This window comes from Carex rostrata, chromosome 3 (genome assembly GCF_964058835.1).
Source record: "Carex rostrata chromosome 3, lpCarRost1.2, whole genome shotgun sequence".
In the NCBI taxonomy this organism is placed as follows: domain Eukaryota; kingdom Viridiplantae; phylum Streptophyta; class Magnoliopsida; order Poales; family Cyperaceae; genus Carex; species Carex rostrata.
In genome coordinates, this window is record NC_135920.1 from 3,444,838 (window position 1) to 3,514,489 (window position 69,652).

Consider the following 69,652-nt stretch of genomic DNA (forward strand, 5'->3'; position numbering starts at 1 on the left):
GAGTGAATGCAGCATTTCACCTGTTTCTGAGTTATTCGATTGTGCAAGGTTCTACTGACCCTACCCACGATTCCTGAGCTTCAACTCTCGTTTATTAGCACCAGTAACCTAGTAGGGAATTGCAATTTCACCTTCTTAGATCTACAACTTTCAACTCTCGTTTATTTGTATTCAATCTAAGTCAATTGATCGGTTTGCTAAAGGTATCCACTATCTCTCAATAAATGGAAATCTCACCTTTCGGTTCAATTGATCTATTTTTTCAGATTTCTAATCTACCTCAAGTGCTTGATTAAATTGCAAGAAAGATCTAGATCAAGATATTAGAAGAGATGAAAGATTCATTCAACAATAGTCAACAAAATGCAATCACACAATCTCAATCAAGCTTTAAAAGAAAGATACACAATCAATTGATCACAAGAACAACTCAAATTCAAGTGAAATATACACAATCAAAGCTTTAGACTACATCAACCCTAGAGACAAAGAAGGATCTACTCAAACAACATCATAAAAGAAGAGAGAAGAGATAGGATCATGATAGAACCAATTGAAGCAATCTTGCAAGGATCTTCCCTCCTTTCTCTCTTTCTTGATCAACACTCCAATTCTTGAGGCTTTGAATCTTCAAATTTCGGAACTCCCTCTCTGGTGACCGAGGCGGGCTATTTATAGACTTTTCAAAACATTTGCTTCAATTCTGGGCCTTTGCTGTCTGCTCTGGAAGCTCGCGATGCGACCCGCATCACCACTGAAGCGACCCGCATCAGAGTGTGATGAATGCGCCTCGCATGCAGTGGTGCTGCGACCTGCTGGTGCGGCTCTGAGTGGTTGATGCGCCTCGCGTCAAGCCTGATGAGGGTCGCATCAAGGTCTCTTAACTTCAGTAATTTGCTTGATTTCACCAATTTTCCTACAAGATAAGAATGAAAGCACAGCAGTACCAATTCTACGCATAATCATTATAATAGATGTTATTTAATGGCTCAAGATTCATGTTTTGGTACCGAAATTGGTCAAAACAATAGGTCGGATATAGCAATATCAGTAACAACTCAATATCTCTCTCTCTCCCGATTATAATGAGTACGACAAAATCCAATTATTACCCTATAAAATGAGCAACAAGGAAGAAAATCATACAAGGCAGCTCTTTCGTTATCATTGATCAATTTATTCTTACAAAAATATATCTTTTTAATTTAGTTGGGACTTTACATAAACAAAAAAAAATTGCTAATATGCCACATTGCAGTCCTTCCAAAATTCTTGGTACTCATCATGGAATTTGCACAAATCATTTTGATACTTGAAACCGTGATGAGCAAATTAATATATAATGCTAAACCCATCCCAGATGCCCTAATTACGACATATAGCTTATTTTCTAACCTTCTGTTCGAGAATTCATGGGTAACAGTAGAGCTCGTTTTTAGTCAGTCTCTCTCACTTGAAGTATAAACTTTTTAATCTTGCTTGTGTTGAGAAATTCAGCATATATGAGAATTACATAATTTGATTTCTTTACTAAGTTCCCCTTTAATTGATATGGTGTGATTCATTTTCAATTTTAGGTACAAGTTGAACAACAACTCCAAATTAAAAAAAAAATGAAGGAGAAAGAGAACCATGGAGAGAATGATTCTTGAGGATTTAGAATCAAGGAGGGAAGGATTTTTGGGGTTTGATTTTTCTTACAGTAGGAAAGATCTATTGGTGTTATTTTTCTCATGGAAGGAACATTTCTTTCCTTTTATTAGTTCTTTTATTAATTAGGGTCAAGATCGGTATTTGAAATGAAAAATTTCTCTCAGCTCTTAAAATCTCAAATGATGCCCCTCAGTATAGCACTCCCCTATAGAATAGTCTGTATTATGGATTGATTATTTTTGTTTTTTAAAATACAAATAGTATTTATAAATTATTCAACATGATTTTCATATAAAAATGTACTTGAATATTAAATTTTGTATTTTTTTAGAATTTCTTACTATGTTTTTATATATGTAAAAATCAATACTTTTGTATGATTTAGAATTTTTGGATCAAGTGATGTTCTACTTATCTGAAATGTAGAAATAAAAAATTGTAAAATTGATTGACATGTATAATTTCATGCGAATCATATATGTTAAATGGTTTATACTGATTGTTTGGACTTTAAAATAGAGCTATTGTAAAGATTTCAACTTAATAGTTCTTTTGCTCTTAAAGTGAATTAGCAATTCAAGAAAACCTAGGGTTTTAAATAGCCGCTCCTCCCACTCACTACCCAACTCTATTATTTTCACTTATTGTAGTCCTCATTCCGACGCAACACTCCCCCTTCTCTTGGTTCTATCTTCTCGAGTGGAGAGGAGAGAAATCAGAGCTGAGAGTGTGGTATCGTCGGAGTTCGGAGCGTAGAATTCTCATCTCGATTGGAGCATAGCGATGAGTAGATCCAATCATCATTAGAGCGTGGCGACGGTCGAAAGAGCGAATCCAATCGTAAAGCGAGATGGCAATTAAAATACTAGAGTGATCAACATCTCAATTCTACATAAATGATTAAAATTTTGTCAAATATTCGAGAGAATATTACTTGAGAGAACATAGAAATTTAAGGCTTGAGTAATCTCATTGCTGTTTTTTTATTCACCCTATAATAAACGATTCAATGGCAGAGGGAAGAAAATAGAATGGGGTCAAATTGACCCTCATTTTTTTTTAGATTTTTTGTATTTACGTATGATTTTCTATATAATTTTCAGTAAAATGACTTAGTATTATCAAATTGATCCTCATTTTTTGTAGAATTTTTTTTGTTTGACTTCTATAGTTCGAAAGTCTAACTCTGCCTTTGAGACAGTTCAATCAATGACAACTAATTCCGAAATTGAAGATAATGCACGTAAAGAGAGCGAGGATTTTTTTTTAAGATATGTATCAAAAGAAAGCTAATTTGAAATTTTGAAAAAAGTAATATTTTTTAGAAAAAGAAATAGATTTTGTTTTGAAAAAAATGACGTCATTTTCACTATTTCACGTAAGAAAAAACAAGCGCCATTGAGAATCAAATCTAAAATGAGTCTCTATCCATTAATTTGAGGTCCTTTATGGAATATATATTCTTCCGGTATAAATTTGAAATAGTGTTCTTTTAAATTGATCCATGAATATTAAAAATAAAGTAATATTTTATTGGACTTGAATTATAATCTCGATAATATTTAAAATTGACAACCAATTTAAATCAACTAATTTTTTTTTTGTTTATGTATGCACGTAGTTAATATATTAAAACAAAAAATAAGATATGAATTACATCCAAATCCGTTAAAAAACTGTTATTTAATCAAATTTGGATTCGACCTTTTTTTTTGAATGCGGTGATTTTGACTTGTAAATATATTCAAAATTCGGAACAAGGAATAAGCGGCTCTTGCTGTATCAATATATATATTTGGATCAGATTAAGGGTTTTAAAATATATAGTTTATGCCTATTGTTGACATCTATTTCTTTGCCGAGTCAGCAAATCCAAATTTGTAATACGTGGAGACTGTAACGAAATCGTCCAATTCTATTTGTAAAAAAAAATAAAAATAGTAATAATAATAATTTTTCTGGTGGCAAATGTTGAGAAGTTCAATTTTTGATCTGCAAACAGCCTTTACTATTATGCTCATAAGCGCCATGTTTTGTACAAGTCGGTTAATGAAACCAATTTTACTGGGTGGGAGTTTTGAGTTTTGGACAAAGTCAGATCTGTATCAAAATTCGTACAAATATTTAGATTTAAGGAACTATTTAAATTTATTAAGTTTTAAATATATTTGTACAAATCTCAATACAAATTAAACGTTTAAGCTTGATTTTGAATCAAGCTTTGTCCAAAGCTCTTTGAAAAGTCAAAAGCAACTGACAAATAATCAGTGGGCAAGTACATAAAATATTCATGGCTAAAATTTGTTGAGGAAAAACAAGGTAACGGCAAGGATTGCCCACAGAACTGTAAAAAAAAAGAAGAAGATAAAAACAATTGTATGTTGTCCATAATAGAAGGATAATCCAAAATTCCAATTATTTTTTGCAAAATATAAACAGAGTTAACCGTGGTTAAAGTCTGAAATTCCAAAAGCTCCACCAATTAATTAATTATTTCTGTGTCGATAAAAGCTGTGGGCTGTGGTTGAACTGACTAATTAGATAAGGTATCTTTATTTATAGGGGGAATTTCATGTATATTTCTCAAAAGTTTTAATATTACGTATTTATTCCTCTAAAATCTATAATTACATATTTATCTTTAAAAATTATAGAAACTCACATATTTGTCCAATCCATTATATTTAACATTAATTTTCTATTATTCCCATTTTACCCTTCTTTTATTTTCCCTTCTAAGACCAGTGTACTAGAAAACAGTATTAAATTGTACCAGTACCAATCCATAGCCGTACTGTACCAGTACCGGCACTAGCACTAGCACTGAACTGTATTGTACCAGTACCATGAATTTTTTGCTGTATTAAACACCTTGATTGCATAAAGAAAAAATAACAGTATATTTCAAAAACAGCGAAATTCACAATAGATCAAAGGTCCATGAATTTTTTATCTCCAATTATCTTCTAGATAACCATTGGTTCCTCAGCTCAGTTAGTGAAATAATAACAAAACGTCAATGCACTTTTATTATAGTAATAAAGCTTGCTTAACATTTTGCAGCATACATAATTAGACCCTTAAACAAGTCAAGTTCCAACCATAACAGTGACAACATGGCCAGTAAAGCGGGCTCTCTTATATTTTTCATCCAATTCTATGTGCAATACATTTCATCAAATTGAGCATGGCGGGTGATATATAGTCTAGAGGTAAGAGGCGGGAGGTTTTGGCACTGCCAACACTCAACAGATTAATTAATATTGTAAAATAAATTTTAATGTTTAAAAAATATTATTTAATTATATTTGGAGATATTTGATATATAATAGAGTTAGATTGGATAAATATGTGAGTTTTTATAATTTTTAAGAATAAATATGTAATTATAGATTTTAGAGAAATAAATACGTAATATTGAAATTTTTGAGGGATATACATGAAATTCCCCCTTATTCAGGGGATATTTTCTTAGCAAAAATCTCACAAAACAGAGAGGCGTGTCCGATGTAGCTTCCGTCTCGTTTGCTGAAGGAAATAGAGAGGAGAAATGGTGAAGGATAGCATGAGCGAAGAGAGCAGGGAGCGAGAGAGAAAGGAAGTACGCATGTCTCATGGGGAAATTATTGACGTGTAAATAATAATTAAGGAAAAAATTGGGGTCCAGTTAGGGGTGTCAACAGGTACGGTAAGGGTCGGGTAGAAACATTTTCATACCCATACCCGTTACAAATTATTCTTATTCGTACTCTAACATTACCCGTTACAAATTGTCTTATCCATACCCTACTCTTACCCGTTGTAGTTATCGGATAACAAAACGGTAGCGGATAAATAACAGTTAATACTTGTATAATAATTATTTTTATTATTTATTAAATAAAACACTGAGACACATTTATTTGTCACATATATAATCACATTACTAATATGAAAATTAATTCCAACTAAATTATTTTTTTTATCAAAACACAAATTCAAAAACACAAATATCTCTGTTCTTCAATTAAAAAAAATCAGGCATGCAAATAAAAGTAAGATAATCAATTGTTGAAATGCTTTAATGGTGAATTATGTTTAACACAGTTACATAAATGGTCAAGTTAGAAAATTTAATAAATTTTGTTTTCCAAGATTAAGAGTAGTTGTTTAAAATATTAGAGATAGATAATAATTCAATGCTCATTAAAATATATAACATATATAATTTTTTTTATATAATTACTCGATCGAATAACGGGTACGAAATAAACTTTATCTGTTTTGATAACGGAAAAAAAAAATTTACAAATTTTTTTTGTTTTACTCATACTCATTTTATCAAATATGGTACGGATCGGGTAAACGGATAAAAGGGTGCCATTGACACCCCTAGGTCCAGTGAAGAAAATAGACAGTCAACAGGAGGAGGTTATAAAAATGAGGCAGGTGCACTTATACCAGCAGTGCTCACAGATCTGGTCGTTGCGACGCACCTCTGCATTGTCAAACTCATCCTTCTCTCCCTTCTCTTCTCCCCCTTGGCTGAACATCAAGTACACCAAGAGCTTTCTCTCTCAGAAAAACAAAATATCAGGTGGTGGTGCCATGGGGACGACCGAGTTGGGACCGAGCGATCTCCGCCACGTTGAGTCGATGTCGCACACCCCTTCGGGTGCTGGGAAGATAAACAAGCTCAACGCCGTTATTCTTGGAGATTCGCTTGCCTCTGAAGAGGATGATCTCATCCTTCCCAGCGCAAAGTTCTCTCAGAGCGCTCTCATTTCTTCACAACAACAGGTCTGAGTTCTTCTCCTTCTCCCTCTCCCTCTGCCCTGGTTCAATTTGATTTGATTATTTATGTCTTCAGAATTTTTATTTTAATCTGAAACTCTGTTTTATTTTGTGGGAATGTATCAGTATGAAAAGATGTACAAGAAGTCGGTTGAGGATCCAGCTGGTTTCTGGGCAGAGATTGCTTCTGAATTTTACTGGAAGGAGAAATGGAACCCAAATGAGGTTTGTAAGGAGAACCTTGATGTCACCAAGGGTCAAGTTAGCATAGAGGTCAGTATTCAATTTCCTCCTTTTCTTATATTACAATTTTTGAGGACATAGTTGCCTGCCCCCTTTTGACTATAACAAAGTACATATTGAGGTATTCTGAGTTTTAAATATTTTGTTTTTGTACATGTCTGATATATTCTGGACAGTGGTTCAAAGGAGCATCAACAAATATATGCTACAATGCTGTCGATCTGCATGTATCAGCAGGGAATGGAGATAAGGTTGCTATCTATTGGGAGGGAAATGAACCCGATCAAGATGGACAGCTCACCTATTCCCAGCTCTTGGACAGCGTTTGCCAGGTCTGTGCACACAATATCAGATTAATTTATCTTTAATTTTTTTTTTATAACTGCTTATCCAAATTTTGGTTTTTTATTGGGTTGTGGTTGAATTTTGGTTGCAGCTGGCCAATTACTTGAAGGAAGTTGGTGTGAGAAAGGGTGATGCAGTGATCATATATTTGCCCATGTTGATGGAACTACCTATTGCCATGTTAGCTTGCGCCCGTATAGGAGCTGTCCACTCAGTATGCACATCCCTTAATTTTTGAACTCAATTTGGTTCTAAGTACTATTAATATTTAAATAAGAGTTGGTGTTAATGGAGTGCACTTTTCCAGGTTGTGTTTGCTGGTTTTTCTGCTGAATCTCTTGCACAAAGGATAATTGATTGTAAGCCAAAGATTGTGATCACATGCAATGCAGTCAGGAGGGGTCCCAAGGTTATTTTTCTTAAAGATATAGTCGATACTGCTCTAACCGAGAGTGCTAAGAACAATGTCTCTGTAGGTGAGTTTTAAGAACCTATATAAAGCATTACAAATAGAAGCCTTTTATTAATAATCTAGTTCCCGTGGAAATGCAGGTAATGTAATTATGTAATTTTGGTGTGAACAGATATCTGTTTGACATATGAGAATACAACGGCAATGAAAAGGGAAGAAACAAAGTGGCAGGACGGAAGAGATGTTTGGTGGCAGGATGTTGTGCCTAACTTCCCTACCAAATGTGATGTGGAATGGGTTGATGCTGAAGATCCTCTATTTCTTTTATACACCAGTGGCAGTACTGGAAAGCCAAAGGTGCTTTTTCTCTTTGTTAACTTTTATTTTTTTTCTTTAATTCTATCCCAACTATAGTGTTTTATTTAAGTGAAACTGGCAAACAGGGTGTGTTACACACAACTGGGGGTTATATGGTGTACACTGCCACTACATTCAAGTATGCTTTTGACTACAAGCCATCCGACATATACTGGTATAAATAATACTTATTCCTTTCTGATAGCATATTTTTGTAAACTTTTCCTCTTTCATTGGTAATGCAAATGTATATCTCACTTGTTTTATTACCAGGTGTACTGCTGACTGTGGCTGGATAACAGGGCACAGTTATGTCACTTACGGGCCTCTTGTAAATGGAGCATCTGTGTTGGTTTTCGAAGGGGTAACCATCTATAAGCTGTCTAAGTTTCATTTATTTTCTTATAGAATTATCGGTAGACAAGAAATAACAATGGGGCACCTCTGTGATTCACTTGTAGGCTCCAAACTATCCAGATGCGGGTAGGTGCTGGGACATAGTGGATAAGTACAAGGTGACAATTTTCTACACAGCACCAACACTGGTTCGTTCCCTCATGCGTGAAGGTGATGAAGTGCGTGTTCTCTCCCTTATGTTCTTCCCATTTGGTTATTGATGTTTATCTGAGGTGCAATCCAGTACGCTATCATTATTCATCACTGATAAATAAATTAAATTGGCTGGTATTTGACTTTTTATGCAGTTCGTCAAGCGCTACTCTCGCAAATCACTCCGTGTTTTAGGAAGTGTTGGAGAGCCCATCAACCCAACTGCTTGGAGGTTCATTATGTTTTTCTGATTCTCATTTATTTTCTAGTCTTTTTTTTTTTGCTTCCTATTTCTTTTTTCCTTTTTGCATGAAATTTAGAAACTTGCCTCATACTTTACTAACATTACAGGTGGTTCTTTAATGTTGTTGGTGACTCGCGGTGTCCCATTTCAGACACATGGTGGCAAACGGAAACTGGTGGTTTCATGGTTAGTACCAACCATTTTCATACTGGATTGTGACACCTTACTAGTCATAAATTAATTTTTGTGCATATTTTTCCCTCTTTTGTTGGCTTGTTTTGTCAGCAATTTATTTCTAACTAACAGAAAATAAATAGAAATGATGTTGTAGGTTTGTTTGGTCACCTTACTAGTCAATAATTTATTTGGGCCCCAAAGCTACACGTCAAAAAGTTACTCTTATAAGTTGTTTGCCAAATTAATACAAAATGATGTTACAATCGTTCTGTAAATACAGATCTTGCCAATACCCGGTGCCTGGCCACAGAAACCCGGCTCTGCAACATTTCCCTTCTTTGGTGTTCAGGTAGTTTTACACTGCAGTTAATTTTGAAAACTTTGAGGTTTTTGATATTTTCACTGTTTTTTCTCTTTGAAAACCATTTTCAATGTTCAATAATAAGAAAAAGGAGACATGTATACTCTCATGCAGCCAGCTATTGTGGATGAGAAAGGAAAGGAGATAGAAGGAGAGTGCAGTGGATACCTTTGCATTAAGAGGTCCTGGCCTGGTGCATTTAGGACTCTTTTTGGAGATCATGAGAGATATGAGACCACTTATTTCAAGCCTTTCGCCGGTTATTATTTCACTGGTGATGGCTGTAGCAGGTAGGTATACAACCACTTGCTTCAGTGGATTTATTATCCCACATTCTTGTGTTTTCTTTTGTACTACTGTATCAAACTTAGGGGTTATTGGTTGGGGCTGCCTGGCAATTCTTATTGTACTTTGAAGCAAGATGGGTTGGCTCTTTGAGTTGTCATTACCCAATTGTCTTTTTTTCGAAATCCTGGCAGAGGCTGACCAAGAGAGTCATTACCCAATTGTCAAACAAAAAAAAGGGCTCTTTGATAAACACTAGAAATTTCTTTAGTATAGTTCTAATATGTTAATTTTGAAGTTCTTTTTTTTTATTTTAACAAAAGAAATAGAAACTTTGGTGAATTGCCATCCCTAGTTATGTCCAAGTTTAATTAAAGCTGATTGAAATAGATTATAATTGATATTGTTGCTATGTCAGGGACAAGGATGGGTACTATTGGCTTACTGGTAGAGTTGATGATGTTATCAATGTCAGGTAATTTGAATTTTTTTTTTCTATAATCATTCCTTCTATCAAGGATTACCATACTAGTCAGTTTGTCTGGTACCTGATCTTAAAGGGGTGGTCCTTGGACTGCTTTGTTTGTTTTTGAAATGCTTTATATATTTATATTCTTATATTTTATTATTTGGACAATGCAGCGGGCATCGTATAGGGACAGCTGAGGTAGAGTCAGCGCTTGTTTCACACCCACAATGTGCTGAGGCTGCCGTGGTTGGGGTTGAGCATGAGGTTCTATATTTTTTCTTTCTTTCATTTTTCTATTTCAGAGGGCTCACAACAACTCGTTATCCCTCAAATTTATACTGTCTTAATATTTTGTTTATTGGAAAACTTGATTGTACTGCATGATTTAGGTGAAAGGCCAAGGGATATATGCTTTTGTGACATTGAAGGAAGGAGTTCCTTACAGTGAAGAACTTCGCAAAAGCCTAATTTTAACTGTTCGTAACCAGGTACTTCAATTTTTCAGCTTTTTTTGAGCATTTCTCAGAAGTTGCTTAATAACTTCTCAATAGTTAAGTCTGTAGCTGCTAAAATTAATTTGACTCAGAAGACCTGATCAACTCACTCAAACTTGGACCTGAACAAACCCGAGAATTGTGATAAGACCTGAACCATACATGCCACGAGGATTAGCGAACATCAAATTTCAAGTAACCCATAAATGATCAGTGAGGTGATAGTTTGTGAAATGTACCCTACCCACCCTAGAATTTCTAGATGTAAAATTGTGAACCTGGAAAGAACTTTGAACTGAAATTTTGAATCCGAAACAACCTGAACCTGAACCTGAAGTGACCTTAACTAACCAGATTCGACCCAATCCTACCGAAACCTGTCAACCACTTCTATTAAATTGCTCATATAAATTGTGACGTTGGTAGATTGGTGCATTTGCGGCTCCGGACAAGATACACTGGGCACCAGGGCTTCCAAAAACAAGAAGTGGGAAAATTATGAGGAGGATCCTGCGCAAAATTGCATCCAGACAGCTTAACGAATTGGGGGATACCAGTACCCTTGCTGATCCCGGTGTTGTGGATCAACTCATTGCACTTGCTGATTGTTAACGCCATCCCATGATTCCCATCCAATACATGATCAGATGCATACCTGCTTTCTCTCTGTCAAATACGGGCCCGTTCATTGGTCAGAATCCATTTGTTGTGCTTTATAGAACTAGCTTGATATATCTGTTCATAGCTGCATTTTAAAAATGATTGTTGTGCGGAACTTTTGATGATGAGCAAGTTTGTACACGAGGAACTAGCTTTGTATTCCGAACATGATAATTTATTATTCAAGTTAAATAAAATTATGTTTCGTATGATCATCTTAAATACCGGATGCCGGATGCTACTTTGTAACAACTCAATTTTTATCCGATCAAAATAATTTTGAAATTAAATCTTTAGGAATTTCTTGAAGAATTTTGAGGAATAGAAAGGCCTAACATTGGCAAGTTGATATCTGGTTATAGGGATAGATAATATCGGGTATGTATTTGAAAATTAAATATTTATATCTAATATTTGAATATTCATGCAGATACGGATACAATATGATTTTAAATTTTAATTATATGTATTCAAATTAAAAATAGTTTATGTTTTCACTATTATAATTAGATAATATTGTGATTTTTGATATTTTTTAATAAGTATTCGATCATATCCATATTCATATTTAATAATAAATAAAACCAGATATGATATAGTTTTGAATAATTATATGAAACCCTTCACTCCCATCTCCCCATTTTTTCCGCACTCTCTCTCTCTTCCTTAACTGTCATATATCCCCCCACTAATTTTGTTAAAAGTTTCCTTTTATCTCCGCATTAAATTAGACTGTCATTTAATACCAATTCCCGCATTAATTATGCATTCCTCTAATAACAATTCCCGCATTAATTATTCCTTTAAAAATAATCTCCGCATTAATTATACTGTTATCTAATAACAATTCATGTTAATAAATGTTTATCTGTTAATTGATGTTCAAAAAAATATTTATCATTATTTCTGAGAAGTATTTACCCTTGTAACATAGAGTATTTATCCATGTAACATATGTTAGTTTGTAATAATCTAGAAATCAATGATACGATAAATTATCATAAAGCTTTGTTTATGAATTGAATGTTTATATTATTTTGTTGCCTTGAGTATTATTGCATTTATGGATCATTTCGAGTTCATGACTGAAATTGTGAAACTCCATAATATAGATGATATATACTCTTAAAAGGTCACTGACCAAGGTAATTAGCAGGAACACTAATTACCGCTGTAAGGTTAGTATGTGGATTAAAAGATGGTTAAGTTTTACAAACCACTTGACACGAGATGTCATTTTAATCACATAGATACATGTTCTAGGAACATGGTATTTGACAGACCCCGAATGAAACATTAAATAGAATTGTGTTCGTGTCATTTATGTTTTCATTCAGTGACTGGTTCTAAAGTATGAGGTATTTATCGTTCCCACTGAGAAATATGTATGTGTGATTGTTATCTAACGTTGTCCGTAAAAAGCAGTCATAACGATAGCTTTTCCATATGTATAACTTAGCTGAGGAAGTGATAGTTTACCAAGAATACTATTTGTCCCTCGTATCTCTATACGAGCTATAGCATCACTGGGCCCCTTGGTAGAGTTAGATTATCTGCATGCGGTATAATTACAAGAGTAATTATATTTGATAATCTGCTCAAGATCAAGAAAAGATTCAGTTAGCAAGGATGACACACATCTACCTTGAAACTGATCTGATAGCTATGAGACAGAAGAACTGACACAAGTAAATTGTTTACTGGATCGTGATATTGTACAGTACAGCATCATCTGTGTAATTGGATGGTCATGATGTATTCTGCCAGATGCCGCTCATGATTATAGAAGTTAAAACAGTTTTAATTCTATTTACTAACATAACACAGATCCTATTGGGTCACACATATAGGAGTTAATCGGAGAATCTTATTGTGATTGATTATAAATTGGTAATGATCAATAGTAAGATGGTTATAATTAATTATACGTGATATAATTAAATTATAAATGTCATATAAAAATGACAAGCAGAAACAACGGTTAATTTATAAACGTACACGTTACGTTGTATAAAAGTTACCGAAACAACAACCGCAAGAAATATAATTGTTCAGAATAATTATATGGATATTGATTTCGGCCAATGGCATTTTTGTCTTTTCACATGTCATCCTTATCCGCATGACACGTCATCATCCTTATCCAGATGACACGTCATCATGACATGTCATCATCCTTATCCACCCGAGGGTATTTCGGTCTTTTGGCAACCGACCCTAAACCCTATAAATAGGGGTGGAGGGGTAGAGAGAAAAACTACTAATTCACTCGTATCATTTCGTGTCGAAACAAATCGATATTTTCTCTCTTTTTCGGTTTCTCTCCCAAATAGTGTTTCGGTTGAGAAAAGAAAGTTATACGTAGTTGACGTATAATCTTGCGGGTTGTTGTGAAGTATATTTACGGGATCGATGAATAGTGTTTTCCTGAATTTCGCGGTATGTCAGTTTTGCTTATTTGTGAAACTAAGTAACCGAAAATTCATGTTTACGGGTTTTCGTCTTTTTCTCTGTGAATAGTGTTTTTTGCAGAATTCCGCAGTTTATAGTATTTCTGGCAAAAGAAATAAACCGCTCTCTGGTTAGTCCTGGTGGATAACCTATAGAGGCACCATACGTTTGGTGCTCCGAGGAGAATCATTCCCGTGATGTAGCTCTTATCGCTCGGTCTGCATTCCAACTGTGATTTAGAAACAAGGTATAAATTGTTATATTAATCTATTTAATTGGTAAATAGATTAAAGCTTTAGAAAATCAATTATGGAATAGATCTGTAAATAGGATTAAACGGATCTTCTTGATTCATTTAATCCGTAGCTTAAGTTAGATGTAAAAATTTTTGTTTTACTCTTTCCGCAGCTTAAGCAAATCAATGGGTTTGAACCGTCAAAACCCAACAACATAGAGTATTTATCATTATGTCTGAGAGTATTTATCATTGATGTTTTACTGAAAGTTGCAAGTATGCCTGAGAAGTATTTATCCATGTAACATAAAGTATTTATCCATATAATGTAAAGTATTTACTTATGTAACATAAAGTATTTATCATTATGTCTCAGAGTATTTATCATTGGGTGAGGGGATTGTTTATTTAATGGTCTCCAGTTGTGCGGGGACGATTCAAAAAAAAAAAAAAAAAATTTCTGCAGAGACAATTAATGGATTGATTTATTCTTTCATAAATAGAGATCATTGCATATGGTTTAATACCTAACAAATTCAAGTTAAATACTTTGATGCTTCAAGTTAAATACCCGCAGTTTTTTAAACTCTCATTAATGATTGAGTGATCCCCCCATGTTTAATGGTCCCCAGTTGTGCGGGGACGATTCAAAAAAAAAGAAAGTTTGTGCGGGGACAATTAATGGATTGTTGCAAAAAGTAACTTCGTCCCGATTAATCTGACCACGGGAGATTTAACTAATGCAAGAACAATTTTTGGTTTTACACAGTCGGACTTCCCTATCCTCTACTTGGGAATGCCAATGACAATCAAGTCGCCTAATCGGTCGGCTTTCTTGCCGTTGATTGAGAAAATTGAGAGAAGGATGCAAGGATGGAAAGGAAAAATGATTTCACGCGGGGGGAGACTCCAGCTAGTTAAATCTGTACTCTCATCCATTCCCATTTATTTCATGACCTGCTTTCTATTACCCAAGTGGGTGTTGAAGCGAATTGACCACATCAGACGATCATTCCTTTGGGGTAGGGATGGAAACAACAAAAGAAGTATCTCATTAATAAATTGGGAATCTGTGTGCTTGCCGTACCAATGGGGTGGTATGGAGGTTCAAAACTTGGAGCTCCAAAATGTTTCCCTGCTACTAAGATGGTGGTGGAGGCCATATGTATCACCAACCAGTCTGTGGACCACGGTCTGTCTCAAAATTAGACTAATTGGTAATAATATAGAGGGACCCAGGATTTGGATGATAGGCGGGTCCTTTTTTTGGACGAAATTGAGAACTCTGATACCAATGTTTCAGTTTTGTACCAGTTGGAATATTGGTGATGGTGAACGAATTTCGTACTGGTTTGATGTTTGGAATGAAAGTCCTATGGTAAACACGCTACAGCAGGGAGAAAGGCCGAGACACTCAAAAATTTCCTTGAGGGATGCATATCCAATTCGGTTCTCCCTACACACAGAAGAGGTAATTTTTACTGACATTGAATTCACGCAGGACACGGATCGGATGCTTTGGAATTGGACAGCTTCTCAGAGCTATTTAGCGGCATCGACATACCGCACGATAGTGGGGGGAAGAAGAATTGCTTTAATTGGAAGGACAGTATGGAAGCTTCCAATACCACCCAAGGTTAGGGTATTCGCGTACCTGCTGCTCAACGAAAGAATTTTGACTCAAGATATGATGCAGAGAAGAAATATGGGAGTAGATGGAGGCTGTTGCATGTGTCGGAACAGTGCCACTGAATCCGCATTACACCTGCTGTTCCTTTGTGATGCGGCTACTGAAGTTTGGGACGAAATTTCTATCAAGCTAGGGTACACACTAATGGGGTCAGGGCATACGGTGGAAGATGTTTGGATTAGCTCAATTGAAGGGCTGCGCATATCAAATGCTTCTAGTGTGAATGAGGGAGGGGCTATATTCATGTGTGTCTGCTGGAACATTTGGAAGAGACGAAATGACAGAATTTTCTCTAGGAGGTCTATCACATCTAGAATGTTAGTTGATAGGATTCTGGTGGAAGGAAAGCTGTGGTTGAAATACTGTAACACTGGTACTAGAAGGGCAATGGGCACAAATCTACTGCCGGAACCAGACTGATGTAAATCATAATTAGATAGGGGTAGTTTTGCATAAACTAAAATGTATGTTGTATTTTGGGTCGATGGGTACCTCCTGTTGATTTCTGATGTAATGTCTTAGGCAAAACTCTTTACATATATGCTATATCGCAACTACTGCTGATATTTCAAAAAAAAAAAAAAAAATTAATGGATTGATTTTTTCTTTTATAAATAGAGATCATTGCATAGGGTTTAATACCTGACAAATTCAAGGTAAATATTTTGATGTTTCAAGTTAAATATCCGCAGTTTTTTAAACGCTTATTAATGATTGAGCAGTCCCCCCATATTTTTTTTTGGCAATATCTGCGGAGATAAATGCGGAGTGGAGGCTGCGGGGATTGTTATCAGCGTCCTATAGTTTTACCACTGTCCGATCCGTTTTCACCCCTATCTGGATTGGTGCGGAACTCACCATCTGATCAATTTAAATGGTAGTTAAATTGCAATTAAAGGTAGTAAAATATTTCCATTTTGTCAAAGCATTTTCCAACGTGCAACGTGTTATTTAAAATCTCCATTTACCCCCAAAAAATGGAGGTCGCCATTACCTTCTCAAGTCCTTTATTTTGTACAAACAGATGGAAGCAATTATTTTCATAAAAAATGCAAACTAAAAAACAACATAGTTTAATATTAAATAAATAACAATTTTAGTTTTGTGAATTAATAATTTTTCTATATAATATTAATTTTTTCTTCTATTATGGATAAATTTAATTATTAATACTAATAATTACAGATTGTGAAATAAATTATTGTTCCTATTAGTAATTAGTAATTATTACCATTAATAATTACAAAAAAGAGCATTTAAATTAGGCACAATAGTTTGTACGAAATAGAACAATTGAGAAGGTAATGGATGCCTCTATTTTAAGGGTAATGGGGATTTTAAATAACATGATGCAGGTTTGGATTTACAAAAAATGGAAAGCATTTATTACTTCATTAAATGAGAATTAAATTACCGTTTGAAGAAGTTTCGCACCCATTTTCTTTGGCATGAGAAAGAAAAGGAAAGGTATTCGTCTGGATCCGGACTTGGCAACTAATTTAAAGTTTTCGCGGAGCAGTGCAACTAAATAACTATGCTTATGAAAAAGAGAGATATAGTAGCTGCAGTACATTTTTGAATTAGGTATCAATCAATCGGTATCGACAAAAGTTTTCAGAAAAATTACATCTGTGATGAAAAGGAAAAGGAATCAAGGAAATTATCTTGACCAGTTGATTAATATGAATTTCTGAAGTTGTAGTAAGGTCATTTTGTCAATTAAATTTAATTAATATTTAAGTTAGATTAATTGGGATTAAATAATTTATGGGTGATATGTAAATTTGACGTCTGAATGGAAAAATATTTAAAATAAGTATACACTCAATTTTCTTTTCTTTTACGCCTGAATATTCCTTTCAAGATTCCAAATTCTATGCTAAATAATTGGGTAAAGATATTTACAGAGTTAGTTTGACTTCATACAACGCACCAGTTGTATACTTTTTCATTTTGGTTATATTATTTGTGCTTTCTATGAAGTCAAATTGCTCTGTCAATATATTTACCCTAATGACTGGATTGACAAGCTTTCAACAATTAAGAGAGAGGAACATATAGAGGCACTGAAGTAGCACTGTTAGAAGCAAATTATTAATTTCCAATACTTACAAATTCTTATTTTTTCTAACATAGTTACTTTGTTAATTATACCTAAATCCACAGCAGGCAAGTTACATTCGGGTAAATATTTTAACAGATCAGTTTTAGCTTCATGCAGCACATGGACTATAGAATCAAAACAGCTCTGTGTATGGTTTGTGCGCTGCATGAAGTTAAAACTGCTCTGTTAAAATATTTACCCTTACATTCTGCCAAGTCTTGATTCACTGGAGCTTCTTCATTCTGGTTTTTAAAACACTGCACCAGAAATTAAAACCTAGGTCCATACATTTAAAAAAAATGTGAGGTTGTTAAAAAATATCAATCTTTAAGTCGTTGATTTTTATTTCGTTTTTTTTATTGTAAGTTTTTTATATTTGATAAAAAAAAATATTGTTGATTTAGTTTTGGATCTCTTAACCATAAAAAAAATTGAAAAAATAAATTTAATGTAAATACATGACTTGTGAATTGTGATGTAAATTAAAATCAACTGTATAAATTGTTATTACAATAAATATAAGAATTTCTAGGTTATGTTTAGTGAGCCCTATTGACGAGTTAAAATATCATATTGGTTCTATCTTCAATTTACATTCTACAAATAAAATAAACCTGAATCTGTTTCCTTCCCATCTCAAAAGTAAAAACCCTTTCCTGCACCACATTCTTTGAAATTGTAAGTGTTTTATTTTTATAGATCTTGTTGACATAAATTTTATTTTTCACATCTATTTGAAAAACTTAATAGTCAATTAATATTTCAATCTATTATGATTCTCTGAAGTCTGAACCAATCATTGAATTAGTTTTGTTGAACTAGTTCTTTATAGATTTTTTTTTTTAAAGTAGGCCTACTCTTCTATCTACCAATCAAATATGCAAACTAATTCAATAGAAGGGCATAGTTTCATTATTTTAAAACAAGGTTCTAAATAACTAGTTATAGTTATGCAATAGTTGAGTTATAGTTTTTTCGAACCTCAAAAGTTATAATATTATTAACTATTTTTTTATAATAATTTTAAATAACTAGTTATAGTTGTGCTATAACTTTTTTTCGGATATCAAAAACTATAACATTATCAACCATTTTTTTTTATTATAATACTAAATAGCTAGTTATGATTGCCTTTTAAGGACTTTACAAACTATAGCGATAATTGCTGTTTAGAACATTGCTTTTAAAGTCAATCTATTCCAAACAAAATCAAGCGTAATCAAACACATAGTAGAAGCTTCGCTTCTCCCCCCGAATACCCCACTGGTCCCCAAAAAAAAGGAGAACTATAACTAGATCCGGGCTTAGAAAAAAAAAAAAATTAGAATTAAGTTAATAACTAACGGATTTCCTTTTTCATGGGGGTCCCACCGGGCCCCACCTCCGTTCGTCCTTTTTCATGTTCCCCACTTTATACAATCTCTACCCGCGCCCTTCTAATTTCCAATTCCTCACGTATTCAACATCAGAATCACATGATATAAGAGTAAAATATGGTAATATACTATTCAACTCAGTATATTTGATTTTAAAGTCCAAAGTTCAAACCGTCGATTTGAACCGTCTCAACATATTCTGCATATCAAACGAAATTAATTTTGTAAACATATCAAACGACAAACTGTCCTTTTTGATCTGACGGTCTAAAATCAGCCAGGGATGAATCAAGTCGGCCATCGCACCACTTGGAAGCGCCACGTGTCTAATTGGAGATCCCCACGACCCTAGAGATGGCGTGCGAGTTCCCACAATACCTTGCTTCCCGGCAATCCCTATTCTTACATTTCCGTATCCGTTGTTATGCTATGAACTTCAGCGTAAAAACAAATTTTAGTCAAATAAAAAAATAAAACTCCATGTTGGCGGGTAAATTGTGTATTATATCTCAAGAGAAAAAAAAATATCTGGCTGAGATTGTTAAGCAAGCAGAATTAGTAGCCGGTAGGGTGGAAGAAACGCATATGGATTTTTCTTTCGTCTCAAATTAGTATAAAGTTAACCCACGCAACGCAGTCTTCTTTCCTCCCTAGATCGAGTTGAGGAAGAGGAAGGAACACCTTTCCCGATAAGCAACCCCAACTCTATATTCTTTAGATCAATCAAAACCACCTCCACCTCTCTAACTCTCTCCCTCATTTCCCTCTCGATCAAGCCACGAAAACCGAAATTAATGGAGGCGTGTTGCAGCTCCTCAGTTTCAACGGGGGCTGTTAGATCGTTGACAAATAGTCGCCACGTAGGCCGGCGCGTGGTCCCTCTAAAGTGCTCGTCATCGTTGTGGCGCTCGACAACAACCCACCGAGGGGTGATCCTTTTGGCGCATCCCCTTCTCCATGGAAGCTCCTTCCTCCCTGTATTTTCTCCACCCCGACGCCACCGCCATCTCCACCAGCATCAGAAAGCAAAATTAAAGCCGATCAGGGCGGTATTCGAGCGGTTCACAGAGAGGGCAATCAAGTCAGTGGTGTTTTCCCAGCGGGAGGCCAGAGCTCTGGGCAGTGACATGGTTTTTACACAGCATCTACTGCTGGGACTGGTAGCAGAAGAGAAGTCACCTGTCGGATTCCTCGGTTCTGGCATCACAATCGAAGTTGCAAGGAAGGCTATCAGAGCCATCTGGAAGGAATCCACTGAATCCCCTCCTAAGGAATCCGGATCGAGGCTGGCCAGTGATGTGCCCTTTTCGATGAGCTGCAAAAATGTCTTTGAGGCTGCAGCTGAAGCCTCTAGAAACATGGGTTGCAATTTCATTGCGCCTGAGCATATTGCGCTCGGACTTTTTGCTGCTGATGATGGCAGTGCTATCCAGGTTCTTAAAAGGTACCATACAATTATGTATTTTCTTTCTATTTTTTTCAAATTCATTGATGTGTTTTGTCTGATTGATTCTGGTACTCTAGCAAGCTGAATGGTTTCTTCCCATCACTTCTATCTGTAGCTTAAGGGCAGACCTGAATCAGTTAGCATCAGTGGCACTTGCGAGAATCCATGGAGAGCTTGCAAAAGACGGCAGAGAACCAACATCAGCTTCTCCCTTCAATTTTCGTCAAAAGTCAGCCCCCAGAAACGGAGCAATTGTCAAATTTTCAGAGAAAAAGAAAGGTAGCAACTATATCCTACCTCATCTGCTTTTTCATTTATTTTTTTAATATTTTGTTATGTTCACATTTTGAAATATTGTAGCTGTAACTGGTAACTGCACAGCCACTATCTAAGTGTGAATGCTGACTCAATAATTTTTTATACCAGAGAATAGTGCATTATCTCAGTTTTGTGTGGACTTAACTGCTCGAGCAAGTGAAGGACACATAGATCCTGTGATAGGACGTGCCACCGAAATTCAAAGAATGGTGCAGATTTTATGCAGACGAACAAAGAACAATCCTATTCTTTTGGGGGATCCAGGTGTCGGCAAGACTGCAATGGCTGAAGGGTTAGCTCTTCGTATTGCCAATGCAGATGTCCCTTTTTTCCTTATGTCAAAGCGTATAATGTCACTTGATGTTGGTTTACTGATGGCCGGTGCAAAGGAAAGAGGTGAATTGGAAACCAGGGTAACTAGTCTTATATCTGAAGTGAAAAAATCAGGTTGTTTGATGTTCATCTTTGACAATTGATTCTTTGTTTTAAGATCATGTGTGCATATTTTCTGCAAATAGCAGCTAAGTCTAAAATGTTGTTTCTTGCTTGCATGCAGGTGATGTGATTTTATTTATAGATGAGGTTCACAATCTTATAGGCTCAGGGACAGTTGGCAAAGGAAACAAAGGTTCTGGTCTTGATATTGCCAACTTGCTAAAGCCTGCACTTGGTAGGGGTGAATTGCAGGTAAATGCAATACTGAAAAAGAGATTCTATTTCTTCCTTATTTTTCCCATGCTCACACCCACAGTATGTAACTAATTTTCCATGGTCAGTGCATCGCATCAACAACCATCAGTGAGCACAGGACACATTTTGAAAAGGACAAAGCTTTGGCCCGCAGGTTTCAGCCTGTATTAATCAATGAACCTAGTCAGGTACCACTAGTTCCTGTAATTTTCTGGAAATAGTTGGGTATGGACTTATCGGACCCTTTGATTTCATCTGTCTATGATTTATTTTTGTAGGAGGATGCTGTGCAGATACTACTGGGGTTGTGTGACAGATATGAGTCCTATCATAAGTGCAAGTACACTTTGGAAGCAATAAATGCTGCGGTTTACTTGTCTGCTAGATATATACCAGATAGGCATCTACCTGATAAAGCAATTGATCTAATTGATGAAGCTGGTAGTAGCGCACGTATTGAGGCATTTAAGAGAAAGAAACAAGGGAAGACCTCTATTCTGTCAAAATCACCTGATGAGTATTGGCAAGAAATTCGAGCTGTCCAGGCAATGCATGAAGCGGTATATCTTTTTCTTGAAATTATGTACATGGTATCACCTCATTTATTCCTTTGGAGTTGAGATACAAGCTTGACTTTAGTTGCTTTGCTCAACCTCAGGAACTGGCAAAAACACTGAAATATTCCAAGGATAAGATCAACTTGGAGAAGAATATTAGTGCTGGACCAGAAGACACTCAAAATAAAGCCCTAACATCTGCTTTAGTATCCTTTGACGACGAGTAAAATTTCTTACTTTTTACCACTTCCGTATTCTTTTGTATGCATATTTTTTCCAGTTAACATTTCATATTATATAATCTTGAAAGACTGGTTTGCATCAAATCTCTGTCAGAAATAGGTTCTTTCCTTCAGAAGAAATGTTGCATTTAATGCCTTTTAAATTGTATCATTGTCAAATAGCACTTAACTATCATATGTGTTTATTAGGACCATTATAAACGTTCAAGACTTACAATATTTCTGAAATTATATCATCAATTATTTGTGATATTCCTCACTGCATGAAAGAGTCATGGCTGACAGTATTTTTCATTTCACCATTTATTAATTAATTGCTTATTTGTTGAGATGTAGAGAAATGATAGTGGGACCAGAAGAAATAGCAAAGGTGGCCTCCTTGTGGTCACGCATTCCAGTCCAGCAGCTGACAGCAGATGAGACAGAGATTTTGGTTAGATTAGATGGGGAGCTCAGAAAGAGGGTTATTGGTCAGGAGGATGCTGTCATGGCCATTTCCCGGGCCGTCAAGAGATCACGTGTCGGGCTCAATGATCCTGACCGCCCCATTGCGACAATGCTTTTTTGTGGGCCCACGGGAGTTGGAAAAACCGAGCTCACGAAAGCTCTTGCAGCTACTTATTTTGGATCCGTAAGTGAAAAATGTGCATCTTGTGTTTTATACTTGATAAACTCTTTTTCCATGAAATGAACATATATATATACATTTTTTTTTTTTGTGGGGACAGGAGGAAGCAATGCTACGGTTAGATATGAGCGAGTACATGGAAAGACATACAGTGAGCAAGCTAATAGGGTCTCCTCCAGGCTATGTGGGCTACGGTGGGGGAGGTACTTTGACAGAAGCTGTCAGGAGTAAACCTTTCACGGTGCTTTTGCTTGATGAGATAGAGAAGGCTCATCCTGATATATTCAACATCCTCCTCCAAGTTTTTGAAGATGGCCACCTCACTGACTCTCAGGTTTCTTTCTCAATCTCATTTAAATGCTGTTCTTCTTCTCTTGTCAGGTTTGTGATGTATGATGATATGTGTTGCATGTTGTCCAGGGGCGCAAAGTTTCATTCAAGAACACATTGATTGTAATGACCTCAAATGTGGGGTCCACATCAATTTGCTCGGGAAAGCAGAGCTTGGGTTTCATCTCGTCTAAAGAAAAGGAATCCAGTGGCTATGCTGCACTCAAATCACTTGTGATGGAAGAGTTGAAGGAATATTTCCGCCCTGAGTTACTCAACAGAATTGACGAGATGGTTGTGTTCCGCCCTCTTGAGAAAGCTCAGGTTTATTTTTATCTTATATTTATATTTCTATTGGGTCTGTCTTTTTGGCATCCTTAATGGCCTTCCATGTTCCAGAAATGATAAAATTTGACAATTGCTACATAAAATATTTAAGAAATATAGTGTCCTCCTGTGCTCAAAATGCAAGTATGCAACAGCTGTCTTGCAAATTAGATGTAGCAATTTGTTGAAGTTGCATCAATATTTGGTATTTCTCATATTTGCAAATGTACACTCATTATCAGTGTTTTAAAATGCGGTTTTGTTCATGCATGCGGAAGGCCACTGCATACCGCATATGCGGTATGCCGCATATGCGGATTTTAAAATAAAAATTCACGTATATATATATATATATATATATATATATATATATATATTCATATTCATATTCATATATTTGAATTTATTTCCACGTAATGACATAACCAACGATAGTTTTTTTACCTTTTTCACATAAATTTTAATTAAAATACAATCATATTATCAAAACCGCATGGGAGGACTGCATGGCTGCATATTTCAGTCCGCATGGCCGCATTTTTAATCCGCATATGTGCTTTTTTATTCCGCATGACTGCATATGCGGCCACATGGTCAAAACCGCATGGGAGGACCGCATGGGCATTCTGAGCACGGCTGCCGACCGCATATGCGGCCCATGCGGCCCATTTTAAAACACTGCTCATTATTAACTGGGTTATTTGGATACACCTCACCAAAATAACCAAGGTAAGTTGAGCAAAGAATGACTAGATTACCTTCCGCTGCGTCATATTAAATTTAATGTAAATTTGGAACGAAATATGTTAATCCGTTTTGCTTGTTTAATTTTCTGTTTGTACTTTGTGGGATAAAAATATAAGAAACAAAATATTTAGTTAATACAGTGGCAGGCTTTTCAATATCTAACTGATATGCATTTCCATTACACATTAAGTTAATTATTGGGTGCTAATTGCAAATACCTCAAAACGGTCAGGTGCCAATTGAAATAATGGTGTTATCTGCAAGTATAATAATTGGGCTTTTTTGGAGGACCAAGAACAGTACCATCAATTAGGTCCATAGCAAGTTAGTTGAGTGATTTCTTTGTTGGTATTGATATAAAATATGTTGTTGGCAGTCATACTTATCTAGTTGATATCCATATGTGACAGATGCTGGAAATCCTAAAGATAATGCTACAAGAAGTGAAGGAAAGGGTTCACTCCCTAGGGTATTCTCTGGAGATAACAGACGCTCTTAGAGATTTGGTGTGCCAAAAAGGTTATGACCGTAGCTATGGCGCTCGACCACTACGGCGAGCTGTAACTCAATTTATTGAAGATGTTTCGAGTGAAGCCATTCTTTCTGGAAACTATAAGCCGGGCGATACTCTTTTGATTGATGTCAATTCTTCAGGTAGTCCTTTTGTTAGCCACCTGCCTAATCAGACTGTTCAGTTGGCAGACCCGGCATCCACGCACTGAAAAGAGATCTCATATGTCTCTAATTCTTTTCTCATGTATAATTCATTTCACGGCCTAATAATGCTTTTGGTCGGCAGGATTACATTTATCCCTGTATAGATCCTGACAAGCTCAGGTGTAAATAGAGTTTCTTAGATAAAAGAAGGTGAATTCTTTGATTATAATTTCCCGTCTTAGGAGTGCAGTGAGTTCATTTCTTTTGCATGTCAAGATTTAGCTGCGCACTGTGGATGATTGGGGGAAGTATTTGTTGATTTCTGGTAGTAATTTATTGATAACAATTCATGTTAGGCCGATATTTTAAATGCGCAAATACAAAGCTGTTGGCTTGTGTTTCAACTTAATACCGGAGTCAGAGAGAAGTTTTTGTCTGTCGGTTTTATAGAATTCCAAAGGCCCACGAGATCTAATTATAACCATTTTTTAGTCATCCGACAACAATGATTGCGTTAATGATTTGATCAAATGTCAAATACGAGACTGAATTCTCGATCCTGTTTATGTTATGGAAAGAAAATAAAAAATTACGAACTATAGTGTTAATTTAAGTACATAATAAAAAAAACAAAGAAAATCAAGAGTTGGCCAGAATTAATTGTGTTGAGTTACCTCTCAGTGTACCAAGTGAAATTTCAAATATTATAATTTTCTATTAAAAAAACATATTGCTCATAATATGCGACAAAATAGGCATTTTTTTTGTCATTTAAAATTTAAAATTTGAATTATGAATACCAAAAAAATCTGATATTTCACAGATAAAAGCTGTCATTGATCCGTTTCCACTAACTTTCATCAGTACAGAAAACCTCAGCATACAGATAGAATTTTCAGTTTCAATACATCTGAGTTACTCGTTCCTCCAGGAAGAGTAGTATCATTCCTTCCAAGAAGTAAAGAGTTGCATGTATGATGCTATAAGCAAATACGACAGGGAGGGAGTAATCTTGCAAACTATGAAATCACACAAATACATTTCTGAAAAGACAAACATCTTAAATTCTACATAAACATTTCTTATGCGCCTACTTTTTTGCCATCAGCAATAAACCTAGTTAGCAGTCTGATGACATAAACTAATGCTGGTTACAACACTCACAGGCCAAGATAAGATGTTAAAATCCCTCCTAACAAATCAACATCATTTAGAATCTTTGTGCAACTTGAACCCAAAAACCCTTGGCACATACTTCTCAGAGGCCTTTGCAGGTTTAGAAGAGGGATAACTCATCAAGTAAAGATGCGGAAATGTGGTGCCAATGTAAGCTCCATCCATATCTGTACCCAAAGGGCGTCAAGGAGAAAACAAATATTGCCACACTAAAAGTTTAAATACTATTATATCGAAACTTAGAAAAAGGATACTGCTCTGGTATTTGCATCTAGGGAAGTAAATATCCTCGCACTTGGGGCAGTAAATCTTGACAGCTGAATTACATGGAATGTCAGATGTACCTAGAGGCAAGCAAGGCTGCCCCTCACAGAAAACCCTAGGGCAGCGTCCAAACTCCACTCTCTTGTACTTCTCATGCTAAAATAAAAGGCAAAGAAAAGGCAGCAAAATGGGATAGTGAATTAGTATAATCGAGGATTTCACTGAGAGAGAGAGAGTGAGAGAGAGAGGAGAGAAGAGAGAGATTCTTGTAAGTAAGACAAAATTTGTTATTCAGAATTTACCATAGCATTGATCCCTTTGCTGGTTAAGATGTAACGTGCATGTATAAGACCATACAACATCTCTGCAGCATTTTCAATCCCACTGTGCTCTTCATCATCCAGCTCACCTACTTAGAGAAGGACATTGCGATAAACTTCATAGAGAGAGCATCACAAAGAGGGTTATTTCATGCTATTTGGTTATTTATTTCCAAGCTTCCTTTCAGACTTGTGTAATTACAGATGCCCAAGCAGACAAAGGTCACATTCACAAAAGAAATCCAACTTTCCTACTTCTAAATGAGTAGATGGCAACAAAAGGACTAATAAAAGAAACAACAAATACATAACAAACAGAAAAGAGGAAAAAAAAATTGTTGATACAAGTTTTTGAGTAAAAGATGTAGTGCTATTTGTTAATTTTCTTTTCTTTTAGGCTTTTGTTTGGTGGGGAACCCGGATAAATAATCAATGATGGATTTTAAGATGAGACTAGCACTTGGTTCCTCACAGTTTGGAAGGGAGCCTGTGTAAGTCAGGAAAGCTGTTCCCATTCCATCCCCCCCTTCCCCCCCTCCCCCCCCCCCCCCCCCCCCCCCCCCCAAACCCCCCAAACCCCCCAAGAAAGGATGATCCATTAAAAGGTTTGTTTTAGGGGGCTTATTTTCAATATGAATACGTGTGCATAATCCGTTAGGCATAGATATTGCAAAACAAGGTGTCACAAATCAATGACACAGGAGGTATTGTGTACCTTTTTTTAATCAAAAATAAAAGGAAAGGAAAAAAAAAGGAAGTACAAAATACCACTGAAGGAGTCACTATCAAGAATCATGTCAAGAGCATGGTCATAATGAGGAACCTGGGCTTGAAGGCCACACAAGTTGAAGTCATCTTGTATGAATTCCTCATCCACCTCACACAACAGCTCATTTCCTCTCAAACCACAAAACCATTTGATCCATGATGCATCATCATCCCCTTCTGAGGTGCTCAGTTCTGTCTCCTCACTTCCCGTTTCAGATATTGTGGCTACATCCATGCACATAGACAGTTGGATTTAGTATTGCTAATTAAAAAAAATAAATACATTCTCGATTAAAAAGGGCAGGATGTGAATATGACATTTTAAGGTCCATGGTTAGCCCAAGTTAACAAAATGACAAGTACCTTGCATATCATTTTTATTTATTGGCACACATTAGTTATGCTAATAGTTTAAGGGATGGAATACTGAATTGGTTCATTAATAGAGAAGATAAGCATGCATTGTGCTGGACTAATCATCTGATTGGATATCATATGCTAGACAAAACTTAAAGAAAAACAGAAATGAACTGAACTAGCACCAGAGTGATGACCCCCATTTTATCAGTAGGGAGTTCTGAGCTACTATCAGGTCTTTTAAGTTATGAGTAGTTATGGCTAATTAGAAGGAACTGATTAGACAGCAGTTGCAGAACTAGAAGTGTACAGTACTCACATGCTAGATTAGAATCCACAGTTATAACTCAAACAAGCAAATAGCAGTATTGTCTTATTGACTGTGTTTTTATTTACTCAATTGAATGGGTATCCATTGCAGAAAAATTGATATCAACTGAACTTCAGCAGATTAAATAGAAAGGATATAAATTTCCTAATTGGATAATTGAAACAAATGTGTTCATAAACTGCATTAAAAAAGTTGAACAAAATGAAGATCCGATTGAAACTGTCGAAGGCGGACAAGCTTCAGTCTCAGTTAAATAAAAGCATCCCTGAGAAAGAGAGAGAGACCTGGAGGGGGCTTGGCGTCCTTGGAAAGCTGTGATGTGGTTTTTTTGATGGAACTGGAAGACGATGCCTCCAAATTGATTGGATTGGATCTAGAGGCAGTAAGAGTGCTCCTCGCAGACGTAGACGAACCGGGCTTCAGCATCTTCTCCTCCTTACTCGCGCTGATAAAGACACAATCTTGTTGCTTGTTTCTTTTCAAGAAAAGAGCGTTGAGTAAAGAGAAGGAAGAAAAGTAACGCCGCCTCCACCTCCTCCTAGATCAACAGAGTACTGGATGAGGGGAGGAGAGCATGCGGCGGCTGTGGAGAAGGAGAAGGAACACATCCAGCTTTCGCACCCACTAGTGCTCGACTGCCTCTCGCACTCTGAGTGCTATTCCCTACGCTCTAATCGAAGAAAAAACCATTTGCGATTTTTGTGAGACAATCGTATTGGTTGGTTCGGAATGGACGGCGGATGCTACGACAGACCAATCTTGAATTCACATCCTCTCCATTACCCGAAAAGGGAATCTTTTACAATTAGTGGGTCCGGACCGTTTCTTTTAACTTGGCACGAATCTCAAAGCTCAATAATACTGCCCCCGCAATGGTCCGAATCCAAAACCGGTTGAGATTTAATCTACAGTACCTGGGAGGATATGAATCCCCAAATCTTTCGATCTCCCTTGTTTATTATTATTATTTTTTAATCTAACATCGACACGCCGACACGGGAAGATATGATTGTCCAATCAACCGTCCCAAGTGGTCCAGCATCCGTATCTTTCCAGGTACCTGACTCAACACAATTGAAATGAACGGTTCAGATTTACTCTCATCCGGTCGGGATTCGGGATGACAGGGGGGCAGGATTATTTTGTGCTTTGAGATTCGTGCCAAGTTAAATAGAACAATTTTGGACCGTCTGATTGAATTGTACTCAGTCCGGTAACCTGAGGGGATGTGAATTCAGCTGTCCAGCCGACCAACTCAAATGAATCCGCTTTACCTACAGGCTACTATTTTTATTGTAGAATATTTTCAAATTGATATGAGCTATTTTAAGTTTTTTTTTTTTTTTGGGTGTAAAATGCATAGACAATTTCATTTATTAAAAGAGTTACAAAGTAGCTGTTAAATAAGATGAGACAATAAGTGTCTTAGAGGGTGTTTGGATGAGGCAAAGAATAGTGCTAATCTGGATTAGCTACTATTTCGAACTACTATTTTACGTTTAGATGTGTTTGGGTTAGCAAAAAGGGACTATTCTTTGTTTGTCTTTTGTGGATTAGCATGCTATTCTACTAACTCAACTAAAAGTTGGGTTAACTCACTATTTCAAATTTGAGCTAGCTCACTATTCTCACTAACCCAAATCTTCATCCAAACACACCCTAATTAAAAAGTATACAGCTGTCAACAAACTAAAAACGCATAAAGATATGTGTATCATGTGGACACAAATGTGGCCATCCTTGCTTGATGAAAATGATAGAACCCTACCGATTGTTTCCTCTATACGCGCAATTTGTCACTTTATCGTGAATGGCACTGAATCAAATTGGATCGGGAACTAAATCAACCAGACCGGGACAATCACCACTCTGAAGACCCAATGAAGGTACTGAATCAAGCCTGACTAGAAACTGAATCAACCGGACAGGGACAGTCACCACTCAAAGGTCTCAGTGTAGAGCTGCCAGTGTGGAAGCCAGAAAGAAGAGAGGGAGAAGAGGAGCAAAAGAAAGAGAACACACAACAAACACCGACATAAGTCAAAACATACAACAACATAGAAAGTAGATAACTATATGCACAGCTCGTTCCACCCACTCTTCTATTGCCAAAGAGGGGAAGAAGAGAAGAAAAAACGAACCGCTTATTGAATAAAAATTCCAAAAACCGAAAGAAAACGCAGTGACTAGATCCACTAGGCTGAAGCACTGAATAACAGTGACAAAATCCGCTAAACGGAAGCACCTCGCGCTGCCATCACCAATTGACAAAAAGTAGAGAGCCGATCGTTTGAAACAACCCGCAACATCGCCTGAAATTTCTTTTTTTCGGCTGGATATCGTTTGAAACGACCTGCCATCACCTCGTCTGATCTCTCTCTCTTTTTTTCTTGTTTTTCGGCTGGAATATCGCCTGAAATTTCTCCATAGCTCGCACTGCTTAGAAAAGCAATGAAGCGATTTCCCAGCTATTTTAAGTTTTTAACTACGGAGGGAATCAGAAAAATAGAAAATAGAGATCCAGTAAAATAAGACTACTATTTTTATAGTACAGCATTTTAAAATTGATATGGTCTATTTTAACTACGGACGGAATCAGACAATAGAAAATAGATCCAGTAAATTTATTTTATGAGGAAAATTAATAGTATTAATTTTTATAAAAATTAAAATATTTAAAGGATAAAATGAAAAAAATAATTTCTTAAGGATGTTTAGCACCTCTTTATTTAAACATCCCTATGTTTATGTTTTTACCTTTGTATATTTTTTTTCGAATTGATGAATTGGCCGTTGATTGGAGTATCGTTGTCTTACGTACTTCCCCATTCACGTAAATTCGTGTTGAATCGTTTTGAGTTAGTGATGTTGTGGTTAAAATTGAGATTTTATGTGTCGTTTTTAATTACAAAAAATTACCGTGGCATTTAAATAATCATGAACATTGGTTATGTCTTCACCACACCACATAACACACGTTGTGATCAAGCGTGACGTAATCAGGAGAGGACCCACATGATTTCAGGGAGTACAGTTGTCTCTCTTGGATTTTGAAATTTAGTAAAGATCTACTGGTCTCGATCGACTTTGCTCATCTTGAAATTTTTTTACGCCCCTCTAAATGTTTGATATATAATTGGAGTTAAATTTAGGATTAAAATTAAAATAAATTCTTTGAATTTTTATTTGTAGTTAAAATTATAAGATGGAGCATAAAAAATTACAAGTCGGAGCATTATATTTTTTTCAAACTTCTCTTAGTGGTCGATGACCCCCTTGATTTTATATGTAGAGGATCATCAAATGGGATAGATGCACGTTCCATCCACTACCCATTGTTTCAATTGAGATAAGTTAAAGTATTGTTTTTTTTATCGAATATTTAATTAATTAATGTGTTTAAACTCGATTTGATATTTTTTTGCCTCTTGATGAAAATTCTAAATCCGTCTCTAGACATAATTAGTCACGATTAATTACGTTGGTCATGTCTCTCTCTCTCTCTCTCTATATATATATATATATATATATATATTTTTTCAAATTTTAAGTTGAGTGAGGCTACGGTACGCATAGTACACCCTCTAGTGCACTTCAATACATGAAACGTTGAATCTACATCAAAATCCGCACCTTCATTAGTCACAATTAAAGTTTTAAATGGAGGAGCTCTTTCTCCTTTTATAATTTTGTCTCCGCCATGGCTCCCTTTTTTTATCGCGACTTTGCATCCACCTCTCTCTCTCTCTCTCACTCCAGGGATATATAGACTGGTGCCTTTCCATCTGACTCAATCCTTGCCTCTCACTCTTTTTCTCATAAATTAGAGCAAGACTTTAGGTAGAGATTGTCTCTCTGACAAATTCATTTCGTGGGAAACACAAAGTCTCTCAGTAAAGTCTCTCAAAGGAAAATTGAAGTTTCTGACTGATGTACTTCCTTCGACTTTTTCTTGATCTATAAGCATATTTTAATATGAATATTATGTATATCATGTTAAACAGTTCAGATTGACTATTTGAACTTTAAAAACATAAATAAAGAATATGAACCATAATGATACACAAAAGACATGAGACTTTCGAAGTTTTTAACCCTCCTCTATTAGATATATCATCATCAAAATTACAAAATTTGATATTTATTCATTCAAACTCAAAACCTATGTAAAATCTCTATTTATTTTAAAAAAATGTTTGGTAAAAGTGGATTGTTTCCACCTGTCCATTACGAAACAACAATAGTCTAGTTACAAAAACTGATACTATGCATCATAGTACCTAATATTCAATAAAAGCACATAAGATAAAGCTGATAAAGCTGACAAAGTTCCAACAGCTAAACAAAAGAGAGACCCAAATCAACCATAGCAAAGCAAAAAGTAAAATTATAATAGCAAATTGTTACCAGTAACTGGAATAATAATTTTACTTTTTGCTATAAAAATTTCAACGGAACTAGCACCAGAGTGATGACCCCCATTTTTTTTTCAATTTTTTTTTTATATTTATATGTATTTTTTTATATAATATACAATAAAATGCAGTAGATACATACTGTAAACTGATCCCATTCATAGTATAAAAATTTTATATAATTGACCTCTATTTATATTTAACCCTCGTAATTTGAAAGTCTAACTCAGCTCTTGATGTGAATGCATGATAACTCGTTTCACTTATGAGACGATTCACACTCATTGTAGCTCTCTAAAAAAATAAAGTCTTCAATAGAATTAGTGGATCCATACCGTTCTTTTTAACCAGTCACGATTCTTCTATCCATACATCTTCAATAGACATCGGATTAGGTTATATCCTCAAGAGTAAATTTGAACTTTAAATTGTAAGTTTCAGTTTACAATATTTGAAAGAGTACTTGTTCCTTATTTCCAAATCGAAGATGAATATATCTTGAAAATAAAGTGATGATCAATTGAACTCGTATGTTAATATGCATGTTAATATGCATGTCTTTGAGCCGACATAATACAATCATTTAAAGATGAATCTCTCTTTAGTTTTCAATCAGATTGGTCTGAATAAGAGTCCGATAATTTAAATCTGGGTGGCATTTGAATGAGACAAAAAAATAGTGATAATTCAAATTGATGATTATTCCGCACTACTATTTTATTTTTGAATATATTTAAATTAACAATTAGAGACTACTTTTTGTTTATTTTTAGTAAATAAATATGATGTTCTTAAATTGTGTGATCCAAACGTAAAACAGAAAATAAGAATAGCTCAAGAAATGTGCTATTTTGCTATTCCAACGAAAAAGTGGGTTAGCAAATTTCTCGGGTTAGCGATATTAATAAAATAATACCCTACCCATATTATTTTATTCATTATCAACCGTTCTCTTTCATATGGCTGGGTTGGATATAATTTTATATGATTTTAACCAAACAAACTAAAGTAACTTGGCAGCCAGTTGCTAATGTAACTTCTGTTTAAGGTCTAATGTAATTTCTATTTTTTTTTACATTTTCTCAGATCAGTTGGTGAGCGATCAAACGGTGGCAACAGATGTAAACGAGACGGTGGACAGTAGTTTAATTATATTTGTGATTTATTTTGAAATTTGTTATTAAATAGTAAAAAAATTATTTCGAAATTTGTTATTAAAAGGTGATATTAATTAATTATATTTTAACTGTGATTAGATTGGTATTAAATGAGATAATAAGAAATATTTTCTATCGGTTAAAAACAATTGAAGTATTATTGAAAAATATGATGCTTCATATATATTTAACAAGCCATTATAAATATAAAAATTAGTTGAAAATATAAAAACAAATAAATCATTATTATATTCCTTCCCTCCATTGCTATTTTAAACATACAATCCAAACAACATTTCTACTAATCCGGAATAGTCAAAGTTAGTGCTATCCTTGAATTTCTTGGGTTAGCGCTATTCTCAACTACTAACCCAAAAATCGCTATTTTTGCACTAATCCTTGCACGATCCAAACGTTAAATCAGTGGCAATTCTTAATCTTTGAATTAACGACTATTCTCAGTTTCTCATTGATTCAAATTTTCATCCAAACTCACTAATGAAGTGGAAAAAACGTGTTGTGCCGTATCGTGACGTGACTAACACGTCGTGACTTTGGTTTCGTACCGTGTTGTGACCAAGTTAATTTTTCACGTGCTGTATCATGACCAAAATGTCAAGATATAGTCACGCCACGTGAGTCACGTCGTGTCTAAATGTGCCGTGACCAAATGTGACTCACATGACCATTTGATCATAATTTATATTAATTTATTTAAGATTCATCATTTAATCATGATCTAATGGTCCTAATTACACGTTACTGGCATAATCACGTATTGTGTCGTGTCGTGACTAGATCTTTCGCATGACGTGCCGTGCCGTATCAAGTTTTCAAAAGATAAACACAGTACACGAATAATCACAATACGAAACACGCAAGTCACGACATATAATCAACACGCATGCCGTGCCGTTTTGTACGGTTATTACACATAATTAACACGCATGCCGTGCCATTTTGTACTATAACCGTGTTATTATGTGATGGAGCCGGTTACGCCTTACATTTTTCCCACTCTAGTAACTGTATTCCATCGCTGAAAGTTGATTTTTCCTTCGTATAAATCCGTGATCGCTCGTTAGACTCATCGGAAGGTGGAGATTCTCTCGTCCTAAAGCCCTAAAAGAGGAAGCGCCTCCCTCTCCTCCTTTGGATAAATAGCCTTTCGTTAGTCCTTATCACCTCCCTCTCCTTTCTCCTACGCCTACAGAAACGCGCGCGCGAGTCGCCTGCCTCCCTCTCTCCTGATCCCCGACCCCCGCAGTCTTGCGTGGCACCTTTCCTACCTTTCTCTCTCGTGCGCTCCAGCGTGGCAATTCCCCTTACATCGCCGCAGCTAAGCAGTTGGTGAGTAAGATGCTCTGGGGGTTTATTATGTCTGCTATCTCTCGGTTATTTTTTTTTTCCTCTCCTTTCTCTTCTCCAACCCAATTTAGGGTTTTATCGCTTCTCTTTCTGGTGCGTGCTTGAGAGATGGTGATTTTTTTGCTTAAAGAATTAATAGAGAAAGATTTCTGAAATGTATTGATATCTTGCTCTCATTTCCTTTCCTCTTTATCGGTTTGTGATGATGACCGCCACTGATGGTCAGTCTTTCTTTGCCTTGCCTGGAATTGTCGAATTCAAAGTTATTTGCAAGATTAATTGGAGATTAGTTTAAATTTGGATTTCGTGTGATTCTTGATTGGTACTGCTCAGTACCAGTCCTAGTCCATGGTTTGATGCTATTAGTTGCTGCTACATTCAGAGGCAATGCGTGGAGAGGCTGGTGGGGAAGTGGTGAGCGTGAGAGGGGAGAAAAGGGGTTTGGGAGCTGGCGAACTGTTAACGAGCTGGCTCGGCTCATTAGTCAATAGTATGAAGTTCCTTCCGGTTGGGATAGAAATATTTCAAAGGTTTAAGGTTTAAGCTAATTGAAAGATGATAGAAACAGGAGACAAGGGTAAACTATAATTTTTGTTAGGATTTTCAATTTTGCTTCTTAAATTTTAAAGTAATTAGTGTTGCTTTATATCTCTTGATTATAATGTGTGTACATAACATAGCTCTAGTGAAGTGAAAAGCAATAAGGTTAGGGTATGTCCTGATCCGCTACTGCTATTGAGATATTTTATCGAGTAGACTTTACACTTCCAGTCTCAGATTGACTGATAGTTTTATTTAACAGAAGATGGATAGGGAAAGGCTCATGAAGATGGCTGGTGCTGTCAGAACCGGTGGAAAGGGCAGCATGCGCAGGTTTGTCTTTTGTTCCTACATTTTTTCTGGTATGATTTTGATCTTTGCTGCCTGATATCATTTTAATAAGATGCCAGATACCCATGCTTAAAACTTTCATTAAAATACATTTAAATAATGCACATTTAATGCACCTCAACCATTGCAGTACCACTTACAAAATCTTAATTGGTACCTCTGTTTAGATCAACTCTAATAGTTTTCTGGATTGCTTGCCAGAAAGAAGAAGGCAGTGCACAAAACAGCCACGACTGATGATAAGAGGCTTCAAAGCACTCTAAAGAGAGTAGGGGTCAACACCATACCTGCCATAGAAGAAGTCAACATTTTCAAGGATGATGTTGTTATCCAGTTCCAGAACCCTAAAGGTAAGAATTCTACAAAATATTGTACTTATTTTTGTATATGGTAGTTATTGATGCTGAATTATGAGTATGAGGTTTGTTTGTGTGATGAATGTGCAGTGCAAGCATCTATTGCGGCCAACACTTGGGTTGTTAGTGGAACACCTCAAACCAAAAGTATGTTTTCCTTTTTTGCAATCATTTTCACTTGGAATATAATTACTTTTGAGATTTTTTTTTTTTTTACTTGTGTGTGAGCTCCTAGTACGTGATAAAGTCAGATGTGGGCCTGTGGCCATCTTTCTGAACCTTGTGGCTGTTTAGATATCCGGCTATTGTCAAAATTAAACTAGCTACATTGATCATGAACATTTTTTTGACAAAAATTGCAATTTGACATAAAAGAAAATATATCTGTGAATCAAGTTTTCAAGGTGAATTCTAAACTTTTTAATGATTTCTTTATTTTTGTTGCTACAGAGCTTCAGGAGCTGCTGCCTTCAATTATCAACCAACTGGGTATGTTGTTTCTCGCTGAAGATGTTGTTCGATTAATACTTGTTTCAAAACATGAGTGGGTCTTTCTTCCAAATGTGTTGATCATAGCTAAAATATATTTGTTCCCCTCTGTTGTAATGTTTCAGGTCCAGATAACTTAGACAACCTGAGGAGATTGGCTGAGCAGTTTCAGAAACAGGCTGCTGTAGCCGGTGGTGCTGATGTGGCAGCCAGCGGTGTACCTCCTACAATTCCAGAAGAGGACGATGATGATGTCCCTGATCTTGTGCCTGGGGAGACTTTTGAAGAGGTCGCGGAGGAGAAAAAGGAACAGGAATCATCTTAAACAAAGCTTCATTTTTGTCTTGGTTTCCTCTTAGTTTTCTTTCGGTCTTTTTCTCAGAGTCTGTTGTTGTCTCACCTTATTTTTTTTTCTCATTGGTAAAACATTGAAACCCTGGGTGTAGTATCTGTCTTGATTACTTTTGCGTTTTTTTAAGCAATTAAATAACCGGTATTATATGGTTTTGCGCATATTTTTCCGTTGTTGTGTAACTTATGAATTGAGTGTGCATCTTTAGACTTGACTCCAATCTATTTTCTGCCCTCCCGAGCCCTAGCTTGAAAATTTTATTTTGAAACATAGTACTACTTAATACTAAAAGTATAAGAATCTGCAACAAAATTTCACTAGCCAGTAGTCCCACTGGCATGCAGTACATCGTACATTAGGACTAGGTTGAATGAGTCATATGGTGTTGCCAATATTCAGATCATCAAGACAAGACTGAATGAGCCATACTGTCAGGTGATGCCAGGAAAGGTAGATACAGAGGATTGACCCAACATCTCCTAGAGAATAAACATCCCAACATAAGTTTCAATCACACCTAGCTTTCTTTAGTGCATTTGCAAGGCATATTTTCATGTTGCATGAAGTTGTCTGAATATGATGTTTGTACAACAAGCCTTCATCATCTGGTTTCATTGCGCAACCAAGAGAGATTGGGGCTTGGTACCACAAATTATAGTTAAGAGAAGTTCAACTGCACAAGAAGGGTAAATTTGATACAAAACTTGGTCAAAATTGAATTGATAGGCACACTGATGAACTGAGGATTAATTTAAATAACATTGGATCTGGTGAGAGAGAGAGATCCGCCAAAACCGTAATTGTCGAGTGCATTTCTCTATGTCATCAACTTTCCATGGGCAATGCTCAAGGGGAAGCTGAATGCAGTAAATATTATCCCCACAAAAATTCATTACATAGGATGCTCCATATATACATTAAAATCCATTATATTTTTTTTAATAGTGTGAAACTGAGCTTTTATAATGCTTATCTCAGATAATTAGCAAAAAATATTACAACACTTATCCATGCTAAACAAGTTATAGAATTAAAAAAAATGACCTAAATTCTGAGATACAATTGCGAATGACCACTACGATCCACCAAGGCAAGATAGTTACCAACCACACCGGCTTGCAGGGGAGTCCGCATCCCCCCAGGTACCTGAGGTACAATTTAAAAGAACGAACGGTGTAGATTAATTGTATCCAGATCAAACTCAATCCGGTACTGTTTTGACTATAGGGGGTTGCTTTGAGATTTGTGTCAAGCTAAAAGAACGGTTGAAATTTTCAGCTTGCACCTCAGGTACCTAGGGTGATACGGATTCCTCGTAGGGATTATACTGTATCAACAAGGCCGCTAAATCAGTCTGGATCAAACACATCTTCAGCCTGGTCCCTGGATCAAATGCTGATATGACACATTCAATCTTGTCCTGAACATTTTATTGGTTCACTGCCAAAAATTATTTTCATAAAAAAACCTACGTGAGCTTAATGTGCTTCTAATCCTAGATTCTCTAACATCTTCTGTTTATATTCAAGTTCTCTCCTCGACAAATATCGCCATACCAAGTGCACATCTGGTAATACCTGCCTTATATCTGGTATTGAAATTCAACCACTGCTGCACAAAAGGTCCGTGGTCTATTCAGATCTGAACATACTTATCATTTGTCAATATAATTGAAATTCCGCAATCCACAAAACCAGCCTTTTGCAACTTTAAACAAACTAGGGTTTCTTAGTTGCCTTAATTTCTTGTTTTTGGGATTATTTGTTCAATTCTGTTGTGCTGGGACGATTTGTGCATAAGAGTTTGCTCACATATAGTATGCACTTTCGCCTCTTACTGATCTCTATGAGAATTTGTCTGGTACAGATTTTTTATTTCTTTCGGTGATTTTGCCCTCGCAAAGATTATGATAGAACAGTAAGTTTAACTTGTCATAATGTACATTGTACAATGTACTGCATGCCAGCGTGAGACTACTGGCTAGTAAGATTTTGTTGTAGATTTTCATACTAAAAGACTACTACTATGCTACTAAATAAATTTTTCATGCTGGGGCTCAAAAGGGCAGAAAAGAGATTGGATTCAATTCTAAAGATGCGCACACAATTAATTAAGTTACACAACAACAGAACAATATGGACAAAACCATATGATACCAGCCGTTTAATTGATCCAAAAAACCGCAACAATGATCAAAACAGATGCTACACCTAGGGTTTCAACGTTATACCAAAAAGAAGACGAGACAACAACAGACTCCAAGAAAAAGACCAAAAGAGAAGCAGAGGACAGCCAAGACAAAAAAGAGAAGCCTTTATTAAGATGATTCCTGTTCCTTTTTCTCCTCAGCGATCTCTTCAAAAGTCTCCCCAGGCACAAGATCGGGGACATCATCATCGTCCTCTTCTAGAATTGTAGGAGGTACACCGCTGGCTGCCACATCAGCACCACCGGCTTCAGCAGCCTGTTTCTGAAACTGCTCAGCCAATCTCCTCAGGTTGTCTAAGTTATCTGGACCTGAAACATTACAACAGAGGGGAACAAATATATTTTAGCTATGATCAACACATTTGGAAGAAAGACCCACTCATGTTCTGAAACAAGTATTAATCGAACAACATCTTCAGCAAGAAACAACATACCCAGTTGGTTGATAATTGAAGGCAGCAGCTCCTGAAGCTCTGTAGCAACAAAAATAAAGAAATCATTAAAAAGTTTAGAATTCACCTTGAAAACTTAATTTGCAAAAATATTTTCTTTCATGTCAAATTGCAATTATCATAAAAAAAAAAATGTTCATGATTGATGTAGCTAGTTTAAATTTGACAATAGCCGGATATCTAAACAGCACAGGCCCACATCTGACTTTATGAAGTCCTAGGGGCCAATGCACAAGTAAAAAAAAACAGCTCAAAAGTAATTTTTATTCCAAGTGAAAATGGTTCCAAAAGGGAAAACATACTTTTGGTTTGAGGTGTTCCACTAACAACCCAAGTGTTGGCCGCAATAGATGCTTGCACTGCACATTCATCACACAAACAAACCAAGTCATACTCATATTTCAGCATAAATAACTAACATATACAAAAATAAGTACAATATTTTGAAGAATTCTTACCTTTAGGGTTCTGGAACTGGATAACAACATCATCCTTGAAAATGTTGACTTCTTCTATGGCAGGTATGGTGTTGACCCCTACTCTCTTTAGAGTGCTCTGGAGCCTCTTGTCATCAGTCGTGGCTGTTTTGTGCACTGCCTTCTTCTTTCTGGCAAGCAATCCAAAAACCTATCAGGGTTGATCTAAACAGATGTACCAACAAAGATTTCGAAAGTAATACTACAAAAATTATTGGCACGATACTATGCATATCTATTAGGTTGTTTCTGCAATGCTTGAGGTGCATTAAAAGTGCATTATTTAATGAATTTTTCCGAAAGTTTTTAGCATGAGTATCATCTTATTGAAATGATAATATGAAGCAGGCCAAAAGTTCAAGATAAATATTTTGGCGACATTAGGCAGCAAAGATAAAAATCCTACGAGAAAAACTGTTGGAATAAAAGACAAACCTGCGCATGCTACCCTTTCCACCGGTTCTGACAGCACCGGCCATCTTGATTAGCCTTTCCCTATCCATCTTCTGTTAAATAAAACTACATCAGTCAATCCAACACTTTAACAGTTAAGGCTAATTAACAAAATGCTAAACAGCAGTGACGAATCAGGAGCTACCCTTATCACCTAATCAAGAGATATAAAGCAATACTAATAAATTTAAACATTGAGAAACAAAATAACAAATCCTAAAACAACTTTTAATTATCTTTCATTTATCTTAAACCTTAAACCCTAGAAACATTTGTATCACAAACCCCTTCCCCCACCCACCCATTAATTAGCATCACAGAAAGACGGGAAATTATTAAAACCGCAAAGCATCTTACTCACCAGCTGCTTAGCTGCGACGATGTAGGAAGGAATTGCCACGCACGGTACACACGAGGGAGAAAGGCAGGGATGGCGCCAGGGAAGACAGCGGGGGTCGGGGGTGCGGCGTGAGGGAGTGAGGCTGACTCGCGTGCGCGTGACTATAACCCTAGCATATCTAACATATCCACGATTAACGGTTGAGATTGATCATGATCTCAGCTCGTTATTGAATTGACTCGGCACGAATGGAGCTCGAACTCAACTCGTGAGCTAACAAATTCAGATCCAGTGCGGTACCCTACCGTGTAAAATGAGATTTGCATTGTCCTTGTGTGAATTTTAAAATGAATTTTTTATAGGGGTGGAAACGGGTAAAATCATATTTATATTTCTTTTCTTTTTTTCATTTTTTGGATACGGATATGAAGCAGATATCATACGAATTCGGATCAGATCAGATATTTATAAAAATAATATAAAAAATATTAAAATTCGTAATATTTAATTTCATAATATATATTAAAGTATATGATATATAGAGCTAGGATATGGTGAGTTGCGAAGTAAAGCAACTATTTTATTTCACGCTCATATTTTGCGATTTTAAAGTTTAAAACGTCGATCCGAACCGCTCATCTTGTTCTTCATATTGAAATGTGCTTGGAGACCAAATTTTACATTTTTTGGAAATTTTTTACTATTTATTAAGCAATTTTGAAAGTCGCTGATCTGATGGTCCAGAAAATTTTACTGTTCACAGCAAAACAGCAATTTTCAAAAATGCTTAATAAATGGTAAAAAAATTCCAAAAAATGTAAAATTTGATCTCCAAGCACATTTCAATATGGATTAAACATCTAACGGTTCGGATCGGTCGTTTGGACTTTCAAAATAAAAATACGGCGTGAAGTAGAAACGCGTTTTACTTCGCAACTCACCGTAGCCCACCTCATGATATATATCTACTATTCGGAAATACATAATTGAAACATAAAATCATATTAGTATCTTTTACATCTAAATTTTTTAATACAGATCGGATATTATTCGTAACCCCTAATTCTTTATAATTGAAATAAGCTCTCATTTTGATTTGGTTGGAAATTTATTTCACCGTGCAATACATCAGAAGATATGCTTCCTGACTAACGAGTCAAACAAATCAGATTATTAACAGCTCAGAACTAAATCGAGAAAAACTAATTCTAAACTTTTTCTTAAACGGTTCGAACGAATTATGAATTTCTTTTACAACTCTAATAATTTATCTAATAATTCATCACTTTATATCTCTAACTCGACTATTCAAAACACACACACACAAAAAATCATCTACTTAGTATGAACAGAGTGTTTTTCAAATCTGCCAATTAAATCGAAAACGAATGCAAAAGACTAAAACTCAAACGTATCCTTAAACCTTAAATGTGACTTATTAGGTGTTTGGTTAGATATTGTGACTTATTTATTTTATTGCTTTGTTATTTATTTATTTTGTTAATTATAGTATTATTTTTTCGTATACAAACCACATTTCAAACAATCGATATTTTACAAATAAACGACATAATCAAAATTTTAATCCGACAAACGAACGATGTTTTAAAAATGAACGACATATCCAATAAACAACATTTAAAATAAAATAACAATTAAACATAATAAATAAACTATATAACAAAATATAATAATACAATTTATGTTTATATAAAAAAAGAGGGGATGAGGGGCACAATGACACATGGCGGCTTCATTCTTGAGACCGCAACGGCACATGGCGATTTCTAAGAATAGAACCGCCAAATGTCATTGCGGTCGTGGTATTTTTCGAATTCTGAAAAAAAAAATGTTTTTTTTATGGTATTAATAAAAATTTCGGCATACGATATACGACCGTATGTATGACTTAGAAATTCTGAGTATGTTCGGACGAGAGAGAATTGCTTCAACATTTTCCGAAATAACACTAAAACAACTTCTCCAAGTGTATTTGTAAACTCAATAATTCCATGGAACAACGAATCGAGTCTCTTCTTAAATAGCACGTTCGAAATCCAATTAATATTTAAATTCGAGAAGCTTAATTCTTATCTGTCTCAATTGTTTATTTGTAAATGTTAAAAATGTATAAAAATATTAAATTTTGATATTATTAGCATTATTTTTAATTATACAATATAATAAGAGTGAGGTTATGGTAATATGTATTTTATTAATCGACCCGTATCTATATTTTTAAAGTACAAACAGTCTATTAAAACTGTTAAATATAATCTTTATATGAAAATGTACATAGAGAGCAAATTTTATATTTATTTAGAATCTTTTTACTAATTTTTTAGATAGATAATTTTTTTATGCTCTATAATTTTCAAATTAAGTAATTTTCTACCTACCTAAACTGATAATAAAAAAACTAAAATATAAAATTGGACTTGCAAGTATATTCATATTATATAATTAGATTAACAGTTTGGAATTAAAAAATGAATATATAAGTTCGTGGGCTGTTATATAATATGCATATTACCATACTCATATAATAATACTTACACATTAGAGTAAAACTGGATGTTCTTAAGCTCACCGAGGTGAACTTAGCTATGAAACTTATCAAATTAGCTTCAAAATATGAATTAAGACCGTTGAAACCTACTCCACGTGCAAAGAGTTTTTGTTCAAAATTTTAAAATAATTTAGTACAAAGTCAAGCAGTTAAAAGATATTCAAAAAAATAAATGTATTAAAATTAATTCATAAACATTATAATTATTACTGTTTTACTTTATGCTAAATTAGTTCCAAAATTTATATTTTTTGCATGTAAATGCATTGCTCGTGATCAATGTTATTAAATGCGGTATGCGGAACGCTACTGCATATGCGGATTTTTATGCGGACATATATATGCGGATTTTAAAATGGAGGAGGATCAAGTTACAACAAGTTACCACAATCATTTTCTACATTTTCAAAGTCCAAATCATTGATCCAAACCGTTCAACATGATCTCCACAATAAAATGTGCTTCCATATCAAATTTTATATTTTTTGGAATTTTTTTACTATTTATTAAGATGGGTACAAAATTCAATGGTCTGAATTTGACTAGTTTTTATACCCATCTTAATAAATAATAAAAAAATTCTAAAAAATATAAAATTTGGTCTCCAAGCACATTTTACCGTAGAGATGACATCTAACGGTTTGGATCGACAATTTGAAATTTGAAAATGTAGAAAATGGCTGTGTTAACTTGTTGTAACTTGATCCCTCCTCTTTTAAAATGAGAATTTATATATATATATATAAACAAGTATGCAGTCATATGCTGTATGCGGTAATATGCGGTTATATGCAGTAATATTCAGTATCATACAAACAAATATGCGGTAATATGTGGCTGAATATATGATAATAATATGCGGTCAAATATGCGACCGCATATGCGGAACCGTATGTATTGATCGCATACAGATTTTTATGCAGATTACAATCGAATACGCATATGCGGCCGCATAGACCGCATTTTATTACACTGCTCATGATGCAGATCAGTTTCAACTATTTAAATTCATAATATAAAGTCAATTCGATAATTTTTTAAGCGAAATTCATCAAATTTCTGGGTGAGCTTATGAACACTCTGGTTTTACTCACTATTTTAAATATCAATTTATTAGTAAACCAACGTCTGTGAGAGCCGCCATCAATAAAAAAAAATGGCTTCTCTTCCTTTTTTTTGTCTTGTACTTTCTATATGTTCATTCCGGTACAAAACAAATTGTAAGGAGTATATGTGAAAGAGGATTCAAATATCTTCATTTTGATATCTCCATTATATTTTTATTTTAAAAACTTTAATAACTCAAAGTTTGAAATTTAAAAGTTAATAAAACTGTTGAATATAATCTACATCATTTTATTTGTGCACTTGTAAAAAATTATAACATTTCAACTTTATTTTAATTATTATTAAAAGTTTGTAAAAACGTACTAATATAAATAATTTTTAAACGTTATTTTTTAATTTATTAATTCACATAAAAACAAAACTGAAATATAATAAATTTTTATAAGAATATAAATAAAATAATATATATCACATCTAATAATTTTATTTTCATTTATAATTTAAACTTTAAATTATTAATATTTAAAAAATTAAAAATATAACAAAAATACAAAAAAATAAAAGTATTTGTACTCTCCTCGTCAAGTGAAATTTCCCAAAACAGAACTTTATTCCGGATTCAAACGTCCAAAATAACCTGACATTCGACATACCAGAGTGGATAATAGTGGATTATCTTGCTAGAATAGATGTTTCGCTGTGGATTGCTTTTGTTAAATTTTTCAAGGTTCTTTCAGGTATGCAAATTACAAAGACATTTTTCCTAGTTCGCAAACAAATATATGTATTTGCCATTACTGAGGACTTAATTATTTCCTTTTCAATTGGATTAAGTCATGGATTTCTAGGTTGTTGCGGTTAACCCACAAGTTGCAATCATGTACAAATATCAGGAAAAAAAAAAAAATTGGGTGCTATTTGCAAAGCTGGCATAATATGGGGTGCAAATGAAATTCAAGCTTTCTTTTTGATAAAAAAGTGTTGCTTGATCTGAATGACAATGAATCTTCAGTATATCTCATCAGGCCTGTTTGTGGTGCTTAGCAAGTGCTGGATCAAATTGGTACTGCTCGAGTACCAGCCACCAAACTAGTATCTCTGGTGTCTGTAATGGCTCCTCAGCCGGTACATGCATTTGCCTTGGCTTCTGAGATAGTAGGGAACTGGTGAGTAGTGCTTCTGAGAACAAGCCCAAATTCATGGTTAATTTAATTCAGTGCTTCGTATTAATATTTATTTTGTTTGCCACAGCCAAATCAGATGGAATATCATACAAGGCATTTTAAGGTAAATAGCAGCTTGTTAGTTATGTATGAGCTATTACATTTATAGATTAAGATCAACAACACAGAGTTGTTGATTTCTCTAGTAAATAGCAGCTTGTTAGTTCTATATGTACCCTGATTAACTAACTATGAAGCTTGTGAATTGTGCATTGAAATCTCGTTTGTTGAATAGGAAGAGCTTGGTTGGCACAAGACCAAATTAAGCCCTCAGCATGCCACACGACCAAGGCGAAATCTATAAAATATGACTCCCTACCAACCTCATTCAAGGTGGCCATAAAATAGGAAAACAAACTGTTTTGTAGAGCTCCGTATTACTTCAAACATTACCTCAAAGATAACCCTCTAGTTCAAGAAGAGCAACAAGGGATAATGCCATAAAGGACATTTGCTTTTAAAACTAATGAATTAACTATGACTTCCAACAAGCATAAAACTATAAATCAATTAATTAGAAATGGAGATATTGACAAAGTTTTTGAGTTTGAATGGATAAATATCAAATTTATGGTTTTTATGGGGGTATTCCTCTCTAAGAGGAGGGTTCAACCCCCCGCTCAGTGCAATGAACCAAATAGCTTGCTTAGAGAGGTCTATAATTTGCTGAAACTGTGCGTTTATCCCATAAAAAAAAATTATTTGAAGCCATGATACAATCGGCAATTGGATTTCACATGTGAATAAAGATTTTATAAATAACAAAGAGACCAGCAGCATGCCTAATAGTAGAGCAGGCAAAGGATGCATGATTAATTTTGTGACAAGCTATAATTATCATCGAAAATTACTTTCAGCATCAAAAAAGGGGGAACAAAATATGCAGCTCATCACATGTAGCTTTCATGGTCAAGCAATTTCTGGAGAATAGCCTGCAAATTAATAAGATTTTTCCGTTTCAGTAAACAAGCACAAAAACAGAACATGTGAAATGGTGACAAACAAGGAAAAAGTCAATTAACTAAACAACAACAACAACAACAACAACAAGGAAATACTTAGCCTACGGGTAACAAAAAAGGAGAAACTTGAGATGAAACTGATAAGCAAATTGTATGGCGAAACTACAATACAGGTTCAATGGGTAACTAGAATATGCAAGGTCACACAACTATAAACTGATTCACTAAACCAACCATACAAGGTGACAATATGTCAAGTTTGGTTGCATCTAATTTCCAAAAAGACTCATGCTGATGCAAATCACCAGCAAGTGGATCAAGTGATCATGAAACAGACGGTGGGGTTCCTGTCAATCTACATTACCCAGACACAACTAATAGGTATCATAGCCCATACCTAATAGGTATCAGGAATAGATAAACATACAGATACGTGATGTTACATATCAGAGACGCCAGCTGGCCTATCATTATATTTTACAAAACATAGATTGATACAGCCAACAATACACTGATATGTATATGCACTTGCTTCCAGCATAGGGATTGCACCAAAAGCAATCCCTAAGGTAGCACTCAGGCAATAAAAACACTAGTGGGTCTAGACTCGGACTATAGAAACTACTGGAGGAGTGTGTCTTTTAGACCCCTTGTGGGACTACACTATTTATGACATAATTTTTCAAAACATAAAACCAGATTTTTATATTTCCATCCCTTTATTTATTTTTCATTTTTTTCCTGCAATTGCTCTTTTTAATCCATCTTTACCAATTTAATATGTACATAATAATTTCTAAAAAGTATCTCAATGCTTGCAATTCTTTCCAAATGAAAATTATATTTCTTTTGTCAAATATGATTAAATTTATGTGTATGTAGTATAAACCTACAAGGTAAAGATTCTATGAATTTTCATTTTCCCCATTTCCTAAAATCTGCAAGTATCATATATAACTCACTGGGCAACTCGGATTTGACTTGAGAGAATCATGTAGTTCCCGGGAAGAAACAAGAAGTTTAACAGGCCGGAACCTAATAGAATCATTTCTTCCTTTAGCATCTGTGAAGCTGATTAATTCACTTTCCAAAAGGTGCTCAAAAGCCTGCTTTGGAATATAATATTAATCTTGCCAGCTAAAACATTTTCAGAAGGAAAAAATAGCTGGAAATTGCTATAGTACTGACCCGCAAGCATACAGCATGCGAATAGTTATCAGAAGTTCTGTATGCATCCTGTATAGCTTTATACTCTGAGACAAAAAATAATCAAGTTTTTAAATATAAATCAAAATAATAGAAAAGACCCTGGTAGAAGGTGGATTGACCTTACCTTTCATTACAGAATTAAAATTGTATGATGTTTCCTCTTTGCATTGCAGTCTGTGCATGCAGACCAGAAAATAAAGCTCCAAAATAGATAAATCTGTTCAGAAATTTTGAGAGGCAATCACAAAAACACCAAAGTTGAAATTAAAATATGCGCGCGCGCACACACACACATGAGAGAGAGAGAGAGAGAGAGAGAGAGACCATGCAGGCTGTCAAACTTAGGCTGCCTCTTCATCAATGAATATGCACTCTCAAAGCTTTGTAAAGATAGATATCCAGTTTCCATATCCATATAAGATGAAGCTACAAATCTGAAATTGAATGTATTCAGAACAAATATATTCCCAACAATGGCATAGATACCAATAATATCACCAGGACCTTATGTCATAACTTCAATTAAAAAGGAAGATCACAGAACGTAGGGAACTTACAAGAATCTCAACAGATGATTTATTGACCCGTCTGCACAGGTGAAAGAACTGAGAATTTCTTTGAACTTCTTATCGCCAAAAATTTTCTATAAATATGTATGCTAAGGGAAACTTCTACTTAATATTTGACTGAGTTATGCCAGTACAAAACTAATCAAAAGAAATGTTATTTATGGCAAATAACCTCCTTTCATTGTTCACATTTTCCCAATTTAATCATTTTCACTGCCTCTGTCCTAATTTCTCTTGAAAATATATTTTTGAAAAAGCTCTTCTATAACTTCCTCAATCTCTCTCGCCCTTTAATCAATTGGCAGGACTGTTAATCCTAATATGGAAAGCTAAGCTGAATCATAGCAAAAGGATACATCAAGTCTTGAATTAAACTCTACAACATACTTAGAAGGGAGACTCGAATCTTTCTGTAGATGAAGCAGCTGCTCCAACAACCTGCTTTCAACATTGTCAAAAGTACTATGATATTTATTGTTACTGTTATCTTTATTAATTTATTAATTTATGATTCTGGATAAGGTTTTGGTGAAAAAGAGAAGTTAAAAAGGCCAAACTACCTTCTCCCGTCTTCTTCTGAAGGAGGACCGAACAAAAGGGTGCAAGAAGAGAAACGTGACCTGACCCTTTTTTCTAACTGCTGCTCTGAACCCTACATTAACAACAATTTAATATATGTATAAAGATTTCTGCATGCCAAAACTTTAGTCAGGTACAGCTTTCATTGTAGTATGCAGTGCCCTTGGTTTTCCAAAAATAATAATAGTAACTGATGAAGTTATAATATGACAACAGTAACTCAAAACCAATAATTGTGAATTAGTTCCCAAATCATAATCAAACAAAAAAGGAACAGCTTCTAGGAAGAGAAAAGTTATACCTCCAGACAACTCAAACCAACAATTATAATAGACTGTGATGTGAAAGTTTCCATTGCATCAAATAAGGTATAAAGCAACCACTGTTTTCCCTGTAATATTATATGATCAAACACTTTTGGTCATATTCTTGAAAGTATATTTGTAAGGGTTGAAGCTGTAAATATAACGAACAAAATAAAATATACCTGAGTGAATAGGTGGAACTCATCTAACACAAAAACTACTGTTTTACGAGCTAACCCATACTCCCTACCAATAAGAAAAATGCAACCAATCAAGAGATGAAGTTTGAAGTCAAACAAGCATAATTGTTCCATATTGACAATGAATATTAACTAGTATCGTACCCGTGCGTTGCAACGGGAACATATTACAAGAGGAAAAAAAATCTCATACAAATAAAATAATTAAGACTAAATAACAAATAACATTTCTTAAATGACTTGTTAAATGACATCTATACATGAATAACATTCCTTGAATGACATATTTGATTAGATAACATGTATGTTTTTTTTATATATTTTTGACATATTTTCATAAAAAAATGACAAATAATATTTCTTAAATGATATAAAAATCTCAAAACAAATGAAGACAAGACCAATCAATCCAAAAATTCCTTAAATGACATTTAAAAATTGGAAGGAAATAATGATCAATCAGAAAGATTATACAATTTGCATGTGGCGAGTACGTGTTTAAATAAATTTAGACTTCTACACGTAAGAATACATAAAAAGATGCATAGAATAAAAAAAGACAAACTTTTCAATCGGAGAGCTGATATTCAATCCAAAATTTCATCTTTTAATCACAATAGTTGATGGATTAGGACATCTGTGTGCTTAATATAAGAGAATAGATAGATGTGGCAATCAATGCAAATTTTAACTTACTTGAGCATGTCCATGAGGAACTCTTTATTTTCCTCCAATGAAGCCTACAATAAATAGTATAAATAGTCAAGTACAACATTTAGAACAACGAATTCTTACAAATTTGGTTGTTTCTGAACCCCCAGCAAGTTAATAACAAGATATTGATCTTGTGCCTTTTCAATACGTGGTGGTACCAGTGGTATGAGATGATGTTTTTATATATGTTTTTTTAGGTTGGTAATCAAGGTCAAAGTAAGCCTAAGTTACCTAATCGATTAGATATCACCAAAGAATAATTATCAGAACCCTTTCTCTTCTTTTTTTTAATGCCACCTAGGTCAAGTTGGTCAGAATATTTCATTGGCGCAAAAAAAGAAAGATTTGAACTCATTTCTCTGTGACAAAAAACATGCACATAAATAAGGCACCTACTGTTTTGCAAAATGAAAACTCGTGTCCTGAGCATAGTTGTCTTGCAATTTCCTTGAAAACCCAAAAATAAATAGTTAGTTGGATCATGCTAGAGATTATGGTATTTAACAACCCATCGAATGTACTAGAAAAGTGTATTTCAACAACCTCAAGAGCACTGTTATCATCGTCACTATGAAGCAAACCGTACAATTTAACCTGCAATAGGGAATGAAATTGGCCCCAAAATCATACAAACCAAGGATTAAATAAATTAATGGAGGCAAATTATCAATCACATAACCATACAACGGAGATAGCATTAGGATGATCAGCCTGTAGATCTTTCAAAACCAATTCGACAACCTATATAGCAAGAGAAAAACAAAAGGATAAGGTTCACATTTCAGTATCAGTCTGCCGTGTAACAAGAAGAACTAGTATTGCTTTTGCTTTAAAATTGATGCTATTCTGTGTGGGAAACCATGAAATACCCATATATCCAAAAAATAGAAAAAAGATCGGCTACCAAAACAGAAAGGGGGCCTTTCTTGTTCCAATTAAACCTAAATTAACTAAATGCTTATTCATAGTCTATAGAGTGACAACATTATAGAATGACGCTGTATTACCGCAGCTTTACCAGATCCCTTGTCTCCACGTAGAAGTAAAACTTTGCTGCAGGCCGATGAGATGGAGCTAGAAATGTGGAACTTCAGTTTCCTGAAAAAATAGCAAATATTACACTTTTTTGTTCTTTCGGAAATTATTACGGATCAGAAAAAAAAACCCTGACAGAGAGAGGGGGAAAGTGCCTGAAGTTGCTGTCGGAGGAGGATTGAAGGAGGGAATGAGCAAAGGTGCGGCTACAGAGGCGCTCCCTGAGTTGTACTAAAGCTACCGACGCTTGCTCTGAGCCTGCCATTTTGTCTTGTAAGCTTGTGGATCGCCGCGCGGTGTTAGTTGGCGGGGGGAGGGGGGAGGGGATGGGGAAAGGGGGAGAGAGAGAGTAGTTGGAGTGGAGAGATTTTGTAAAGGCGGGAGATAGAGCACGGGAAGGGCGGGAGCGGCCGAGTGGGGAAAAACGGGTCGGGTCTATCTGGCGCGTAGTTCTGGTAATTAAGACTGCTACAGAACTACGTGAAGCGAGAGGAATTCACATCCCTTCGGGTTACCGGACTGAGAACAATTGAAACGAGCCTACGGGCTGTGAACCAAAAAAAAAAAAAAAAAACAATTGAAACGGACAGTTTAGGATCGTTCTTTTAACTTGGTACGAATCTTAAAGCACAAATAATACTGGCCCCTGCCGCCCTGCGCAATCTCCTAACAGACACCGGCTGAGAGTAAATCTAGACCGTCCTTTCAATTTGCTTCAGTCAGGTACATGGGAGAATATAGATCCCAGGGACCGATTTTTTTATTAATTGAAAATAAATTAAAAAAATGTCGCAAAACGGGATGGTTTCGGCAGAAATTCAATATGTAGGTAAAGGATTGTTTTATTCCGTCCCACGAGACAGGCAATTTTAACCCGTCCCGCTAATTCGTTTCTGTCTATCCGTAAATTTGCTTAAAAAAATTTAAACCAGGAACGGTAAATCCATTCTCGTCCGACGACAAAAAAAAATTCCTGGGACGGTGTAGCTAGATTGTCCCATCCAAGGAGCTGAACGAATTAATTGCATATTTATGTGTTGGAATGATACTTCACGGAATTAACAGAGTTATAAATCAAGTTATAAATAATCAATACAACAAAGTTTTAGATAAATCGCATAGCAAAATCATTTCACAAGGGACCTCAAACCTCAGAAATTTATCTCAGTTACAAACTAGGGGACGAAGTATCATTCCAAAGCATTAAGGAGCGGTCGAGAACGAATATAGATATAAAGTCCCTAGTTTTTTCTGTTTAAAGTTAATTTGATTAGTGGACGACGGAGTTGAATTAGATGGGACGGGATAAAATGTCTTGTTCGATGAGACTCAACAAACTAATCCGTTTTACCTAGATCGAATTTCCAACTAATCGATATTTTATTTATTTATTTTCGATTAATAAAATATCCGGTCCCATGGAGAGAGGAACCGCTTAAAAAGTTTATCTCTGCTATATTCTGAGTCGAGGACTAAAGAATTTAAAGGAGTTTAAAAAAAAGGTTCAATATTTAAATATTTTTACTTTTAATTTTTAATAATAAATTTTAAATTTTAAATATTAAAAATACAATCATTAGATATGATCATGTGAGTTATGGAATTTTTTTTACATAATTCATAAGAAATATCTTTCTTCAGTTTTATTTTAATATGAATCAATAATTTAAACCGAGCATTTTGTCCGCCCAAGAATCCAAAAAAAAATTTGTTACCATCCTAATAAATCAAAATTAGTTGATTAGCATCCAATTGGTCAAATTTCAAAACCCACGCGTACTCAGTTCGTGCACCAAATTAAACCGGTGCGCAGACTGAGGATGCACACCAATTTGGTACGCATATGGAGAGGAACACCATTTCGTGCGCATACTAAGTGTTCGCACCATTTCAATTCGTAAAATAATATTGTAAAATTAAGGATTCATTGTTTCTAAATATCCTCTCAAGTTTAGTAATACGTGTGTCTCTCTATTCACAAATGCAGCAGAATCAATGAGCGATAGGCATCTCTAGTCATTGAAAAAAATGAAGAAGAGTGCTTATAATTACACAAGTATTGTCTCTAAATCCAGAGTGTTAATTTGTGATGTAACAAGAGCATTCGAATTTTCTGTGCCCATTTATGAGATGTGCACATATAAAATTAAAGAGAAAAGGTTCATGTCCATTATGTTTTGTCCACCATCTGTTCACAACCTTATCCAACTCCAGTTCAACTGTCCTTTTAACTGCCTTCGGTCCCCACACTCTAACGGTCTCGTCTTCCTATTTAAACAGGTTGGCCGACGACGAAACTTTCCTTTTTTTGAATTTCATTTCCCAAATTTCCAAATCCGATCAAATTTACTCCGCATTTGGCGATTTCATTCCTCTTTCATTGAGTCGCATCATTTAGCCGTAAATTTCATTCAAACGAATCGCGAGTTCTCGTTCCTAGTTCGAAACTAATTTCAGGTGTGAATCGAACTAGTTTCAGGCGTGATTTTGATCTTTTGAATTTCTCTTCCATATTTCACCACGAGTTCAGTCAAGCTGTTCTTCATTTCCTCGGTACTGACTTTTATTCAAACGAAATCATAATTTATGTGATTTTTGTTGTATTTTGCTTATGTCATTCATTTTTAATTCACAATGACGATTTTTTTTTAGATTACTGACTCGATCTCGTCGTTTAAACATGATCGTGACGAAAGAGTGTATTTCGATCGGATAGAAGACGGCAATATTCAAATCTAGTAAGTTTTTATGTTGAATTTGTGTTTTTCATTGTATACAGTAACGGATTTATCATTTTGACTAAATTTTTATATGAATATTATTCGTATATTGTAATTTAGTCTGATTTTATATTTTCTGTTTTTTTACGGTACATATATAGTTGAATTACAATATATATGTCACATTTTACAAGATATGGAACGTTTTTTTTATATTTACCTTTTCTCATTCCTTTTTCTTTTTGCAATTACGAATTTATTTGAGATTACTGACTCGATCTCGTTTTTTATACATGATCGCAATGGGACGTTCAGCATTGGAGCGGAGTAACGATTGAATTTGTTATAAGTTCGCTGAATTTTATATTATTCTTTTTTACAGTATATATAAATATCTGTATTACACGATATATGTTATATGTTACAGTATATGGCATATTGAAATGTTTCTGTTAGTTTTGGGAAGATGTGAATGTTGCAAACTGTTATGAGAGTTTCTGGATGTTTGAAATTGTGAATTACGTTTTTTATAAGATTTGTTATTTAAGTTACAACATTGAATGATGAATTTTATAGTATTGGTGCAGATTGAAATGTTTTCATATTGCACTGTTAGTTTTGCGAAGTTGTGCATTTTGCAATCTGTTATGAAAGTTTCTAGAAGTTATTTGCATGGTTTTGATATGTTATTTCTAATAAATGAAAATGACATGAGAGAACACATTAATTAACATTACTGGATATATGAAGTAATTTTACAGTATATCCTAAGAAGGTTTTTGACTTTTTTTTAAATTTTGTAGTTGGTTGAAACAGTTCTGAGTGTCATGCAATTTGAGACTGTCAGGGATAAATGATTCTTCATTAATCCTTATTTGTCTGTAAGTTTTTTTTTTTTGCTTTTTTATTTTATTAATTTAATCTTTTTATTTTTGCTGTTGAAATACTTGAGTACTCTTTAATGCGTTTTATTTATATGATACAGGTTTGTATGCATGATTACACTACGTATGCCGCCTTTGAGGCCCTCCCTCAGTTGTTTGGACCTCAGTTTGATACAATAAGATGACTTTTTGTTCCCATTTGCAAGAAAAATCACTAGGTTCTTTATGCAGTGGATGTTCCTGCCATGGAAATCCACTATTACACATCTGCTGGTGAAGATAGGGCTTATATGGAATTTCATTGGCACACTATCAGTTGGCTCAAGACTATTCTTGCATGGAGAACTTGTGAGTGTTTTTTATTTTATTATACTTTCTTCTTCTAAAATTTTACAGTATTGATGTACTAGTTTTCCTTTATTGTGGCAATTAACTGCAGGTTTAAGAATTAAAGTTTTATTAATTGCTGATATTAATTTACCTTTCAGCCAAACCTAACTGGGTAGATGTTCGTGTGGATTCTAAGGATTGCCCAAAACAAGGAGAGAATTCAAAGGATTGTGCTATCTTCCTGTTGCGTTTTGTGTACAATATTATCACAAACAGTCCTATGATTTTTACTCGGGTAAATAACTTGTAAGATTATTTTGTAATTCTTATTTGTAATAAATGCAATTTGTTTTGTTTCACTGTTTATTTTATTGTTATGCAGGATGATATCTCAAAAGAACGTGTGGTTCTTGTGACAAGGCTTCTTACTCATCCCAACAATGCACACCGGAAGTTTTTAGTCTGAATGTTGAATGGTATAGTTTTTTATTTTGTAGTGAATATTATTGTTTGTTTTGAACAGTTGTCGTGTGTGATGAATATTGTTTTGTTGAACATATGATGAATGGATATATAGTTTTAGATGTTTTATAGTATACATGGTATTATTTTATGGTTTAGAAGTAGAAAGTTTACAGTATTCATGATTCTTTGCATGTTGTTGTTTAAGCTGGATTGTTGTATTTTTTTTACATTTTATTTTATCATTTTCATATGTTTATTTTACAGTATTGAAATTTTATAGTTTTTACGTTTTGTTTTCACAATTTAACTTAATAATTTTACAGTATTGCAAATTTACATTTTTTAAATTGTAATTTTATAGTTTTTACGTTAAGTTTTCACAGTTTGCTAATTTTACATTGTTGTAAATTTATAGTTTATACTTTTTATTTTCATAGTTTATGTTTACAATTTTACAGTATTAAAAATTGACATTTTTTAGTTTTTATTTAATGTGCTAATTTTACAATTATGTAATTTTATATTTTTTACCTTTTGATTTCAAAGTTTATCTTGATATTTTTTACACTATTAAAAATTGTTATTTTATCGTTTTCATTTGTCTATTTTGCATGTCTGTAATTTTATAGTTTGTACATATTATTTTTATAGTTATAGTGCTCAATTTTACAGTATTCGCGTAAGTCGAAATAAAATATAATTTTGCCTTTTTTATCACGTTTTTTTGTCAGAATAACCACTAATAACTAACACTAACTGCCAATAAATTCCTGTAACTGCAATTTCCGAAAGTATTTTTTTTGTCCTGTTGTGCAAGTTGCAATCTTTTTTCTAACTATCTTGGGACCACTTTAAATAGTTGCTGGATGTTGTATGATTAACTGATATATTTTATATGATATATTGTATACTTATACAACATGTAGAAGTAATTTTACAGTATTCGCGTAAGTCAATTATGTGGACAAATAGTGGACAAAACTCTATGGACAATTAGACGCTTTCAATATTAAAAGGAGTGTACAAAAAGGTGTTTCACAGAACATAATACAATTAAAGGTGTTTCACAAATTAAATATCTAAATGGTGCAGAATTTTTTAGATCAAGTGATTTTCTACCTATCTGAAAAAATAGTAAAAAATTTTCAAAAAATGAAAAATTTGGTCTCCAAACACATATTAATATGGAGAACAAGATAAACTGTTCGGATCGACAGTTAGAATTTTGAAAACTCAAATATTGAGCCGTAGCACTGTAGCCCTCTATGCAACCCATAACACCTAGCCTTACTCATTAAATGATAAAAGATTCATCAATTACTTTTTTTATGTAAAAGATGCATCAATTACAACGTCTCATTGTATCTGTACTCAAAAATAAAATAAAAATTTGTGTGCACGCTCAATATGTGCATTGAATGGTGTGCCTTCTCAATCTGCAAACCGATGGAAATAAATCTACTGTGATTCTAAAGGGATCGCAGGACCCTGTGATTCAAAATCTAACCTTTCACTTTTTGGAATGCACAAATTTCAACAACACTTATTTTTTTATGCACGAATCTTTAGATAGATAAATGGATGGATTTGAGATTCTGCGAATCACAGCAAATTTATTTTCGCGAACCGATTAGGATCCCTGCGTGCTTCTAGTCCGCGTGGGTGGTAGGAAACGAGAAATGGACAAACGGTGATAATCAATTAATTTTGATTTAGTAGGTTGGTAACAAAAAAAATTCGGCTTCCTTAATTGGCAAGGAAATCAAGAGGGACATGTGAGCCCCGGAGGCTCAGTTGAATCAATAACTTTACAAATAACTTTACAAGCAAATACAATTGAGAATAATTTATAAGTAACTCGAGCATAAGATGGATCCTTGGGCGTATTTGCTTTACTGTCAGGTTTTTATTATAAGATGGATGGGCAAAGTTTGCTTTTATAATTTAACTTAGTGTGCATAAACTCGAGAAGGCTCAGTTGATTTACCAATAATAATCGTTTAAAAATTTGTAAATTCTGCTATGGACTGAAATTTAATTCAGCGTCGATCTAATCAGTGGTTGTAATTTTAAGTTTTTAGCACTCCTCAAGCATGAATTATGTTTTTAGATCCTCTGCTGTAACAAAAAGGAAGGTGATGCCACTTATTAGAGAACAAATCTGCATTGCTAATAGCCATTAGCCAGCCGTCCGATATCTTTTTCTTAACTTCATTGGACAAACGAATTATTTCGTGCGTGTTAGATGCATAGCTGGTTACAGTAAGAGACAATTTACCTTTACCCTTAAAACAAATTCACAAGTCTTTGTCGGAGTTAATGCATTCTTGTCTTAATTGGGTATTAATTATGTTTCATTTTATTAAACTGGGCATAGTAAAGTTTTTTTACTGTTCTGTATTACATCTAATTCCTGCTGGTAGAAGTTAAATGACCCTTCTTAGCTAGTTATTCTTGAAACTGGAAAGATACTGGCATGTAATTTCAATATGTATTTTCATGTGAAATTTAGTGACAGTAATACTTGAATTGTTTAAATGAGGACTAATTAATTTTTTAAATTCAATTAATTAAGGCTTTAAGAGCATTTTGATAGGTTCTCAAATGTAATAGTTTTCATTTCCGAATATGAAATTAAAAATGCAGTCTTTTCATATGATCAATCAGGGGCTCCTGGCCCTGATGGCATTCCTTTTAGTTTCTACCAACATTTTTGGGAAGTTGTGAAAGAGGATTTACATACACTAGTTGCTGGATTTTTTGATAACACACTATCGGCTGAATACCTAAATATGGCTGTAGTTTGCTTAATTCTTAAAGACAAGGATGTCCAAACCATTAAACAATATCGGCCTATCAGTCTGGTTAATTGTAGCATGAAAATCATTACTAAAATGCTTACTTTGCGATTAGAAAATGTTATGGATAGACTTACCGATATTACACGAGCTGCTTTTGTCAAAGATAGATTTATCTTAGATAATGTAGTTTTAGGGCAGGAACTGTTGCATTATTGTAAGAAAAATAATAAGCAAGGTGTAGTTATTAAGATTGATTTAGAGAAAGCTTACGATAAGGTAAATTGGCAATTTGTACTTGATGTGTTACGTACTCGCAGGTTGAGTCCTCAATGAATATCTTGGATTCATATACTAATGACTAGTAGTAGTACTTGTATTAATGTTAATGGGGTATTGTCTCCTTATTTCACTTGTAAGAGGAGTTTGCGATAGGGAGACCCCCTGCCCCCCTTTTTATTTCTATTGGTAGGCGATGTTTTGTGTAAAATGTTCAATAGGGGAAGAGCAGCTGGGTTGCTTCACGGGCTGGGACCTACTTTAGATAATGGTAGTAAAGTCACCAACTGCTATTATGCCGACGATTCCATTTTATTTCTCAACCCTGCTCATGAAAATGTAGATTATGCCTTATGGACAATGTTAAGCTTTGAAGCTCTATCTGTTGGGGTTTCGGGGTGCTATAACCAAAAACTCGTTTAGGCTTAAGTTGCGGAATGACCGTAGAACAAAAATTTCTACGGCCAACTTAAGCTCAGGATTAAACGGGGTATGTCAGGAAACTTTCCAAGGCGGTCCACCTTCAGTATTTCTTTGGCATCAAAACCCAATTTAATCCTTTTTACAGATCTACTCCATGATTGATTTCTAAAACTTTAATCTACTTACCAATTAAATAGATTAATATAGCATATTTATACCTTGTTTCCAAATCACAGTTGGAATGCAGACCGAGCGAGTAGAGCCTCACCAGGGAAGGAATCGACTCGGAGTATCACACGTGTGATACCTCTATCGGTTATCCACCAGGACTAACCGGAGAGCGGTTTATTTCTTCTGCCAGAAATACCGTAAACCGTGGAATTCTGCAAAAACACTATTCACGGGAAAAAGACGAAAACCCGTAAACACGAATTTTCGGTTGCTCAGTTTCATCAATATGCAAAACTGACATACTGCGAAATTCGGTAAAACACTATTCATCGATCCCGTAAATATACTTCACAACAACTCGCAAGATTATACGTCAACTACGTATAACTTTCTTTTCTTAACCGAAACACTATTTGGGAGAGAAACCGAGAAAGAGAGAAAATACCGATCCGTTTCGACACGAAACGGTATGAGTGAATTAGCGATTTTTCTCTCTACCCCTCCACCCCTATTTATAGGGTTTAGGGTCGGTTGCCAAAAGACCAAAATGCCCTCCAAGTTCGACCAATTTACAAGATATGCCATTGAATGGATAAGGATGACATGTCATGTGGATAAGATCGATGACGTGTCATCTGGATAGGATCGATGACATGTCATGCAGATAAGGACGAATCTAAAAAGACCCGAATGCCCTCGGCCCGAACACAAATAATGCTCGTATAATTATTCTGAACAATTATATATATTTTTCTTGCGGTTGTTTGTTTCGGTATCGATGACGTGTCATCTGGATAGGATCGATGACATGTCATGCGGATAAGAACGAATCTGAAAAGACCCGAATGCCCTCGGCCCGAATACAAATAATATTCGTATAATTATTCTGAACAATTATATATATTTTTCTTGCGGTTGTTTGTTTCGGTAATTTATACAATGTGTCCTGCACATTTATAAATTAACCGGTTAACTTTTATACAACGTGTCACGCACGTTTATAAATTAACCAATGTTTTTGCTTGTTATTTTTACATAACCTTTATAATTTAATTATAACACGTATAATTAATTATAACCATCTTACTATTGATCATAACCAATTTATAATCAATCACAATAAGATTCTCCGATTAACTCCTATATGGTGTGACCCAATAGGATCTGTGTTATGTTGGTAAACAGAGTTAAAACTGTTTTAACTTCTATAATCATGAGCGGCATCTAGCAACACATCATGACCATCCAATTACACAGATGATGCTGTACAGTACAATATCACGATCCAGTAAACAATTTACTTGTGTCTGTTCTTCTGTCTCATAGCTATCAGATTAGTTTCAAGGTAAATGTGTGTCATCCTTGCTAACTGAATCTTTTCTTGATCTTGAGCAGATTATCAAATATAATTACTCTTGTAATTATACTGCTAGCAGATAATCTTACTCTATCAAGGGGCCCAGTGATGCTATAGCTCGTATAGAGATACGAGGGACAAATAATATTCTTGGTAAACCATCACTACCTCAGCTAACATGTATACCGAAGAGCTACCGTTATAACTGCATTTTACCGACAGCGTTTGATAACAATCACACATATACATTTCTTAGTAGGAAAGATGAATACCTTATACTGTAGAACTTGACACTGAATGAAAACATAAATGACACGAACACAATTCTATTTAATGTTTCATTCGGGGTCTGTCAAATACCATGTTCCTAGAACATGTATCTATGTGATTAAAATGACATCTCGTGTCAGGTGGTTTGTAAAACTTAACCATCTTTTAATCCACATACTAACCTTATCGCGGTAATTAGTGTTCCTGCTAATTTTCTTGGTCAGTAACTTTTTAAGAGTATATATTATCTATATTATGGAGTTTCACAATTTCAGTCATGAACTCGAAATGATCCATAAATTCAATAATACTCAAGGCAACAAAATGATATTAATCATCCAATTCATGAACAAAGCTTTATGATAAATTATCGTATTATTGACTTCTAGATTATTACACTAACACTATCAGGTATAAAAGTTGATTTTCAAAAAACTGAACTAATTCCACTCCAATTGTCTATATCCGATGGACAAAAATTAGCTTCTATTTTTTGGTGTAAGGTGTCTAATCTACCCCTTAAGTATTTAGGGGTGCCTCTCAGTGATCAGCAACTTAGTATCTCAGATTGGGGGTTTGTAATTGATAAGATCAATGAAAAACTGCAAGGATAGGTGGGTAATTTGCTGTCAATAGGGAGACAGCTGACTTTACTAAATTCAGTTTTAACAACAGTCCCCCTCTATATGTTGTCTCTCTACAAGGTACCTGCTACAATAATTAAGCAAATTGATCAAGTACGACGTAGATTTTTGTGGCAAGGTAACTCAGGTCCTAGAAAAAAAATATTCCTTAATTAAGTGGGTCACTGTTTGTTCTCCAAAAGAATATGGGGGTAAAAAAACTTACTCTTATGAATGGCGCCTTCCTTGTCAAATGGTGGTGGAAATGGAAGCATCCCTAATATTCAGGGTTGTGGAAACAAATAATTCAATTAAAATACAATACACACACTCCTTTAGCTCAAATGTCTCCTTTTTGGAGAGAGATAATGAAATTCCAAACACTATGTGAACTAAGTTGTTCTTATCAACTTGGTTGTGGGATTGAGATTAGATTTTGGTTGGATATTTGGCCTTCCAATTGATTCTTTAGCTATTTTTTTTAAGTGTATTTCCTTATGATATTTGGCATCCCCAATACTACATTTCCTTGTGTTTTTGAAGTGTGCACTAACCCCTTTATTTCTATACATGTTGTTTTTTGCATATAGAGGAACTAATATCAGATTTAACATGATTTTACATGGCATTTTGCTTGCTTAATGGCAAGAGATTCTTAAGATCATTCATGCATACACACCCATCAATTCTCCTGATCTCCCTTTGTGGAGATGGGACACAAAATTTCTGTTTTCTACTTGTTCTTTATATAATTTCCTAGCATTTGGGGGGTGGGTATAAAAGAGGCAATGGCTTGGTGGCAGGTTCCAGTACCTCATAAAGTCAAAATATTTATGTGGTTGTTTTTTCACAATAAAATTTTGACCAAAGCTGTATTAAGCCGAAGAGGTTGGAAAGGCCCAATAGAGTGTTTATTTTGTAGCAATGTGGGAACAAGAGAAACTGCAGTACATTTGTTTGCATTGTCCATATATTTCTCAAGTTTGGTTTTGGATGGGTAATTTTCAACAGTTGTCTTGCTCATGGTCCTCTTTGAAAGATATTCTTACCCATGCTATGCTCTTGCCTTTGTCTCAAAGGCAAGCTATGCTAATAGCTGTTAGTGCTATTTGCTGGTGTATTTGAAAATGTAGAAATACGTTGTGTTTTGAAGATAAACCCCTTCCTTCCATTAGACATATTACCTTACTAACTTGCTCTATGTTGGACTATTGGATAGGGAATAAAAGGTGCAAAGTGAAGCAGCAGTTAGCACAATTGGTTCCCTGCTGATTTGGATATGATTCCCCTTCAGACGCTATCGCCCAGCCCTATAGGCTTGCTTCCCAGTGCTACTAGTACTAGCTTCATTCGGGCTCCATTGCTGCTTGAGGGATTTTAAAACAAAGATGGACCTTCCCACTGTTTTACTGTTACTCTTATGAATTGTTTTTAGTTTGGTGAGACATGCCCAGTCTGATATTGGCTGACTCATTATACTAATCTGATGGTACTGATGCTTGTTTCAATTTGTAGGAGTAAGAGATTTTATGTTTTGGTACTGAATTTTGATGCTAGTGACTGATGCATGTTTCAGTCAGTCGGTAGTAGTACTTGTAAGTTTTTCCTTTTTTTTTTATAAATGGATGGCTTTGTGCCTCTTTTTTAAAAAAAAAAGGTTCTCAAATGTATGAATTGTTTGAATTGTTGAATTTTTTTATTTGCAACTATTTATGTTTGTCTATTTCTTGAAAAATTTCCGACCTCCCAACTGGATGCACATGTTTACCATCTATGAAAAAATTACAGAGAAATTTTTATACAAGAGATTTCTGGAAGAAGAGAAGAATCAACAAAAAAATAACGCGAGAGGTCCCACTGAGGCACTGACTGGAGCATTCACACTTTCAAAGGCAAAAAGACAAAATAAAAGCTGTTTCTAGAACAAAAGCCCATTTTGAGAACCGGCCCAAAAGAACCGTGCAAAGGAGTTCCAAAGCAACACGTTAGCCCAAAATATGGCTTAGGGTTTTGCTTCACGAGCAAGAGTCCCAGAGGGGATGGCTTTCATTAAAGAAAAATACCCGAGATATTTTAAACAAATGTGAATATGCGATATGCGGTGCAGATGGAGCGAAGCCGTGGTGCTATTTGAATCACCGCTTTTCGATCTCCCAAAACCCTCTCTTTCTGTTTCCTGTCCCGTGGCGGCTCTCTCGATTACACCCAATTTTTCTCTCTCCTAGGGTTTCTGTATCTGCTCCGCCCTTATTCCCTTACTCCGTTACCCACGGTTAGGGTTTTTTGGATCCATCTTCTGCCTATCATAGTAGATCGCCGCTCTCCTGATCCATGGCGACTGTGTCTCCTGCTCCAGCTGATCGTATCCTTCGCTATTTTTTTTATCTGTGGAATTCAATTTTAATTTGCGCGTTTGTGATTTCAGGGATTTTAAGTATCTCTGGTTTGGTTTTTTTTTTTTCGGGATTTAAGCAGGGTTTTATGGTGGTTTATGTATTCCAATAAACAGAATTCTACTTGTCTACGCCTTTAATATTGATCTCGCTGTCTTATAATTTACTGGTAGTGATAAGGCTTGCGTTCTATTTGCTTTTTCAGCAAGTTATACCCAAGTCCTTTCCGTTTTTATAGATTGCTTGTACGAACTTTTTTTTGCACGACGTTATCACTTCGGCATGTAAAATTTCATTTGATTTACTGTTGTGCTAATTTTTATTCTGATTCTGATTTGTATTAGTTGGATAGCCTTTTGTTTATTCCTTAATCAGCAAATTACAGAAGCGTCGGATTTGTTGCAAAAACTTTCGCTAGACTCTCAGCCTAAGAAGGATGATGCTGTTGAGGCCACCAAGAAGGTAAATAATTTTACTACTGAATTTCTTGTGACTTCTTGTGACTAACAAGTCACATATTGACCTTTGTAATTGCTAATTATTTTTTGTTTCTAAATCCAGTCTTCAGTTCCTTATGGATCTGCGAATGGTGGGGACACACAAACTGTGCCTGTTGCAGACAGATCACTGACTCCTCTCATTCCGGAATACATGGATCCGAGCATGTGCTTATTTCCTAATGCATATTCGGCTTATTACTATGGAGGTACCCAATAAAAGCTTCATTTTTCATCAACCTTTGTCAAATTTTTCAATCCAATCAAATTATTTTTTTGATATAGGGTATGATGGATCCATGGGCGAGTGGGACTCTAGGTATGCTAATCGTGATGGTGTGGAGGTGTCCCCGGTATATATTCGACATAATTCATCTAAAATTGCTCTAGTTATTAAAATTGTATTCTTGTACTGATACCAAGATTTTCTTAATTGTTCCAACAGGGAGTTTACGGAGATATGTATCATGGATATGGGTATGCCCCTTACGGGCCTTATCCTTCACCCGGTTCCCCAGTCCCAACTGTGGGCCATGACGGTCAGATGTATGCTCCGCAGCATTATCAGTACCCTACACCATTTTTCCAACCACCAACACCTACAACACCTAACAACCCATCAAACCATGTGCCAAATCAAACCATAGGAAACACCGGTTCCAAAGCTGACTTACCTAGCTCAATCACTGCTGACAAGCCTGTCGTCTCAATTGATGCTTCTAAACCTGCTTCAGATGGAGTTTCCAATGGAGGTATAAATGGTAATAGTGCCCCCTACACTCAGCTGAAGCAGAACCAACAAAGTGGGTCAGTTAATGCAAACGGGTCGTACAGGGGAGCGATGCAAAATGGGTATCAGGACATGCGTTATGGATTCAACGGGGTGCAATCTCCTATGCCTTGGTTCGACGGTTCATTGTACTCCAATGGGCAACATAGACCCAATACTAGCTCGGTTTCTTCTTCTGTATCTCATGCTTCCAATGGTGCATCTAGAAATCAGAACCAGCGCAGCTCCTCCCCACATCTTCTGGTATGGTCTTATAAAACTATATATCGAATCAAAAAGTAATTTTGAAAAATAAAATTCTTATTTGTTATTTTTTTTAATTCTTTAGGGAATGCAAAGACCTGCATCAGGAATGGGACCAACTGCACCAAACTTTTTGAACCGCATGTACCCGGACAGCCGGTTCTATGGGCAGTACAGCAATCCGTTGAAACCGGGTTTGGGTTTTGGGTCAAATGTTTACAACTCAAGAACAAATGGTCGTTGGGGCCTTGTCAATGACAAGTACAAGCCCAGAGGCCGTGGTGGGCCCATGCTTTACGGTTTCGGCAATGAAAGCCAAGATGGATTCAGCGAGCTTAACCGGGGGCCTAGATCGGGTGGGTTCAAGAGCCCAAAACCATTGGGACCCACCAACCCAATCACTCTTGCTGTCAAAGGACAGGCTCTTCCCACTCTGGGGAAACAAGATGCAAGTGCAGTCCCTGATAAGGAGCAGTACAACAAGGCAGATTTCCCTGTAACTTACACAGATGCAAAGTTTTTCATTATCAAGTCGTACAGTGAGGATGATGTGCACAAGAGTGTCAAATATAATGTGTGGGCTAGTACGCCTAATGGAAACAAGAAGCTTGATGCTGGGTATAGGGAAGCCCAGGAGAAAAGTGGTGGCTGCCCTGTATTTTTGTTCTTTTCGGTAAAATTCTATCCAATATTGCAATAGTTGATTATTTACTGGCTTATGACATTTTTAGTTGAACTATTATTAGCATGTTGGAATATGTTCTTCGTCTGGATTGGTGTTCATAATTATACTTCTATAACAACTAATTAATAATGGAGAGGCTGGATTTTCGTCTAGGTTGGTGATCATAATGGATCTCTGTTGGAACTTCATGTTGGAATTGAATTAAATGAGAACATTTTTTTTATCTTATCCAATGATATAGGTTAATACAAGCGGTCAATTTGTCGGGGTGGCTGAGATGATGGGACCGGTGGACTTTGAGAAGACAGTAGAATACTGGCAGCAGGACAAGTGGAATGGCTGCTTCCCTGTGAAGTGGCACATTGTGAAGGACGTGCCAAACAGCATGCTTAAGCACATCATTCTTGAAAACAATGACAACAAACCTGTGACTAACAGTCGTGACACCCAAGAGGTACTTAAAAAATGTTTTCATTTACTTTGTGTGGATGTGTTATGGCGATACCAAGTGAGAAACCTTGTATATAACTTCACTGGTTGAATAATTTTTAGGTAAAGCTTGAGCAAGGCCTTGAGATGATCAAGATTTTCAAGGATCATTTGAGCAAGACTTGTATTCTTGATGATTTCTTGTTCTATGAGAACCGCCAGAAGTTGATGCAGGAGAAGAAGGCAAAGCAACAACTTCAAAGCCAGGTATTATGATTGAATCTTCTTTTTTCTATGCTGTTATTATTGGTTACGAGATTACATAGTTAAAGAGTTTTTTAATAAACCTCAGGTCTGGGATGAGAAGAAAGACCCTTCAGGGGAGAAAGAGAATGAAGGAGCAGTTCCCAAGCCTAAAATACTGAAGCCATTAGTTTCTGTGCCAATCTCTACCAACAAAGAAGTGGTAGCCAATGGCAACGGTGTGACTGAGAATGGTGCAGCAGCTATTGTGGCTGATTCTGTGAAGATTCTCAAGCCACCTACTGACAAAAGAAATGCAAATGGTATAGTTACGAATGGTCTAGGGGAAGGCTGTTAGGTTTGGATGCCATGCTGCCTATAGCCTTGAATGCTTTAGGTTTTCAGAGAAATGCAAGGTTTCTATAGGCAAATCAGAAATATAGGAGGTTTATATGTGCTGTGGAGCGGGGATTTATGCAAAGTTTGATTAGGTCATAGTAACAGAGTTGGGTGTGTGGTGTGCGTGCGTTTGGGTTTATTTTAATCGAAGTTTGGGTTGAACCTCCAGTTTGTTAAATTAATGGGTTTTTGCCTGTTTGTGAGTGTGTATTAGTCTTTAAAGTAGATTGGCTGTGGGGCTTATAGTGAGTAATAGTCCTTTGTTCTGACAAGGTTGTTCTCTTTAATTATGTCATTTTCCTGTTTTCTTTGATGCACTTCATGGTTGCTGTAAATTTTAGGTCGTGTTTCAAACAATCAGAAACTGTCGCAGAGAATAATAATAGCAACTTGTGTACTTATACTGGAATATTTAGGAAGCAATAATCGTTTTGGTTGGTACAACATCGAATTTGAAAGTTTACGATCTATTAGCAGAGATTCCAATTTTGGCATTACATGGTACGGGTAAATCAGTTTTGAACACTCAAGCATCGCACAGGCGTAGTAGAAATTTGTTAAAAACTAGCTGCGATGCTCAAGTAATGGTGCAAGAATAATGCTGTGTAGGTCTAATTTAGCGGTGACTAGTGATAGAAGAGTGCTAATTTTGTGCTGTAGAAAGCACAAGTTTGATTTTCTAAGTTTGAATACATAAGCGGGGATTTATGCAAATTTGCAAAGTTGAGGCTTAGTTTAATATGTTTGAATTGTATGTAGTTTATAATAGTATTATTCCTTTCGGATCAGCTCAACTTTTATGTATTTAAACTCCTAACAACTAAGATTAGTAACGGCAGAGGAAGCAGCTGGAAAATCTTTATCGTGGTCAATTAATGTGCTCTTCAAGTAATTTGACCCAATAAAGAAAAATGAGTTGACTATATTTTGAACGAGCAGCTGGATTAGAAAGTTTTACAGCCTCCAACTTTTTTGGATTCTACCTAATATGTTTACATCAGAAATAGAGAAACTGCTCTGAAACGTAAATCAAACGTGATCTCCTGTACTTTTTCCAAAGCGAATCTCCTGTTTAGAAGAGGGGTGTGATGCCCATGAAATCAAAATCTGATTAATTAAAAAAATATATATATATATATTCAAATTGGCTGATTTGCTTATGGATTAGTCAACACAATATTCAATGTCCAAGTCGGATGACTGAGACGCCTAAATGGCCGGACTTCCTTTGTTTTCCCTGGACAAGTTATATGCTCGTCATCTTTGCCATTTAATTTACTATGCTAGACATTTCGTGAAGAAATGTGCAACAAATCTATTGAACCGTAAGGATTCTAGTATACATCTAATTGTCATTTTCATATTATATCCAACTCTTTTAGAATTATATATTTGACAAATATTATTCATATTAATGAAGTTGGAATGATTTGAAAGATATATTTTCATCAAATAATTTTAAAAAATTAACCACAAAATTTAATTCACTTTAAAATAAGTGACTAAACAAATATTAAATTAATTCACATTTAATACACCTTCTATCTAAATAATTGATAACACATCTACAATATTATTTTTTAATCTGAATAATATTTTTAAGATATATGTATCCGTTGAAAGAATTCGCGCTACTGGTTTAAAAAAGGAAAAAAAAATATTGTTTCTAACTATAGCTTGATAAACATTGTCATTCGCTATACAAAAGTTGCAACCAAACAACCATAAGAAACAACCATATGTTTGTTCCAAACTTTTCCTCCCCAAAAATCTAGCTTTTCACCTGGTCAAAAATCTGGTGCGTAACTTTTAATTTGTATATCCTTGACAGCTGCTGTGTGTGTATATATATAAACACTTTTATTGCATATATATACCAGATATTTAAATAGCGCGCTATAGCGATGCGTTTTCGGACCTTAAACGCTAAGCTATGGAATAAAAGTGCACTATTTCAATTACGACCGCTATAGTAGTAATAACGGTCTGCTATTTGTGCTGCACGCTATGCTACATAGGTTTTTATTTAAAGGTTCAAACTGAAAATTTATTTCAAGGATCAATGTTTTTCAAGATTCAAATTGCTTTTGTTTTTAAATAAAAAAAGATAAATAGTTTATGCTATGATGCTTGAGTTTCTTTTTAATAGAAAATGATAAATAGTTTATGTCATGATGTTTATGTTATTTTGAATAGAAAAAAATAGATAATTTACGGTATTATTAG

At 35.1% G+C, this 69,652-nt stretch overlaps 7 protein-coding genes across 14 annotated transcripts; 4 read left to right on the plus strand and 3 right to left on the minus strand.

Moving 5' to 3' along the window:
• Positions 1–5,115: 5,115 nt before the first annotated feature.
• On the plus strand, positions 5,116–11,232 carry ACS (acetyl-CoA synthetase). The gene is made up of 18 exons (XM_078298751.1): positions 5,116–5,314; positions 6,029–6,432; positions 6,553–6,699; positions 6,846–7,001; positions 7,106–7,228; positions 7,322–7,490; positions 7,599–7,783; positions 7,870–7,958; positions 8,057–8,147; positions 8,245–8,358; positions 8,488–8,564; positions 8,684–8,762; positions 9,034–9,102; positions 9,229–9,404; positions 9,818–9,874; positions 10,042–10,132; positions 10,258–10,356; positions 10,789–11,232. The coding sequence occupies exons 2-18, from the start codon at positions 6,073–6,075 to the stop codon at positions 10,972–10,974; spliced, it is 2,268 nt and encodes a 755-aa protein (XP_078154877.1). The 5' UTR covers positions 5,116–5,314; positions 6,029–6,072; the 3' UTR covers positions 10,975–11,232.
• An 8,051-nt stretch (positions 11,233–19,283) lies between these two features.
• ERD1 (Clp ATPase) lies at positions 19,284–25,083 on the plus strand. Of its 2 annotated transcripts, none has more exons than XM_078298753.1 (11): positions 19,284–20,322; positions 20,441–20,604; positions 20,752–21,090; positions 21,200–21,330; positions 21,420–21,521; positions 21,612–21,893; positions 21,992–22,113; positions 22,469–22,763; positions 22,861–23,094; positions 23,181–23,414; positions 24,575–25,083. In XM_078298753.1, the coding sequence occupies exons 1-11, from the start codon at positions 19,673–19,675 to the stop codon at positions 24,884–24,886; spliced, it is 2,865 nt and encodes a 954-aa protein (XP_078154879.1). In that variant the 5' UTR covers positions 19,284–19,672; the 3' UTR covers positions 24,887–25,083. The 2 variants fall into 2 exon arrangements, with proteins under 2 accessions (XP_078154879.1, XP_078154878.1); XM_078298752.1 differs by having other exon boundaries at positions 19,286–20,322; positions 22,463–22,763.
• Positions 25,084–25,618: 535 nt separating this feature from the next.
• Positions 25,619–28,751, minus strand: LOC144550985 (putative casein kinase II subunit beta-4). Of its 2 annotated transcripts, none has more exons than XM_078298755.1 (5): positions 28,322–28,751; positions 27,350–27,574; positions 26,564–26,670; positions 26,252–26,417; positions 25,619–26,164 (listed from the first exon to the last, which is right to left on the minus strand). In XM_078298755.1, the coding sequence occupies exons 1-5, from the start codon at positions 28,461–28,463 to the stop codon at positions 26,028–26,030; spliced, it is 777 nt and encodes a 258-aa protein (XP_078154881.1). In that variant the 5' UTR covers positions 28,464–28,751; the 3' UTR covers positions 25,619–26,027. The 2 variants fall into 2 exon arrangements, with proteins under 2 accessions (XP_078154881.1, XP_078154880.1); XM_078298754.1 differs by having other exon boundaries at positions 26,564–26,673; positions 28,322–28,745.
• Positions 28,752–34,796: 6,045 nt separating this feature from the next.
• On the plus strand, positions 34,797–37,226 carry LOC144550958 (basic transcription factor 3-like). Of its 2 annotated transcripts, none has more exons than XM_078298711.1 (6): positions 34,797–34,959; positions 35,780–35,850; positions 36,070–36,218; positions 36,315–36,371; positions 36,675–36,713; positions 36,839–37,226. In XM_078298711.1, exons 2-6 carry the CDS (start codon positions 35,783–35,785, stop codon positions 37,036–37,038), a joined length of 513 nt encoding a protein of 170 aa, XP_078154837.1. In that variant the 5' UTR covers positions 34,797–34,959; positions 35,780–35,782; the 3' UTR covers positions 37,039–37,226. The 2 variants fall into 2 exon arrangements, with proteins under 2 accessions (XP_078154837.1, XP_078154838.1); XM_078298712.1 differs by having other exon boundaries at positions 34,855–35,003.
• A 1,975-nt stretch (positions 37,227–39,201) lies between these two features.
• On the minus strand, positions 39,202–41,251 carry LOC144550959 (basic transcription factor 3-like). 3 transcript variants are annotated; one of them, XM_078298713.1, is made up of 6 exons: positions 41,016–41,251; positions 40,637–40,707; positions 40,184–40,332; positions 40,028–40,084; positions 39,708–39,746; positions 39,202–39,582 (listed from the first exon to the last, which is right to left on the minus strand). In XM_078298713.1, the coding sequence occupies exons 2-6, from the start codon at positions 40,702–40,704 to the stop codon at positions 39,383–39,385; spliced, it is 513 nt and encodes a 170-aa protein (XP_078154839.1). In that variant the 5' UTR covers positions 40,705–40,707; positions 41,016–41,251; the 3' UTR covers positions 39,202–39,382. The 3 variants fall into 3 exon arrangements, with proteins under 3 accessions (XP_078154839.1, XP_078154841.1, XP_078154842.1); XM_078298715.1 differs by having other exon boundaries at positions 40,637–40,704; positions 41,012–41,152; XM_078298716.1 differs by having other exon boundaries at positions 41,012–41,152.
• Positions 41,252–46,499: 5,248 nt separating this feature from the next.
• On the minus strand, positions 46,500–51,901 carry ORC4 (origin recognition complex subunit 4). 2 transcript variants are annotated; one of them, XM_078298718.1, is made up of 16 exons: positions 51,583–51,901; positions 51,400–51,490; positions 51,077–51,133; positions 50,936–50,986; positions 50,789–50,839; positions 50,375–50,418; positions 49,661–49,724; positions 49,475–49,564; positions 49,155–49,246; positions 48,951–49,032; positions 48,583–48,668; positions 48,350–48,459; positions 48,150–48,242; positions 48,005–48,069; positions 47,779–47,925; positions 46,500–46,786 (listed from the first exon to the last, which is right to left on the minus strand). In XM_078298718.1, the coding sequence occupies exons 1-16, from the start codon at positions 51,690–51,692 to the stop codon at positions 46,745–46,747; spliced, it is 1,275 nt and encodes a 424-aa protein (XP_078154844.1). In that variant the 5' UTR covers positions 51,693–51,901; the 3' UTR covers positions 46,500–46,744. The 2 variants fall into 2 exon arrangements, with proteins under 2 accessions (XP_078154844.1, XP_078154843.1); XM_078298717.1 differs by having other exon boundaries at positions 47,779–47,922; positions 51,583–51,864.
• An 11,882-nt stretch (positions 51,902–63,783) lies between these two features.
• Positions 63,784–67,698, plus strand: LOC144550987 (YTH domain-containing protein ECT4-like). 2 transcript variants are annotated; one of them, XM_078298756.1, is made up of 9 exons: positions 63,784–64,109; positions 64,526–64,602; positions 64,702–64,846; positions 64,923–64,990; positions 65,083–65,670; positions 65,756–66,343; positions 66,597–66,809; positions 66,908–67,051; positions 67,137–67,698. In XM_078298756.1, exons 1-9 carry the CDS (start codon positions 64,079–64,081, stop codon positions 67,383–67,385), a joined length of 2,103 nt encoding a protein of 700 aa, XP_078154882.1. In that variant the 5' UTR covers positions 63,784–64,078; the 3' UTR covers positions 67,386–67,698. The 2 variants fall into 2 exon arrangements, with proteins under 2 accessions (XP_078154882.1, XP_078154883.1); XM_078298757.1 differs by having other exon boundaries at positions 63,908–64,109; positions 64,529–64,602.
• Positions 67,699–69,652: the final 1,954 nt, after the last annotated feature.

What these genes read in the sequence shown, in the direction of transcription:
- LOC144550958 (XM_078298711.1), top strand. Translation starts at nt 35,783, where the DNA reads ATGGATAGGGAAAGGCTCATGAAGATGGCTGGTGCTGTCAGAACCGGT. An exon ending in CCAGTTCCAGAACCCTAAAG is followed by an intron (nt 36,219 to 36,314) that starts GTAAGAATTCTA and finishes ATGAATGTGCAG; the next exon opens with TGCAAGCATCTATTGCGGCC. An exon ending in TGGAACACCTCAAACCAAAA is followed by an intron (nt 36,372 to 36,674) that starts GTATGTTTTCCT and finishes TTGTTGCTACAG; the next exon opens with AGCTTCAGGAGCTGCTGCCT.
- LOC144550959 (XM_078298713.1), bottom strand. Translation starts at nt 40,704, where the DNA reads ATGGATAGGGAAAGGCTAATCAAGATGGCCGGTGCTGTCAGAACCGGT. An exon ending in TGGAACACCTCAAACCAAAA is followed by an intron (nt 39,747 to 40,027) that starts GTATGTTTTCCC and finishes TTGTTGCTACAG; the next exon opens with AGCTTCAGGAGCTGCTGCCT. An exon ending in TTCAATTATCAACCAACTGG is followed by an intron (nt 39,583 to 39,707) that starts GTATGTTGTTTC and finishes GTAATGTTTCAG; the next exon opens with GTCCAGATAACTTAGACAAC.
- LOC144550985 (XM_078298754.1), bottom strand. Translation starts at nt 28,463, where the DNA reads ATGCTGAAGCCCGGTTCGTCTACGTCTGCGAGGAGCACTCTTACTGCC. An exon ending in GGACGCCAAGCCCCCTCCAG is followed by an intron (nt 27,575 to 28,321) that starts GTCTCTCTCTCT and finishes GCATGGATGTAG; the next exon opens with CCACAATATCTGAAACGGGA. An exon ending in GCAAAGGGATCAATGCTATG is followed by an intron (nt 26,418 to 26,563) that starts GTAAATTCTGAA and finishes CTTTTATTTTAG; the next exon opens with CATGAGAAGTACAAGAGAGT.
- ORC4 (XM_078298718.1), bottom strand. Translation starts at nt 51,692, where the DNA reads ATGGCAGGCTCAGAGCAAGCGTCGGTAGCTTTAGTACAACTCAGGGAG. An exon ending in TTGGTTTGAGTTGTCTGGAG is followed by an intron (nt 49,247 to 49,474) that starts GTATAACTTTTC and finishes TTGTTAATGTAG; the next exon opens with GGTTCAGAGCAGCAGTTAGA. An exon ending in AGTCAAATCCGAGTTGCCCA is followed by an intron (nt 46,787 to 47,778) that starts GTGAGTTATATA and finishes ATTAATTTGCAG; the next exon opens with GCTATTCTCCAGAAATTGCT.
- LOC144550987 (XM_078298756.1), top strand. Translation starts at nt 64,079, where the DNA reads ATGGCGACTGTGTCTCCTGCTCCAGCTGATC. An exon ending in CTGTTGAGGCCACCAAGAAG is followed by an intron (nt 64,603 to 64,701) that starts GTAAATAATTTT and finishes TTCTAAATCCAG; the next exon opens with TCTTCAGTTCCTTATGGATC. An exon ending in ATGGTGTGGAGGTGTCCCCG is followed by an intron (nt 64,991 to 65,082) that starts GTATATATTCGA and finishes TTGTTCCAACAG; the next exon opens with GGAGTTTACGGAGATATGTA.
- ERD1 (XM_078298752.1), top strand. Translation starts at nt 19,673, where the DNA reads ATGGAGGCGTGTTGCAGCTCCTCAGTTTCAACGGGGGCTGTTAGATCG. An exon ending in ATTTTCAGAGAAAAAGAAAG is followed by an intron (nt 20,605 to 20,751) that starts GTAGCAACTATA and finishes TTTTTATACCAG; the next exon opens with AGAATAGTGCATTATCTCAG. An exon ending in CAGCTACTTATTTTGGATCC is followed by an intron (nt 22,764 to 22,860) that starts GTAAGTGAAAAA and finishes TTGTGGGGACAG; the next exon opens with GAGGAAGCAATGCTACGGTT.
- ACS (XM_078298751.1), top strand. Translation starts at nt 6,073, where the DNA reads ATGAGGCAGGTGCACTTATACCAGCAGTGCTCACAGATCTGGTCGTTG. An exon ending in TCATGCGTGAAGGTGATGAA is followed by an intron (nt 8,359 to 8,487) that starts GTGCGTGTTCTC and finishes CTTTTTATGCAG; the next exon opens with TTCGTCAAGCGCTACTCTCG. An exon ending in GATGATGTTATCAATGTCAG is followed by an intron (nt 9,875 to 10,041) that starts GTAATTTGAATT and finishes TGGACAATGCAG; the next exon opens with CGGGCATCGTATAGGGACAG.